Here is a 72,089-nt window from a genome sequence, read left to right as displayed (position 1 = left end):
AATTGGTAACAGAATTTTGAGAATGCACCGAATCTGATTCTGCTACATAGGGAGGTGGATCCTTCATTAACAAATCTTCCAGGTGTTCATCTTCTGTGTCCCCCATAGGTGCTAGGTGATGGGTCTTTTCTTTACTTTTTCCTCTTTTCTCCTCTAATACCCCCATCATGGGGAACAGCCCTTCAGTTAACATAGACTGCCTCCACTGTTTCATTTTCTGCTCTTTGGTTGGCGTTGGAAGTCTGGGATACCACTTACTCACTCCCTTATCCATTCGGGGTTTATCTCGCTCTGCAGCCTCTATCTCCCATTCCTCCAAAGCTTCGTACTGGGTCAACCTAGGTCTAGGGTGTAATTCATTCATGCGGGTCCTTAAGTTAAACAGGATCCGACCATTAAATGTACCTTCAACAGGGAATGCTAGGACTCCGTCATCTACAGTATACTTTGCCCAATTTTCTAACCAGACACAAGTGTGATACCCTTTATCAAACAACATGAATGAGGCAGGGGTATTTGGCGGGGGAATGAGTACGCCTTCCCTCGTTCTAATGGGCTTGTCAGTTTTGAAAAAATTCTTTACTTTATCCGAGAATGACAATTTTCTCTTTATTCCATACATCATGTGCGGTCTACCTCGTATAAGCTGATCCTTATGAAATCCTAGGTACTTTGGATTTGGTATGAAGTCTGGATACCACATACAACTCTCCAGACTCGCTTCTATCTCGGCTGGATTAATTTTGTTTACTTTCGTGCTTCCAATGCTAGCGCGACTTTTATTTCGCACCACCCAATCAGGTCAGAGAATGCAACTACGGTTAACCAATGGGTGCGCGGCCTTTTCGCAAGACAGAGTCTCACGCTTCGGCACTCACCCCTCCTTTACAAATTCAGCTCCGCTACCCACCCGCTGTTTTGACCAATACCAGCGCGGCACGGAGTGACATCAGAGCAGCTCTCCGACTGACTCCCTCCTTCACAAGGTAACGGAAACTTTTTACTCTCTCTAAAGTGCGAGTGCAAGTTTTAGTCAATAACACACAACGTTTGCCACTATGTCTGAGTGTTCTAAAGAGAGAAAAGACTTTTCTTTCGCTACTAGTAAACCACTTCTGTCTACTTTTCATTCACTCTGGATAGACTTCTTTGCCTGTCCCTCCACACTAGTAACATAGAACCCGTTATTCTTCTGACTCGTCCACCTTAGTCGGGGATATGTACTGAGCCAGGATTTCACCAGCGAACTATTTTACTTACCAGACAAGCCTCGGAGACCCTACTACTCCTTCCGTATGCGACCCTTACTAGGTGATATCGCAATGAAAGTTTTATAATGGACTCGTAGCTATCATTCACTCCAGAAACAAAGGTCCTAATTAGTGCTTCCAGTTACTCCTTTAACCCTGCACTAATACCTCAAACTTAGTGACTTCAACAGCTAACCGGATTCTACTCACCGTTAGCTAAAATACTTCCCCGGGGATTCGGACTACACTGAACATTTGCAAACAATTCTGGGTTAATTCAACATGCAATATTTATAGCAGCAATGCAAAATCATGCACATTTATATAAAAAAAACACATTTCATAATTTTTGGAAAAAATACAGTAGAAATCACAGGAAACGTTTTATTTTCACGGTTTGTTTATGCCTATCCTGTCTACCTAATCTAACTAGTCCAAACCATCCTCTGGCTGCCAGAAATTACTGCTAGAGCGCGCAGTTTTCCCCCGGTCACCCGAGTTACCAATTCTTTTACACGCACTGGGCCCTTGGCGTGGAAATACTTTTTATCATCACACTAATTCGATTGGGTGATCCGGGTGAGGATTTCTCCTCCTGCGCGCTGCTAATAGTAATAAAGTTTGGATTTACCTCTGCTTACCATGTACCCGACTTACCACAGGCACAATTCTTACGACGGACCTGGAGCTATTAGGGAAAATAGTAGACAGGCCTAACATCCAATACACTTTAAAATCAGTAATATACTTTCCACAATTCTGTAAAATGACCACAGACACCTGATGAAGTCAAAGAAACTTTATATAAGAATTCAAAGAGGAGATGCCAAGATAATAAGCGATACACAGAGTAATATATCAAACATTAAAATCAACACCAATAGGTAACTTTGTATTAAAAATAAGACCATTAGGATATATGGGAAACTAAAGGTAGAAGTTTAGAACAAAACTAGTCACTGCAATTTTATACTAGAACGTAGGATTGGGGATGAGACCTAGAACATGTACTTAACCTAAGTATTTAAGCTATTCTGGCTAAGTTCACTGCAAACCACTAAAGGAAAGGGGAAAAAATGGGAACATGCTATGGTTTTATAAAATCAATGAGTTTCTAAAGGATGGGGGGAGAGAAGGAACCAACTAAAATTCAGACACATATAATTGTAATGGCAATAGAGCAATAACACAGGTAAGAATGCTTTTACCAGATTCAGATAAAAGAGAGAGAGAGAGAGAGACGTAAACCCACAATCTATATTTACCTAGTTCAGATTGAAGACCAACCCTGGCCACGGGTCAGTTGGGAAGACGGGGACAGGGACCCTCAGAAAAGGAATGCCAGAATGCGAGCAGGTACAGCTCACGGACAGTAAGGACAGGATAGCCCTCAGGTTCAGGTCAAGGACTGGGCCTCCCAGGGTACGACCAACACCCACAGCTTCGGACAGCAACACCTGCGTTACCCCCTCCTGCAAGTAATCCGCCAGAAACCCCGATTGGATTTTCGAATTCCCCAGCAAAGTGCTTCGCCAGCACTTAGGATTTTCCACCCCTTAGGAGATTGTGGAAAGTATGGACAAAATGCTCCGCAGCACTTTCAGAATGAGCACCTATTGAGATCGTAGGGTCAGTGACAGGTCTGCTACTCGGACAAGTCGGACAATTTTCCTAAGCTAAACTAGGGCAATTATACTATTTTGGGGACCCTTAGACCACCCACTAATGTTGCAAGTGACAGTTTCCCACATTGTGATTGGTCAGGAGAGGTGGTGCGGTCATTACCACCTCCTAGAATTCAGTTTTCTCATGTTTAATATTCAATTTTGCACACCCGCCCCCCGGGTTCACGTTCCCATGCATAGAATACAGCAGTACAGGACAGTTCACAATAGGTAGCAACAGTATTGCTTTTTCCAAGGTAAGACTCCGTATTCCCAGCGATGTTCCCAGGCGCATTGTGCTTCAGGAGCCAGCTGGCTAGATTTAGCTTCTGCGCGGTTGGAACTTTCTCCGGTCATGTGACGGTGCCCAGCAGAGCTTCAAGTATGGCTCCGCTCATGATTGCCCCAGCCCACAAAGACGCGGTACATGAAAAGTAAGCGAAAACAAATTAAAATCATACATAAAATGATCACACTGTATACCAAGATAAAACTTAACCAACCCTTACTTTATAATGACTATAGCGTTAAGGATTAGTGCGAAAAGACAGATAGGCTAAAGCAGCTGCAGTAAGCAGAGAGCGTGGTGAGAGACAAGCAGCCATATTTAGCATCAATGCGCATGAGCACAGAATCCCTCCAGAATGCGAGTGCGTCACATCACATGGGTATGACCGACGCATGCGCAGACTGAATTTCGGCAAAGCAGCCATTTTCAGTGCAAGCTTCGTTTTAGTACGAAAAGACAAACAAGCAAGCATCCTGGGGACACCCGCGTGTTGGGAAACCGCTATATAAATGACGAATAACGAGGTTAATATTATTATGCAGTTTAGACAAGGGTTTTGCATACGAGCAAGGCGTTTTACGGGCAAATCCTTGCTCCATCAGACGCTCTGGGTTCTACCGGGCAGGAAGGACGCTGTCCAGTCATGGGTCTTCTCTTGGATTCTGGCTTCTAGGAAGCGTGTCTTTTGAGTGCGATGGCAGACCATGTCGAAGGCGGCTGACAGGTCCAGGAGGATGAGGGCTGATGTTTCACCGTTGTCTATTTGGCGCCTGATGTCGTCTGTGGTGGCGATGAGGGCTGTCTCGGTGCTGTGTTTTTGTCTGAACCCGGACTGGGACGGGTCCAAGATGTTGTTGTCTTCCAGGTGGCGGGCCAGTTGCATGCTGACGATTTTCTCGATGACCTTCACCGGGAACGTGAGCAGGGAGATGGGCTGGAAGTTCTTAAGGGTCCTTGGGGTCTGCCTTGGGCTTCTTGCAGAGGGCGTAGATTTCGGCATGTTTCCAGCTTTCCGGGAATGTCGCTGTTTCGAAGGAGATGTTGATAACCTTCCATAGTTGGGGTGCAATGGCAACATCTGCTTTGTTGAATACATGGTGTGGGCTCGAGTCTAACGGAGACTCTGAGTGGATTGAGTTCATGACCTTGCGTGTCTCGTCGTCATTGACGTTGGACCGGGAGTTCAGGCGGTTGGCGCTGGTGGTGTTCACAGGGGAGGTGGGGCCTGACATAGTCGGGCGGTGGTGGTGTTGAAGCTGTCATGGATGTCAGTGATCTTGCGGTGAAAGAAGATGGCTAGTGAGTTGCACAATTCATGTGAGGGCGGTATGTTGTTGGTGTTGGCGCTGGGTTGGAGAGTTCCTTCACGATGCTGAAGAGCTCTTTGCTGTCGTGTGCGTTATTATCTAGGCGGTCTTTGAAGGAGGATCTCTTGGCTAATCTGATGAGGTGGTGATGTCTGCGGGTGGCGTTCTTGTGGGCTGCGTGGTTGTCCGGAGTACGTTCGTGGAGCCATATCTTCTCCAGTTTCCGGCATGCGCTTTTGGAGGTCTGGAGCTCGTCGGTGAACCAAGTGGCTCTCTTGCTGGCATGGTTGTTGGAGGGTTTCTTGAGTGGGGCGAGGGTGTTGGCGCAGTCGTCGATCCACTGTCTGAGGTTGCGGGCTGCCGTGTCTGTGTTGGTGGGGTCAGTGGGTGGGTTTTGGGCGAGGGTGGTGATCAGCTGGTCTTCGGTGACTTTGCTCCAGCAGCGGCGAGGTAGCTGTTGGGTGTGGTGGTGCGTGGTTGGTTTATTGAAGGTAAAATGGATGCAGCGGTGGTCGGTCCAGTGGAGTTCAGTGGTGTGGTCGAAGGCGACGTGGGTGCCTGTGGAGAAGACGGTGGCCAGCGGCGTGGGTAGGTGCGGTGACGAGTTGTCTGAGGCCGAGGTTGGCGAGGTTGTCGATCAAGGTGGTGGAGTTGGCGTTGTTGTTGTTCTCGAGGTGGAAATTCAGGTCCCCGAGGAGGATGTAGTCTGTGGAGGAGAGTGCGTGGGTGCTGGTGAGGTCGGCGATGGAGTCACTGAATTGAGCTCGGGGTCCAGGGGGTCTGTAGATGAGTGTTCCTCTGAGGGTGGTGTTGGGGTCGGTGTGGATCCAGAAGTGCAGGTGTTTGGTGGTGTTGAGGTTGCCATCTGCATGGGTGGTGACCTTGAGGGTGGACTTGTGGATGATGGCTATTCCTCCTCCTGTTCCGTTGGCGCGATTCCTGCGGGTGATCTTGTAGCCGCCAGGGATGGCTACGGCGATGTCGGGTGCCGAGGAGCCGTTCCACCAGGTCTCGGTCAGGATGGCCATGTCTGGGGTGGAGGTGTCGAGCCGATCCCTGAGCTCGATGGTGGGTTTGCGTGCGGAGCGGGTGTTGAAGAGTATGCAGCGGAGGTGATTGGATCCAGTCCTTGGAGGTTTGGTGGTTCTGGCGCAGGTGAAGCTGCAGGTGTGGCAGGAGAAAGGTCCGTGAGTCCGTTTCGGGGCAGCTTGGAAGCAGGTGTGGTTTCGGCTGGCGTTGAGTGCGTGGAGGGTGCTGACGTCTTAGCAGAGTCTGGTGTTGTGGCGTTCGCGGGGTCCAGGGGATCTGGCGCTGGGCGCGGTCCAGGCACGGAGGGCGCAGACGGGCTTGCCTTTGGCACGCTTTCGGCGTGCCAGTGGCGCGGCCGCTGCGCGGGCTCCATAAGAGGGGGATAGGGAGGGAGGAGCAGCGGGAGAGGGGTTGCCAAAGAGGAGCAGGGGGTCAAGCCGGAGGGACGCAGTGGCGGGAAGGATCGGGAAACTGTGGCAAAACAGGCGGGCAGCAGGGTGCAGGCCCGAGGCAGCTGGCGGCCGTGTGGTGGCACTGGGAGCGACCTGCGTGCGAGCAGGGTCTGATGGCCTATCACAAGGCTGATAGGCCTTCCTGACCTAGATTTGTTGGCCAGATTGTCACTGACACCTAAATAGGGTTGTGCCTGCTATCAAACAAAACTGTCTCCACCCCCTGTAGTGTGTTTGGAGGCAGGTCATGGAAAGGCAGGGTCTTGTGCACTGCAAAGACGTTCTTTTCAAGCTTGCCTACTTCAAAGGCAGAAAGCGGGTTTGAGTATTGGACCACTGACACCCCAAAATCAGAACACTTCTGGACTGAGAATATTCTGCCTGGAAGAAGAGCTGGAGAAGGGACAGCCACTTTCCAGTTTGGTTTGTTGTGTTGGCCTTCTGCTTTGCAGCTTCCTTCCTGCGAGTGAAAGGACTGGACTTTGCTTTTTGTATCCTGATTCCAATGTTCTCCAAGGTCTTGAGTTGAGTTTGCCTCCTATTAAGAAGTCTCAGTCTGCAAGTGCCTAGGTACTGCTGCTGAGAGCCCTGACTTGCCAAGTGGCTCCAAATCCAGTCCCAGGGCCCTTGGAAGTGTAACCTCGTGATCTTAAGGAAAAAATCCATGCATCGCCTTCCAGTACCTGTTTTATCGCCACACTGTTGTAAAAGATTCATACATCACCGCTGCTTGCCCTGAAGCATGGTCTCAGCCTGATGAATCCACCACAGCTTTCACTGCAGGTCCTAGCATGCAATCGCAGTGCGTCAGAAAAATAGCCACAGCGTGAGCCCGAGTAGCATTTCACCAACGTCCGTGGCACTTACTCTGACTCAATCGGACTCACAGCTGTTGAATTGACATAGCGCGTGCTTCGCGGCAGTGAAATTGGCACACTGCCTGCTTCACTGCTGGCACATCAATGCAGCGCATCTATATTTTTGATACATCGTCACTGGGCGCTGATTCTTCATCGACACCACACTGCATTAAGAAACCAAGAATACCTCTCCGTAAACCGACGCATCCCCTCCCCAGTCAGTAAGGAACCGACGCATCACCTCCTCTGCCAGTAAGGAACTGATGCATCACCTCCCCTGTTTAGTAAGGAATGGACGCATTGCTTTGCTAGTCTGGTGCCTCACCTCTTCTGCACCTTGTACTGTCTTTGTTTTTTGACACATCTAAGGTACTTTGTGCTAAAACAAATGCATCCATTGATTTCTATGGACTATATATAATGGATTTTTTGTTGTTTTGGTCTTGTTTTATTTAGATATATATTGGGTAGTTTTCTAAATCGGTTTGGACTCTTTTTTTAGCGCTTTCACTGTGTTACTAGGTGTGTGTGTGTGTGTGTGTGTGTGTGTGCACAAATACTTTACATGTTGCCTTTGAGATAAGCCTGACTGCTTGTGCCAAGTTACCAAGGGTGTGAGCAGGGGTTTTCTTAGCTCTGTGACTCCCTTACCCTGACTGGTGTGAGGGTCCCTACTTCGACAGGGTGCAAACTACTGCCAACTAGAGACCCAATTACTAACAGCAGGTCTACCTTTAGAACTACCTCAAGTATAAATTCGGAAATGTGATCAATAAATGGTGCATGCTCCTTATTTATATAAAATTGTCCGAATTCAGAAATACAACAGGCAGTCCAGTGCTTAATTTGAGCTGGTAGTTGGGAGCACCTGCACTTATTTTTGGGGGCCTGCACTTATTTTTCTGCATCAGACATTTGCTGCGAGCAAACGACACACATGGGAAAGACGGAGGAAGAAAAAGATTGAAAAGCTTAACAAAGGGAAAAGTAGAAAGTCTCAACAGTGAGCTGAAGGAACTGGGAGTGGATTAAAGAGGCCCAAGATGGCTTTATGATTACGCTGCCCCAGTATTTTATGCATGCAACCAGTGGTGCCCGCCAAGAATAGGGGTGGCGAGGTGGAATTAAAAAAAACACTTCTTTGAACAGCCACGCCTCTTTTCTGCATCCCTTCCGACAAGCCCCCAGAACAGAAGCAGGAAGCACAGAGGCTTCCCTAAGCCAATCACAACACTGCAATGTGATTGGTCTGAGCACCGTTGTTCGGCGCTCAGACAGGGACTGGGAACCTGAGCATGTTCCCCACCAGGCTGTGCATTATAGCTTGGTGGGGAGCATGTAAAGTGCGCATGACTGTTTGGCCGGCCCAAGACCGTCAGCTAAGCAGCCATGCGCACTAAAATTGTGCCCATCACTCCTCCCTTTGTGACCCCATCCCTGTCCCAACCCAGCCCCATAGCTACCAAAAACTAAATGAGAATAACACATTTATTATCATTTTATTTTTCCATGTTTCACTGCATTGAGAGCAGTGGGGCAAAGCTCCCCCGCCTTAGCTGAGGAGCCGCCCCTGCTTGCGGTATTCAGTGCTTACACATTCAATTGCAGCAGCCGGTGTTTCAGAGGTGAGCTTCTGGTACTGGCACTTTTATTTACAATTTAAGCACTGATTACAGTCAGTCTAATCATGTCAGCAAGGCACCATTTCTGCAGTAGCAGAGGCTGAGTCAGCCATTCCTACCTGTGCTGGAGGACTGTGTTGCTTCTGCAAAAGCAAAAAAGCATTTCTAATGCCCTGTTTTGTTACTCTGCATGTTACACGATTTCCTTTATTCTGACAGTTAATTATCTGTCTAGCTATGGCTGCGCTGCAATGAAACGAATGCATTCCAATTTATTTACTGTTCTGCTCAAACAGCAGCGAGGAGAGATAATGTTGCCATTAAATGTTACAGCACCCTCTTTATAATTGGAATCAGTACTGTACTGTCACTGCCATGAAGCTAATGCAGTATGTTTTTTTCAGGCCAATGCACAGCTCTTTAGTGTATAGATATTTTACCTAATTGGAGTACTGGGCTGTGGGAGAGAGAGGTCACACTCTGGATGCGGAACCACAAAGCCCAAACCATCCAGCGCAGATGGTAAGTTGCTCACTCAGCAATGCATTAGCCCTGGTAAATCCTTGCGGTATATGTGCAACACGTAAGCAGACACCAATATAGATAAGACATAACCAATGGAAGATGCTCTATGTACATTATTAGTGAAAAATCACATTTATTTTTTTATTGTGGGTTTTTTATAGGAATGACTCAACTACAAGGGGTGAGAGAGTGATCTGTATAGTACAGAGTGCACAGAAGAAACCATTACTTCTAGTGACGCCCTTTGTGTCTGGGTGGGAAAATGAACAAACACATATGGGATGCAACTATATGCAGGACACAATAGCATGATCTAGGCAGTTTATCTTATCTGGTCATGTTGCAGAATATACAGAGTATTCAGAATAAAACCATAGAAGATAGGGAATTCTATAAAGAAGATGATATGCTGATAAAATTAAGAAAGGGTACCTAAAAGAAAGATATCAGTGAACTCTCTCTGATCTTTCGCGTCTGATTAGCTTGTTTTTAGTCAAGAAGCAAATGGGAATGGGATGTGTCCCAAAATAGATGGAGGACGTTTCCCGAAAGTAGGTGGTGTGTAAAATATTATTGTATTGCTATTGTGTCCAGCTCGAATGATGGTGAGAGCATTAATACAGACACTGTATTAATTTCTTAATATCTTAATATCTACATGGTGATCATAGTAGGGGGATTTAGGAGGAATTTTTGGGAAGAGTAGAGCCTTCATCTCAGCTGTAAATACTTCAAGGAATGGCTTGGATCCGTTTCATGGTGGAATGGCATTCCATAACCTGTGAGCATTTATTGAGAAGGCTCTTTGAGTGTCCTTTCTCTTCAGCAGTGGGAAACGTCTAGTAGGAGGCAAATCAGGTACAAAGTAGTTGTTGACCTGGAAAAATAACCTGCAGTTGTGACTGGGGGTGTTCTAGTTAACATGTTGGCCATGGAACATTTCTATGTCATCACATTTGTCATCATGGAATGTTTGTTGTCTGTGATGCCATTGACAGCTGGAAGAGCTTCATCTACTGCAGATGTTTCCTGTTGGTACTTCAAGGCACAGCTACTTCCAAGCAGGAGCAGCTATTAAACCTATTTGAGATTTCCCCATCACATAGTTTTGCTAACTCTTCTCCCTTTATACCATCTGGTAGCACTCTGAGCTTTGTGAGCTTTCACCAGTTTATGAGGAACAGCAGCTTTTATGGGTTTATGTGGCTGTAGGGTAAACTTTCTACATCCACACTCGTTTTCCAGCGCCTGTTTCATACATATTCACCTCACTCAAATCATACATATTCACCTCACTCAAATCAGTGGATCTAGCTCAGGGAGAACCTGGCCTGAGGGTTCAGACTAGACTGATCCTAACGGTGCTAGACTGATCCTAACGGTGCTAGACTGATCCTAACGGTGCTAGACTGATCCTATTGGACCAGGGTCAGGAATGATTTCCAATTCTTGGCCCACACTGAGGTGGCATGGTGAGCAAAAGAGCAATGAGTTTGAATGCTACCCCGAGAAATTGCCTCTACTTAGACTTAATGCAAGCATTTTTCCGATCAATATTTTGTGTTTGACGTAAAGGATTCTTGCATGCGAGGCATATTAGTTATTCAGCTTTAGGAGTGAGGCTCACAGCACTACCTTTCTGCTTGGTGGTGTAGTGGTCTGTGATCCTTTCTACACGTGACTTGTCTTTTGGGCCACCAACAACTTTGCTTATGGTTTGCGTGATTGTGCTTGATTGTTCCTCAATCCAACAGATGTGACTCCTGGATAGAGCAGAAATGTTTTTTCCTGGGAGGTCATCATTATCTACTGACTAAACAACATAGGTAGCTTTCATAATATTTTAGAGACTATGGGGCAGATTTACAATAACTGGCGCATCCCTAGGGATGCGGCAGTTATTGTGCGCTGCAGCTCCGCCAGCAATGGTGCACCGCATTGTAAATGCGGCGCACCATGAGGCAAAAACGGCACAGATGCGTGACGCATCTGTCCCGTAAAGGCGGAACATTGCTGGAGTTGCGTCGCAAGCGCGACGCAGCTCTAGCAATGCTCTGGGGGGCCCTATCTGTCCAATGCTGCGTCAAGCCTTACGCCTGCTTCAAGCAGGCGCAGGGTTTTGGCGCAGCATTGGCCTAAAAGTGACTGAGTGAAATCCTGTAGATTTCACTCAGCCACTTTTAGGAGGCCTTCCTGAGCAGGAACAACCCCCCCCCCCCCCGCTGTGCCGGAATGCCTCCTTATGGCGCAGGGCTTTACAACGTGGCATATCTCCCAGATGCGTCACAATGTAAATACCCTGCACCATGGCGCATCCTTTGCGCCACCGCTGTGTCACAAAAGTGACGCAACGGCAGCGAAAAAGAGGCACAAGGGGCTTGTAAATCTGCCCCTGTATCTCGTAACTTCAGCAGTGTGAACTTTTCAAGTTTTGGCTTTCTTGTACTGGGTATTGTGTTTCAGAAATACGCACACTGGAAGTCTGTTGCTCAGTTATCACATTCTGTTGACAGTTTGGGTTACTTTTCATTCAGCTGTACAGTACACATTTCTAATTCTTGATAACAATAACGATTGATGCAGGGTATGATTGTTGTGTCTTTAGGCCAGCATCCTTGTATTTTGCATAGTCTTAACAGTGCTCATATTTGTAATGTTATGAGTTTGAGTTTAAAATATTTATAGAGCTCGCGTTCACCAGGCGGTTCCATGGCGCTAAAGAGTGCTGAGCTCAGAAAGACAAGAAAATCGGAAGGGAGCAAAGGATAAGAGCGTTATGATGGGAAAGCTTGGGAAAAAAGAAGCGTTTTTAGCGCTTTAAGAAAGTGTGAATATTGGGTGGAAGATCTAAGATGGATGGAGAGAGAATTCCAGAAGGCAGGGGCCAGTGTAGAGAATTTTGTACCTCCCCACTTTTTACGCTTGAAGCGGGGAACTGTGAATTGTTGTTGGAAGGAAGAACGCAGTTCCCGAGCAGGGGCATAGGTTTTAATTTCAGAAGAGGTAAAGGCCGGAGCTAAGCCGGCCCGGGCCTGAAAGATGATGCAGCCCATCTTGAATTGGGCACGTTCTCGGATAGGGAGCCAATGCAGGGATTTAAGGAGGGGAGTGACGTGATGGGATTTGGCCAAGTTGAAAACCAGGCGGGCAGCCTGGTTTTGAACCAGCTGCAATCGTCGCATACAATAAGCAGGCAAGCCACAGTATAGGGTGTTGCCATAGTCTAGGCGGGAGATTACCATCGCCAGGACTATGATCTTTAAGGCGGGGAGTGAAAAGAAACGAGAGACTTTGAGGATGGTGGGGAGTGACAGGAAAGAAGAGGACACCACTTGACTGATTTGGGAGTGCAAGGTGAGTTGGTCATTCAATTTAATACCAAGAGTTTTTACAGAGGAAGATGGAGGGGGGGGGAGCCTAGGGAAGAGGGCCAGAAGAGAGAAGACCAGGGGCTGGAGCAACCACCTGTCAAAACCAGCTCAGTTTTGTCTGGGTTTAACTTCAGGTGGTTGAAGTTCATCCAGTCCTAAATGAAGGTCATGATAGACTGGAAATTAATCATGGACTCGGGGGATGGGGATAAGGAAAAAATAATCTGAAGGTCGTCTGCATCATTATAGACAGAGACCTTATGCCATTTCTACTGCAGGGAGGAGGCAATGGTCCAATGAAATTGAGCACTTGGAACAGGACATTCAGTGTCTTTATTTGAGACATCAATGGTCAGAGTTATAGCTCTGATCACAAGAGGAACTTATTTTATTATTACATAGGCAACGAGGGACAGAACGGTTTTAATAATTTGACTCCTATATCCCTCAAGCAGAAGAGGATTTGAATTAATTTCAAAGTGTTGATAATCAATTTGAGGAATATGTTGAACCTTGGAAGAACCTTATAGTAATCCTGCACAAACTCTTCACCAGAGTTCGAGTTCAAGATGAACTTGTGGGCTCATTTGTTACGGTGTTGAAAGTCTTAGTCAAGGATTGTGAGTTTGTGGTAAGGGATGCATGGGGAGAACCTTTTTTTGTTTCGTAGAATACTCCCCAGAACCTGTCTTTCCTTGAGGCATGCGGGTCAGGAGCATCGAAAATAGCTTCAGCCACCTCATCCTCCGTGAATGGCCCTGAAAGAACATACCAAATGTCCTCATTCAGAGTGGGCTAATGCAGAGCGTCTAGGAACCCCTCGGTCCGGCCTAGAGTGGTCCCCAAACAGCGCCAGATTGGTAACATGGGCACTCGGGCAATGCCCAATGGGCTGGTATCCGAATTTCAGCTGTGGGCTGCTCTTTTGAGCAGACTGGGGGCCGATTTGGGCGGTTTCTGCTTTGTTCGATGCCGCCAGCGGCCCAGTGGGTGCCTGAGTGGCCATTCTGGAGGCAGATGGGCGTCCTTTACCTCCTGTTTAGCAACGCCAGAGGTGTCACTCACTTTCTCTCGCTGGGCCGGCTCATTAATCATTAATATATGCATATTAAGCGGGGCAGGGGGCCTGAGCAAAAGTGGCCTCACTTGTTTTCAGGTGAGTTTCACCAGTGTAAACTAATCCGTGCATATTTTATTACCTTACCCCCATCCACTTTTTTAATATAATTTCGCTGAAGCAGTGTTTTTAGGAAAGGCAATATGCAAATGAGGGTCACTTTTTTTAGTGTGTCTGGGCCGATTTTTAATCCCAATCAAACCCTGTCCCCAAATCCCAGGAGTATAGATATGAGCAGGAGGCTGTGAACCCTTCGACTTCGTCCCTGGGATGCGCCCACAGGAGTGCTGGGGTGTCACTGATCGCTGGCATTGCAGGCTGACATTCCTGCTGTCGCAGCTGGGCAACCTGGAGTTTGCCAGTTTCTCCCAGTGATAACGGAACCAGTCAAAAAACAGTGCCTTCTCAGCTGTATCTGAGAAGACGGAATTCAATAAGATCTTTGACTGGTCCAGTAGAGCCTGTGTGGGGGTGGCAGTGTAGCTGCGCCCTTCGCCAGATTTTCTCATCATCCTCCCCTTCCATCGCCTTACCAGCTGCGCACAGGACCCTATGAAAGCCTGCAGAGCCTGTATTTTCAGTAAAGTAAGGCCAGATATGTCATTGCTCCATGCCCTCCAAATGCTCTCAAACCCCCCCTGATTAGTGGTGGATGAGTCATCCCTGAATCCAGGCTGAGGGGGACTGGGAAATGGTCAGCAAACAATAGAAACTGGTGTGCGACTGGCCGATAGAGGCAAGGAAGCTGTAGGCAGTGACAAGGAGGTTAAAGTGCTCTGGGAAAGCCCTGGATGTGGCAGGGCACTGCAATGAAGGAACTTGAATAGTGAAATACTTAAAACACATGGCAACCTCAAATGGGGACCACAAATTGTCTCTGTTCCTGTCCCTTTGCAGTGCCTCCACCACCTGGGGCAGCCCACCCCTGTGTGATTCTCTCCTGGGGGTGCCACCCAAGCACTGGCGACAAGGTTTGTACCTAGGAGGTTTCCCAGGAAGGAAGAAGTCATCCTGCTGGGAGTATTCAGTGGTATCTCTCCATTGGGAGCTCTCCCAGAGAGTCCAGGATTGACTCTACATCACCTGGGTCAGAGAATTTTCTAGTCATTTCGTTCACCATCTCCATCTTCCTAGCTGGTTCCAGGAAGCCATACTTGGTGTTCCTGTGTTTCATCTGGGGCTGGACATCAAGGAAGCTTTGCTGCCTAGTGTTGGTGGAAGCCTAGCAGTCTGCTAAGGAAGAGATCCTGTTGCCATCTATGAGAAGAGGTTCTGTCACACTCTTAGCCACTTTCAATATAGACCAGGTCTGGTGGTACAGCATGCATGCAATGATTTATTTCTGATATAGCGCACAACTCATTCCCGAAGAAGTATCTCAGTGCTTTGCTGATCAGTCAAACTCAAACATTCTAAAATATCCAAGTTTTCAACATCTTGAAATTCATAAAATCTGGGCAGGTACAAAGATGGGGAAGGTGTCTATTCCAGGGATATGGGTCCATAAACAAAAAAGATGTGCCCCCGAATCATCTTGAGGTGCAAATGTATTGGGCCTGCAAGAGAGCTTTGTTTGAGGACCATAACTGTCTGGAAGGCTGATAGTAGCTAATTCGTTAGTGCAGGGAGGCAGGGCGAGCCTTGTAGAGTGCCATATGCATCAAACAGCTGAGTTTAAAAATTGACCGCTTTCTGATAGGCAACCAATCCAATTTTCTTACAATGGAGGCAGAGGATGACCATGGAAGTAAATTGCAACACAGCTGACTGGCTTTGTTATGCACAACCTGCAGTTTGGCCATCACAGTGTCCTCTGGTGCTACCAATAAATCATTCCCATAGTCCAGATGACAGGTTATAAGAGCCTGGACAAGAGTTTTTTCTGGAAGTATATTGTATTTGCCTAGGCAGAATTTACTTTGGTGATTGAAATGCACAATATAGTAAGTAGATCAACTAATCCATTGGGCTGAAGTTAGATTTTTGTGTGAGCCCACTGCTTGTGCTGTTTTGTTTACCGCTTCCATTTTAAGAGCATGTTTGGGCAAGAGTGGGATAAGACATCTCAGGACTTCATTGTCTGTAGCCCAGAGTAATGGTATGGTGGAGCGTTTAAATCATGCTCTGGCTGAGTTTGTTGAAAGTGCTGTGAGGGTGAGGAAAGATGTTTCAGAGGCTATGCCTAAATTGTATCTTACAGGCCAACTCCACATGTAGGAAAGGAAACATATGTCCTGCTTGGTTGTTTGCTTACAAACCATGTTGTGTTTCTTTATCCAGGCCCTGGATGGAAATAAAGGAGGCCAATGATAAGAAGGAAGGCAGGCATGTCACCTACTGGTGTGCAGAAGGTCAATCCTCCACAGTTTGAAGAGGGGGGCTTATGTAATTCAGGGAGCCAATGTTTCTGTCAAAATACTGTGATCCTGCATATGTGGTTAAGGTACATATGAAAGCAGTTTTAATTGATGGCAGACAATGGGAGCAGGTTAGTCAAGTTTAACAGAAGCCAAACCTGTATGTTCCCATCTACAGAAGGAGGTATGTGTGCTCCAGTTGATAAGAGTCTCTCAGTGTATTATCACTCACTTGCCAAGTTTTTAGTCTGGGTGTTTTTCATATTTGCAGCTAATAATGCTCTTCATACCTGAAACCGTTTTTACCGTTCCAAAATACTTAAATTGTTTCAGTACTTGTATTGTATTTGTTTGGTACAGTTATTATTATCTCATTTTTAACAAAATAATTTATTTTTTTTGTAAACAGGATAAGTGAGGTGACTGGGGGGTGGTATATCTAGCCTCCTGACTGGAACATTCCCATGTCATCAAATTTGTCATAATAAAATGGTCTTTGCCTGTGATCGTATTGACAGCTGGGAGGATCAGTTTCCGTTAAAAGCTGATTTGGTCTTGTGTCCTATGCAGCAGTGACTAGTGTCCTAGCCAGCTGTGACGTGTTGAAAATTTCTTCTATTACCAATTTTTCTTTTTGGTACCTACTTCAGTACTAGCTTCTCAAACAGTTAGTGTGCAGTCTTTGTAGGAACAGCTAGACAGCTTCAATTGGCACCCAGTTTAGTGAAATCAAACTAGGAGTGATGTGGTTGTTTTTCTTGGAGTATGATACTATAGCAGTGGAATAGAAGGCTTCTTCAGGTGAGTCAGACAGAGATTAAGGGGCAGATTTATCATGCAGTTGTGTTGCTCTTGGAGTACAAGGGTTACACAACCACCAAATCAGATTTACCATTGCAAATGTCTGCATTGTGTTAATGTTTTCCCATGCATCCACCCATGAATTGCTTGGCGCTTTCCCATATTTACCATTAGTAGTAGCCCTGGGAGGCATCAAAATGCGACGCCTCCCAAGGTAAGGCAAAACGAGGAGAAACATCTTTATTTCTCTTAGTTTTTTTCCCCTTTCCATGTGTGTTGCATTCTGCATCACTGTCACTTTGGCATTTATTATGTGTCTACGTGCTAATGTTAGTGGCTTAGTGAGTTGATTTACTGCGGTATCCCAGTGTAATCCTAGTTGTCAGGAGTTTCCCCGAATGTCTGTCTGTTTTGCCGCCGATTTTTTAGCCAGTTACCACTTCCTGCTCCCGACTCCCCGCCCTCTGCCTCCCTGCCACCCCTCTCATCTCCCAGGACTATTGTTGGAGGACGACAAGGCAAAATATTCCTGTCTGCGCCTGGACCACTGCCAGAGCCAGGACCCCTTGCTCAGCCCCCCACATTCCTCCAAGCCCTGGACCACCAGAGGACAGTTCTCCTGCTGGCATTGTCTCCTCACCTTCACCACCGAAACAACTGACAGCTCAAGAAACTCCACAAAAACAACCACATCTGCCATGCCGATCAAGACCACCAAGACAACTCCAGTGCATTCTACTCAACGCTCAAGCACTCAGCAGACATGCTATGGAGATCAGGGACGCAATCTCATCCCTTACCCTGGACGTTATCTTCCTCACAGAATTCTGGCTAAACCCCACCTCTGCTCCTGACATCGCCATCACCATACCCAAAGGCTACAAAATAACACACCGGGACCGAATCAAAAAACACAGAAGCGGAATCGGCATCATCTACAGGGACACCATCTGTTACACAACATCATCAGATGATCCAACCCTAATAACGGAACACCTCTATTTCCATCTCCACATTGACAAGAAAAACACAATTAGAGGCACCCTCGCTTACAGACCACCAGGACCACTTTTGCAATCGACTCTGAGCACTACATCTTCCTTGGGTACCTAAAATGTCACCTTGATGTCCCTAACAACACCAGCATCACTGACCTCCTGAAGACCATGAGCAACATCTGCCTCAAGCAGGTGGTCACCATCCCTACCCACATCGTGGGATACTTGCTGAACCCAATCTTCACCTCCAGTGACAGAGTCAGGTACAACCACACCACACAGCTACCTGGTTTGACCACTACAGCATCCGCCGCACCATCCCTGGACCAACCCTCACCAGCACCATGCCCCCCAGCATTTTCACACTGAGCCTGGAAGAAGGTTTCGGAATACCAGGGGAATAAGGCTCTCTACTGCCTCCTCCCAGATGCTGCACATGGCCCTGAAAATACTGCCAAAAACCTCTACTGTTTGATCACAAAATGGGCCCACACATCAGGCCCAACTAAATCAAAAGCTAAAAAGACCAATCAGAAGACTAAGCTGGTTTACCGGGGATCTCCACTTCACCAAATGCAACTGCCGCAAATTAGAAAGGAAGTGGTGCATCAGCAGAAAAAACGGAAGACCGTACTGCATTCAGGGCCACCCCCAACCAGTAACAGCACCTCCTGAAAGAAACTAAAAAGACTGCTTTAACAGACTGCATTGAAGACAGCGCAAACCACAGAAAGGAACTCTTCGGTATTATGCAGGAGTTCTCCAAACATTCAGCCCACTCCTAGGAACTGTAAAGCAACATCGCTGACTTCTTCCAAGACAAAATCTTGTCCTTGTACGAAAACGTTGAATGTCAACCCTCTACCAGAGACAGCATAACCCAGCTCACACCCACGAACACTAACTCTAAACAATGGCTCAACCACTAGAACCTCCTCACGATGCAAGATACAACCTCCATCATAAACTCCACACACTCGGGAGGACACTCAGACCCTGGCCCACCACATTTTTTACCTCAGAAGCAAGACAATCGGCAGTGAGCTGAGGAAGGTCTTAAACGTCCCCATCACCACGGCCTCCTTCCTGGAGGACTGAAAACTCACTGAAGTATGACCTCTCCTGAATAAACAATCCGCCGACCCAGCTGTTCCAAAGAACTACTGGCTCATCTTGCTGCTCCTCTCCCCTGCAAAAGTCCTTGAGAAACTGCTCAACAAGCAACTCACATGGGGGCGCTAGAGGGCGCCGGGCAAGATGGCCGCACTCGTGTGAGGCTCCGCCAAGACCATTAAAAATCCGCTCATTTATCCTGCTTACCCCGGCGCCTTTGCCCTGCACTCCGGCTGAGCTTGCTCCGCTGACATCGGAGACTCCCTGGGGCGCTCTGTGCATTGATTGAGGCTGTGCTGCGGGCGCCTGGAGCTGGACGGTCCCGGGCCGGGACATTGAAGACCGAGACTTCGGCGGGTGCGGAGCGGAGGTCTCGCTGCGGTCCGGGCCCTTGTCGCCGCTGCTGCCTGTGAAAGTGGTGCTTTGGAGGCGGCGCTTGGTGTCTGCGGAGGCGGCGAGGCGGAGGTGACGGCGGGATCTTCCTGGAGCGGCTTCGGCGCATCGGACGGCCTGGACTTGGCCCTACTGGTCCCGGTGAGTGGGGCGGGGCGCTACGCAAGTCCGGTGCTGTGGAGGTGGTGCCGGGCCGCGATAGACCGCGCCGCGCGAGCTAGGGCCGGGGGGGGCTGGGGAAAGGGTCGGCTGTGGGGTGGAGTGGCCGGAACGGACAAGTGCTTCAGGGGGACCACGATCTGGGCTGCCGAGGAGAGGTCTCTCCGCCACGCACATTCCGCTGGGAGGCCTGCTGCGCTGGGAGTTGCTGACCTGCGGAGCGCCCGCCATCTTGGGGCTTCCTCTCTCCTGGCTGTTGAACATTGAGCTCCGGTGATCGGCGCATATTCAGCGCTGCCTATCCTGACATTGGTGCTCCCGGGGAGGGGACCCGGACCCGGAGGCCTTCACAACGCGGCCACTCCGTTACTTTGGGTCCTGCGCATTCCTGTACATAATTGCACTGTGTAGCTGCACAGGGATCGATTTGGCGCGCTTTACCCGCTGGGATGGCGGAGCTGCTTGGCCTAGACTGGAGGTGACTGTGGGGCCTGGGCCTGGGCCTACTCTACGGTGTGCGGCGACTGGTGGGTGCTCTGCTACTGTTTTGAGAGCCTTAACTGGGATCACTGCCCTACATAGCTGTGCCTTGGACCGCGCTGAGCTCGATCGCAGACATGGGCAGGTCCGAGAGAAACCAGCCTAAAATCAACTTCGAGGCGAAAAAGACTGCGCATACATCCTCCCAGGCGCCCGCGGACTCTGACCAGGGTGGGGCTGTCGGGGGGTACACCTAACTTGGAATCCACACTGGTGGCTATGCAGAAGACTTTACAGTCCATTGAGGGCACCATGGAGTCAGTAAATCACCGCCTTGACCAAATGGCGACACAATTTGACCGTCAGAACGAGCGGATGGGAGAGGTGGAACAGCGGGTTTCCGCCACGGAAGATGGCCTGGCCACGGTCTCGTCCAAAGTATTCAGTATGGAAAGAGTGCTGGCGGTCATACAAGCGAAGAATGAGGAGTTAGAAGGGAGGTCCAGGAGGAACAACGTTCGCGTTACGGGCTTGCCGGAATCCACGAACGTGGGGCGCATGGAGGACTACATGGAACGTATGATCATCGACATATTTGGGGCCGACCAGCTATCTCGTGTCTTTATTGTGGAGCGTGCACATCGGTCTCTGGCTAAGAAGCCTCCGCCGGGAGCGCCGCCGCGACCTATCGTGGCTAGGATCCTGAACTACAGGGACCGGGACACTATTCTACGGCTCGCCAGGGAAAAGGGCTCCATAGAATACCAGGGTAACAAACTGGAGTTTTATCCCGACTTCACCATGGCGGTGCAGACTGCACGTAAGGAATTCGCTGCGGTGAAACAGTTACTGAGGGCTGAGACCATAGCTTATGCCATGTTGTACCCTGCGCGCCTTCGGATTGGGCCTCCTTCGGATAACAAGATCTTCTCTTCACCCAAGGCAGCCATGGACTATGCTAAAAGACTGAAAAAACGCGCTAAAGAACCGACTGGGCGTCATGAAGGAGATGATGAAAGACTGGACGAGGAAGCCTGAACTGCATTGCACTGCTAGCTGCGGTGATAGGGGAACTGCGAAGTATTGCACTGGGTCGCCTCTATTGTTGCGCATTTATTACTTGCTGAGAGCCGTCCGGGCATTTTAGCATCTGGTCCACTTTGTACTGTTGCTCTGCATGATGCTAGAGGGGGAATGCTCTGGCTGGCGCTGATCCTGCTAATGCCGACATGTTGCTTCAATGGGGGCTCTCTTCCAGTTGAACTTAGCTGGACGTGGCCCGGTTGTGCACTACGTGCCTATGCGCTGGATGCGGTGGCCTTTCTTGGATTCAGGCGCTGCTCTTTGGGTATGGATGCCTGCAGGGGCACCCGGTGCAATGTACTGTTATATGAATACCACCATGTTTGATGCTTTGACCGTGGGTGTGGGTAGAGGGGTTGGGGTTGTTGTCAACGGCAATGGTCTGCGCTCTCGTCAGTTCTGGCAAGAGTGGTGCGCCACTACGCCCCCAGATATGGGAGATCCCCAAATATGGCTGTTTGCATTGTTGGGGGTTGCAAAGGGGGGGACACGGGGAGGCTTTGGCAAATTGGGAGTGCTGAAGTGGGCGGCGGGTTGGGGGAAGGGATGTTGAAATCTGTTGGGGTGTTGTTGTTTTTCCTGGTCAAGGGGAATGAGTCTAAGAAATCTACGGGCTGTGACTGGGGCTTCAGTTGGGGGTTTGAGACCTTTAACAGTGCCACTGGAGATGTCTACGGGTTGGTGAGAGTTGAGGGCTGGTCTAGCGGGTGGGGGCTGCCGAGGAAGAACTTACTGTTGGGTTGCTTATACCTTTGGCGATATGGATAGGGGGGGTACTATCACGTGTGTTACATGGAATGTGCGAGGACTTAATAAGCTGCAGAAAACTCGACAAATGCTTGCCTTTCTAAACAGACATGGTGTACAAGTGGCGTTTCTGCAGGAAACGCATCTCAAGGGTAAAGCGGCCGAGATGGTGGGAAAACAGTGGGCGGGGGCGAGGTGGGCCACGGCATATTCTTCCTATGCCCGTGGGGTAATGATTCTGATAAAAAAGAATGTCCCGTTTGAGGTGCTGCACGAGGAGGTGGACCAGGATGGTAGATATATTGTCGTGCAGGGAAAATTGTGTGGCACGTTGATTACTCTTCTAAATGTCTATGGCCCTAATATAGATGACCCTGACTTCTTCATTGCACTCTGGAACAAGCTGTATAGCCTACCACCATCGGCTATCCTCTGTGGGGGGGACTGGAATGTTACATTAGATTCTGAGTTGGATAAGAGGCATGACCGGCCCTATGAGCGTAAAAGAGCGGCGGATGCGGTGTGCGAGGGTATGAATGGGCTGCAACTGTTGGATGTTTGGCGCTTGCGGAATCCTGGCAGGTGGGAGGGAACTTGCTACACATCAGCGCATGATACGTGGTCGAGATTAGATTATTGGTTGTCGACCCGAGATGTGAGTGGATGGGTGCTGAATGCAGAACATCTGCTCCCCACGATTTCCGACCATGCCCCTGTTACATTGAAGCTGCGGATACCTACGCATGCCCCTGCTCCATTTACTTGGCGACTCTCCCCTGGAGTGTTAACAGATCAGGTGTTGTGTGAACGTCTGAGGCAGATAGTTGAGGAGTTCTTCGTGACCAATGTGGGCTCTGTCGACAGTATGATCACAGTGTGGGAGGCCTTTAAGGTCTCAGTGAGGGGTGCGTGTATTGGGTTGCGGTCCGAGGTCCTCACGTCCATCAGGGACTCTATGTCCAAACTAGAAAGGGAGTTGTTGGTTCTAGAGCGCCGACTGGCGGAGGGGGCGGAAGTCACATTTCTAGCGGATGTTAGGGCGAAGGTCACAGAATATAATGAATTGGCAGACCAGGAGGTGAAATTTCTGTCCAAACGTGCTACAGCCAGATATTATGGAGAAGGGGGTAGGCCGGGTAAGGGACTTGCTGATAGGATTAGAGAACCTTGGGCAAGACACTGCACGGTATTGGAAATTGAAGATCAGGGAGATGTGGTGACTACATCGGATGGTATTCTTGCTTGTTTCTCGAGACATTATGCGCAGCTCTATGAGCATAGGGAAACGGCGGAAGAGGCAGAAGTAACGCGGTACTTGGAGGATGTGGCGCTGGTGTGGCTTTCCAGGGGTCAACAGGAATTCCTAATGCATCATGTTACTGAGGCGGAGTTTAGAGACGCAATAGCAGCTCTCCCGAATGGGAAGGCGGCTGGCACGGATGGCTTGCCCGCCGAATTCTATAAAACATATGCAGATTTGCTCATTCCGCAATTGGCGATGGTCCTGGAGGAGGCTTTTGAATGCGGACGGCTTCCGGGAACTATGAGGGAGGCGCTCTTGGTGGCGCTCCCTAAGCCGGGGAAGCCTCTGAATAGGTGCGATTCATACCGTCCCCTTTCACTCATGAACACTCATGTTAAAATAATTGCCAAAGTGTTAGCCACGAGACTGCGTCTACTCCTGCCGGTTATGGTACTACCAGATCAATCGGGGTTTATCCCCCTCCGGTCCACCACTCACAACCTGAGGACCCTATTTGCCGTCCTACACCTCCTTAAGCCAGAGCTAGCCGCGGTGGCGGTCATGCTTGATGCCGCCAAGGCCTTTGATTCAGTAGCATGGAAGTATATGTTGGCCGTTCTACATCGGATGGGGGTGCCTTTCTTTTTCACGTCACTGATTGCCCTGTTGTATACTGCACCCACGGCAAGAGTTAGGGTCAATGGTCATGTCTCTTCCTCCTTTCCGATTCAGAGGGGGACAAGGCAGGGTTGCCCTCTTTCGCCCCTGCTTTTTGCCATCATGATGGAGCCGTTGGCCTGTATCTTGCGGCAGAGGTATGCGGAAGCAGCATTGAAGTTCCCTCTCAGATCGTTGGCTGTGTCAATGTACGCTGACGACATGATCCTATATGTCAGGGACCCGGCGCTCCACCTAGAAAACATACTTCGAGAGTTCATTAAATTCGGCCGACACTCAGGACTGACCATAAATTGGGACAAGTCTGTAGTGCTGCCTCTCACGGATGTTACTCACCGGGTTCCATTGGAATTCCCGCTGGAATGGGCGACGGAGTCGGTTAGATACCTGGGCGTTTGGGTGCATAGGGATTGTCAAGAAGTCATACGGGCCAACTACGGCGTTGCCATTTCCAACTTGGAAGACCAGGTGGCGAGATGGACTCGTCTCCCACTGACCCTGGCGGATCGCGTGTCTTTGATCAAAATGGTAGTGCTACCGAAATTTCTTTATCTCTTCACTAACATTCCAGTCCCGCTGAGGTCACATTTCTTTGCGAGACTGAGGTCCCTATTGATATCTCTCACCTGGGCCGGCAAGAAGCCACGGGTAACTTGGGAGGTGCTGATCAAGCCATACGATCTGGGTGGGTTCGCCCTGCCGGATATGAGGCTTTATTATCTTTGTGCACAGGCACACTTTGCGAGTTACTGGATAAATGCTCCACCATACACTCCGCACGTAGCACTGGAAGCGAGCGCGGTTCTGCCGTATCCATTAAGGGCTATGATCGTAAATAAGCACTCGGTGTTTGAGAAGGGGGAGATTGATACTGTGCGACTCACGGCGACTGCATGGGACAGCCTGGGTAAAAGAGCTGGCAAACTACCGCTATACGCCCCGGCTATGCCGCTGCTTTACCACTCGGATATCTCCGTGTCGGGCGAGCCTGGAGGGCTGCAAATCCTGCGGGAGGCTGGACTGCAGACTATGGGGGACCTATTTCCGGGAGCATCGTTTCTCTCCTCCCAGGAGATGACAGCCCGCTCGACGAATGCTACTATGTCCACCTTTGTGTATGTCAGGCTACGGGCTGCCGTGCGTGACTTATACCCAACGTATCCGGAGGAACCGCTGGCCCTAGGAGCCTTGCAGTTGCTATATACGGTCAGGGACAGGGACTAAATTGCTATCTAAACTATATAAGGCTGCACAGGAAGATGAGGGTGGGGGGGCGACCCTGGCTAGAGCAAGGTGGGATAGGAGTCTCCCGGAACCGCTGAGTGATGACGATTGGAATGAATGCTGTGCTATGACCGGGGGGTATGTGATCAATGGCAATTTCCGCCTTCTGCATTATAAATTTCTACAACAGTGGTACTATACTCCGGCTCAACTGGTACGATATGGGCTCAGGACCACTGCTCAATGTGTCCTGTGTGGAGCCGAGGACGCTGACTTTGTACACCTGGCCTGGGGATGCTCACACGTCTACGATTTCTGGAAGGAGGTGACTGAAAGGCTGACTGTCATGGCTTCGACTGAGGTAAAGCTGGATGTACGCCTGTGTCTTTTGGGCATTGCTTCTGGGGTGGCTGCGCCATCGCGGCGACTGGTGGTGCTGGCGCTTCAATTGGCTAGAAGGAGGGTTGCTATGGTATGGGGAGGGAGGAGAGCGCCTGAGGTGCAACTGTGGCTGAAGGATATGGCCTATTGCAGGGACCAATTGAACTGTTACTATGACGAATTACCTGCGGCATCTCGCCCGAGGGATGTGTGGGCTCCGTTTACACTTTATATGTTGTTTTTAACAGACACCGACAGCGACAAGAGTGTGAATGCTGCTCTGTCAGACGGTGAGGATGGAGCTGCATGAGATGTTCCTGTGCGAGGGCGATAAGATTGACCTGTGTCTTGTGTAGGGTGACTGGGCGGTGGACCTGGCAGGGAGAATGTCGTGGATTGCTAGGACTGGCATGGCATGAATCATTTACCGAGCTTCGCTACGGCCTCTGGGTGGTTACGAGAAGGGGGTGAAGGTTCCCTACCTTGGGGATCCACTGTTAGACATCTGATGTATTGGCTACCCTATCACACTATGCCTACTGGACTTGGACTACTCACTGAAACCAGGATAAGAAGGGGGGGGAGGGGTTGGGACTTGTTGATGTTACCTTTCTTTATGAAAAACTGAAAATTAGACCGAGATCACATGGGGGCGATACGGCCGCACTCTAAGGGTGTGCTATATATATTGCATCTGGATCAACTGTAGTGCCTTCGTGAGCTGTGACTTCTGGACTCCTGCACTTGTGCCACAGGCGTATAATGTCAAGCTTGTATGATTTGTGTGGTACACCGATTGCGGCCGGCCCCAGCAGTGGGTTGTAGGCACACCGCTGTGTATATGTATAATGTGCAATAAGGGTCTGCCAAAAAAAAAAAAAAAAAAAAAAAACAAGCAACTCACATAACACCTAGAAGACCACAAACTTCTGGACTCCTCCCAATCCTGATTTTGAGCTAATCACAGAACTGAGACATTCCTGACCGCAGCCACCAATGACATCAGACCCCTCCTGGACTGTGGGAAAACAGCAGCTCTCATCCTTCTTGACATGGCGGCCGTGTTTGACATCGTCTCCCACCCCATCCTGATCAAGAGACTCCACCACATCGGGATTCAGGGAGACACCCTCAGATGCATCCCCTCATTCCTCACAAGCACAACTCAAAGAATTCAGCTCCCACCATTCACATCGCAACCCATGAAGATCATGTACAGAGTCCCCAAGGATTGCTCCACAGCCCCACCCTCTTCAATGCCTACATGACTGTTAGAACCGGCAGTCTCTAGTTGGCAGAGGTATGCACTTCTGACAAATAGGGACACTCCTTTTCTAGTCAGGGTAAGGGGATCACACCCTTTGATAACCCCTGCTCACCCCCTTGGTAGCTTGGCAGAGCAGACAGGCTTATCTCAGAGGCTGTGTGTTAAGCATTTATGACCACATACAGTAATAAAGTGAATACACTACAAATGGACACGACACAGTAGTATTATAAAAATAAGGATTTTTATATAAGGCTTAGCACAAGACCAAATAACGACAAAAATATACCACAATCTTAATAAATACTCTTGGAAGGAAAAATAATAGTTCAAGTGTAGTTTCTTCTTAGCACAAAGTCTTTAGTAATAAAAAGCAATTTGTCTTCTTAGAAACACAGTTCTTGGCAACAATGTAACCCTCACGGGAGTTACACGACGTCGAGGCAAAGTTAATCCAAAGGGGTTCGGCGTCGACCGCGAGGAGCGCTACGTCGAGCCCGGAGTCACACGGACCCCCAACAACACAGTACCTTGGAAAATGAAGCACACGATGATCAGCGGCGTCGAGCAATCCGGCGTCGCGTCTTCGGTGTCGATCAGGCCACAGTAGTCGTCGATGTCGATGATGATGTTGCAAGAGTGAGCAGCGCTCACGGCGTCGAGAGGGCACGGAGTCGATGCGATCAGCAGCGGTGCAGACACGAGGTCCCTTGGAGCTGGAGCCGAACTCACTACTCACTGGGGTTGCTGCTGGCGTCGATCAGGCCCAGCGGCCGGCGTCGAGGAAGCGGGACACTGGAGCCGTTACTCACTATGTCGAGCTGGATTCGGCGACGTCCGTCGGCGTCGAGATTGCTGGTTCTTTCAGAGGTGCTGGATTCACAGGTTCCAGCAAATAGCACTTGTAGCAGATGAAGTCCTTTAGCCCTGTGACTTCAACAGGAGACTGGCACTCTTCCAGTCCTTGGAGATTTTCTTAGCAAAGCGTGAGAGTACACACACAGTTCCTCTCTCCTGGTTCCTTGGCAAAAATAAAGAAGCACCGCAGGATTCCCCCCAGCAAACAGCACACTGGCAGAAGGGGTAGGCAAGTCCTTGGATCAGCAGGCTTCTTGTCCATGGTTTCAGGGTTCCTTGTCAGAAGTGATCTAAAGTCTTGGTTCAGGGGTCCTCTTCTTATACCCCTTTTTGGCTTTGATCCCTTTGTCCATGCAGGGGAATTTCCCAACATCCTGGGTCTGTTGTGGGTGGAGCCAGGCAGAGACACCTGGCCTATTCACTGAGCAGGGCTGGGTCCTCAGACGCCCAGCAGGAGGTGGAGCCAGCATTGTCACTGGCAGGAGCAGAGCTATCGGCCTCCTGGTAGGAGGTGGGACTAGGATCGTCCATGGCAGGCACGGAGCCATCAGCCGCTTGGCAGGAGGTGGAGCCAGCATTGTATCAGGCAGGGCAGGCTATCAGCAACTACTCTCCCCCTACTCTCAACGCAAATGTCCCACTCATCCCACACTGACTCATTCAGACCTCTGGGGCCACCCAGCTCCTGTCACACACACGCAAAACCAGCAGAAACCAGAAAGGGTTAGACAAGAAAATAGACACTTTCTAAAAGTGCTAGTTTCAAACCCAGAGTCCAAAAACCATCCACACCATCGGATGCATAATTAAACCCCGAGTTCAGGGATACCAAACTCGACATTGCACCATGCTCCCCGAGCCAGCTAAGATCATAGCATTAATAATCCCGGTGGCCCATTCTAACTCATGGAGAGCAGGTTACCTCGCAATAGTGAAAAACGAATATGGCTGTAATTCACTACTAGGACATGCCAATCTCGGTCAGGCTTGTCCTACCTTATACTTACAACGCACCCTGCCTGCGGGCCTACCATAGGGGTGACTAACAGGAAGTTAAGGGAAGGTTTAGGGACTGGCAAGTAGGTGTACTTGCGCAGTCAGCGTGACAGTACCAGACTGCACGTAGGTCTGGCAATGGCAGACCCGTAGACATTCTTTTACGAGGCCGCTCTTGTGGGTGGCACAACACGTGCTGCAAACCCACGAGCAGCATTTGTATTTAAAAGCTCTGGCACTCCTGGTGCACTAGACTAGGGGCTGACAGTAAACCAAATAAGCCAAACATGGAATTCAATCGATACATCAATTTAACATAGGGAGCACTTGCACTGTGGCACTGATCAGCAGTGGCACAGCGCCCAAAGCATTATACCAGCAAAACATCGTAAAACAGTGGAGGCAAACAGAAAAACATGGAGGAGAGACTCAAGCCAATGATGTCAGGTCTAACACGTGTCCCCTCCAGCTGAAATGTGGGGAGAACTACCCTTGACCTAGGGAGTCCTCATCACTAAGGCGGAAAAATCTGGACAGACCATCAGCATTGGCGTGATCTGTACCAGGGCGGTGTTCCACCGTGAAGTCCATCCCCTGTAGGGAAATAGACCACCTCAACAGTTTCAGATTCTCACCCCTCATTTGCATCAACCATCTGAGGGGCCTGTGGTCTGTCTGCACCCGGAAGTGAGTCCCAAACAGGTAGGGTCTTAGCTTCTTCAGCGCCCAGACCACAGCAAATGCTTCTCTCTCTATCGCACTCCACCTCGTTTCCATGGGAAGTAACCGCCGACTGATAAAGGCTACAGGCAAGTCTCGGCCCTCTTCATTCACCTGAGCTAGAACAGCCCCCACGCCATGCTCTGAAGCATCCGTCTGGACAATAAATTCTTTCGAAAAGTCAGGTGCCTGGAGTATAGGTGCTGTGCACATTGCAGTTTTCAGGGTGTCAAAGGCCGTTTGACAGGCATCAGTCCAGATCACATTCCGTGGCTGCGTCCTGGAAGTCAGCGAAGTCAAGGGGTGCACAATGTTACCGTAATCCTTGACAAACCTCCTGTAGTAACCCGTGAGACCTAAGAAGGCTCTCACCTGAGTTTGGGTTTTGGGCGGCGCCCAAGCCAGGATCGTATCAATCTTGGGTTGCAGGGGGGCAACCTTGCCGCTCCCTACTTGGTGCCCTAAGTACACCACAGAACCCTGCCCAATCTGGCACTTACTGGCTTTGATTGTGAGGCCTGCTCTGCGCAGGGCCAACAACACTTCATGGAGGTGGCGCAAGTGTTCCTCCCAGCTGGCGCTGAACACTGCGATGTCGTCCAGATAGGCGGCACTGAAATCCTCCAGTCCAGCAAAGACCAGGTTGACCAACCTCTGGAAGGTGGCAGGGGCATTCTTCATCCCAAAGGGCATCACCAGGAAGTGGTAGAGCCCATCTGGTGTGGAGAATGCTGACCTCTCTTTTGCCCCATCGGTCTAGGCGATCTGCCAGTACCCAGACGTCAGATCAAACGTGCTAAGGTACCGGGCAGCCCCCAAGCGATCTATGAGCTCATCAGCTCTCGGGATGGGGTGCGCGTCAGTCTTCGTGACTGAATTGAGTCCTCGGTAATCCACGCAGAACCGAAGCTCGGGTGAAGCACCAGGTGCTGCAGCCTTCGGGACCAAGACCACTGGGCTGGCCCAAGGACTGCTAGAGGACTCAACCATCCCTAACGCAAACATTTTGGAGACCTCCTCCTTAATGTATGCTCTGACCTTGTCAGTCACCCTGTAAGCCTTGTGCTTCACAGGAGGGCTGTCTCCGGTGTCAACATCATGGACACACCAATGAGTGACACCCGGAACCAAGGAAAACAGATCAGGGAATTGTCCCAACAGTTGGCGACAATCCTTCTTCTGCTCAAGGGTCAGTGTGTCAGAGAGGACCACACCATCCACTGACCCATCTTGCTCTTTAGCACACAGGAGGTCAGGAAGAGGCTCACTCTCCTCCTCCATTCCAGCATCTGTTGCTAGGAGCATGCCCACTTCGGACCTTTCTAAGTGGGGCTTCAACCGGTTGACATGCAGGACCCGCAAGGGGTTCCTGGGAGATTTCAAGTCCACCAAGTAGTTGACATCGCTCTTCTTCTCCACAACCTTAAACGGGTCCAGTCCACCTGTCCTTGAGCGCACAAGGTTCCACAGGGGACATGACCCAAACTTCCTGACCAGGCTGAAGCTCTACCAGAGTGGCATTCCGGTCGTACCAACGCTTCATCTCCTCCTGGCTGGCCTCCAGATTTGCCTGAGCAAGATCTCTGAAGCGCCGAGTCTGGTTCCGGAAGGCCAGCATGTAACTGTATATATCCTGGGGAGGTTTTCTGGGAGATTGCTCCCAGCCTTCTTTGACCAGACTCAAAGGCCCTCTTACCGGGTGACCATACAAAAGCTCAAAGGGGCTGAACCCTGGAGACTTCTGAGGCACCTCATGATAAGCAAACAACAGGCATGGCAAGAGGACGTCCCATTTCTGCCTCATTGGTTCTTCAAGACCCATGATCATGCCTTTAAGGGTCTGGTTGAATCTCTCAACCAGCCCATTTCCTTGAGGGTGGTAAGGAGTGGTGAACTTGTAGGTTACCCCACACTCCTTCCACAGAGACTTCATGTAATTGGAAATGAAGTTGGTGCCCCGGTCTGACACCACCTCTCTGGGGAACCCCCTGCGGGAGAAAACACCCATCAGTGCCCGTCCCACCACGGGGGCCGTCACTGTTCTGAGAGGGATGGCTTCCGGGTACCGTGTGGCATGGTCCACCAAGACCAGGATAAACCTGTTGCCCAGGGCTGTCTTGGGGTCCAGGGGCCCAACAATGTAAATCCCCACCCGGTCAAAGGGGGTACTGACCACTGGAAAAGGTTGGAGGGGAGCCTTCTGCTTCCTTCCGCTTTTCCCACTTGCCTGGCAAGTGTGACAAGTCTTACAATGGATGTCTACATCCCTGCGCATCTGAGGCCAATAAAAATGGGTGACAAGCCTGTCATAGGTCTTGTCCTGCCCCAGATGTCCAGCTAACGGAACGTCATGAGCCAAACCCAGTAGGAAGGCTCTGAAGCGCTGGGGTACCACCAGCACACGGGCTGACCCAGGCTCAGCAGCCTTAGGCTCGCTATACAGGAGGTCGTTCTCCCAGTACACAAAATGTGACCCTGACTGATCACCTGAGGTTTGGGCTGAGGCCTGCTGCCTCATACCCACAAGAGAAGGGCACACTTTCTGTTCGGCACAGAATTCTTCCCTGGAGGGACCACCATCCTGCTGCCAATGGGTCAGCTCGGGCAGGTCTGCCAGTTCAGGAATCTGTTCCCCTGTGGGCTCCAGGGCATCCCCCTCAGGGTCTACCTCCTCCTGGACCACGGGAACTATGGAGGCCGGTTTCCCGCGCCTCCTGCCTCTTCTCTTTACAGCTGGGTCCTGGGCCGTACTTTCAGGCTCCGGGACCCCATCAACACCCTTACTCGCTGTCATCGATCGAGTGGTTGCACACACTCACTCTGGCACACCCAACATTCTCAAATGTGTCTCCCTCTGAACCTTAGCCCAAGGGGAGTCTTCTAAATCATTGCCCAGGAGACAATCGACAGGCATGGCGGGCCTCACAGCAACTTGAAGAGTACCTGAAACTCCCCCCCATTCAAAGGAAACCTGAGCTACCTCACACTCTTTCTGGGAGTTGTCAGCAGCTAACACAGGGTAGAATGCGTGGGGAACCACCTGCTCTCTGGACACCAAGTGACACTTGACAGCTGTCACACTCGCTCCGGTGTCTCTGAGAGCTTCCACTCCATGGCCATTAATGGTCACCCACTGCCTATATTTACTAATGTTACTAGGCAGAGGGGGTGGAGGGACCATTTGCATGTCTCCTAGCGAGACCGGGGACATATCTCCTCCCCTCCCAGGGCTACACTCGCCAACTGACGGGGGGGTGCACGTGGCGGTGCATTCGAATTCTTCATGGGACACTGGGGGTCATAATACCGTGTCCCACCTGCCCACAAACGTAGCAGGTCAGGGGCCCCCTATGAACAGGTTTACCCGTCAGGGCCCCTGGCTTCTTCTCAGGGGGAGGCTGGGAACCCTTCCCTTGGTTCCCTTGGGGATTACTTTGGGGCCCTTTCTGGGACTCCTTCTGTTTACCCTTGTCCCCCCCACTCTTCTGCTGGGGACCCTGCCCACCCTTGCCTTAGTCTCCCACTGGACCCTTGTGGACCCTGGTACTGACCCAGCGTTCCGCCTCCTCAGCAAGTTTTCTAGGGTTAGATATCTTGCTATCAATAAGGTGCTGGCGCAGCTCTGGAAAACAGTTATTAGACAAATGCTCCCAAGCAAACAAATCATAAAGAGCTTCATGACTTTCCACTTTGCTGCCCTTTACCCAACCATCCATGGCTCTGCAAAAATAAGACACATATTCAATCCACGTCGCACCAGGCAACTTCTTACATTCTCTAAAAGCTTGTCTGTACTTCTCGGGGGTTAGGCCATACCGCAACATTAAAGCATCTTTCATATGAGCATACAACATCCTATCCTCAACAGGCATGTCTAACAGGGTATCTCTTCCCTCATTCACAAAGCGACCCCACAACCCCGCTCCCCAATCCTTCTCAGGGACCCGGTGGGCCAACAATGCTAACTTATACGCTTTAAACCACTGACCAATATCTTCGTTCCTATGATAATCTTTTATCACATCTTTGGGGAAATAAAACCTACTTTCTGCAGGCCCAGATGGGATGCTGCCACCAGAGGGATTCAATTCTAACTTCTTAGCTTGGATGTCCAACTCCCTCAACTTGGTATCACGCTCCAAAGCTAACTTCTCTCTTTCAAAATCCAACCTTTTGGTCTCCAAATCAGCTTCTCTCCTACCTCTTGCATTTTCTAACTCCAACTGCCCATTTATCTTTAGCCTTGCCATTTCCATGTTGTATGCACGCTCCTTCGTCCTTTCTTCTCTTTCTTCAGGGGAAAGACCTCTGGAGGAAACACTGCTACCGGGAGAGGACACAGGCCACTGGCGCCTCCTCATCCCCTTCCCCTGGCGGTACCACAACCGCATCAGAGGGATCTCTGGACTCCAACCAGGCCTCCAAAGCTTTGCGAAAATCGTCTTTAAGTTCGAGGCCTGTGGTAGGAACTTTAAACTGCTTGCAAAAGTGTTGCAGCTGCTTCTTCCTGTATTTCTTTATCTTTGCTCTATCAAATCCCTCCACAGCAACAACAGGGGTAGTGACTCCGGTGTCACTCATGGTCAAAACTGGCAGTGTTCAAAAAATCAAGTTTCAGAAAAGCGGAGAACAAAAATGGGATCCTACCAAGTAGATTGTGGCTGCGCTATGGTCTGCTTTCACTACGTAGCGCACACTAATCACTGCACATGGGTCATAAATGCAAGGTTCAAATCCCACCGCTGCCACCAATGTTAGAATCGGCTGTCTCTAGTTGGCAGAGGTATGCACTTCTGACAAATAGGGACACTCCTTTTCTAGTCAGGGTAAGAGGATCACACCCTTTGATAACCCCTGCTCACCCCCTTGGTAGCTTGGCAGAGCAGACAGGCTTATTTCAGAGGCTGTGTGTTAAGCATTTATGACCACATACAGTAATAAAGTGAATACACTACAAATGGACACGACACAGTAGTATTATAAAAATAAGGATTTTTATATAAGGCTTAGCACAAGACCAAATAACAACAAAAATATACCACAATCTTAATAAATACTCTTGGAAGGAAAAATAATAGTTCAAGTGTAGTTTCTTCTTAGCACAAAGTCTTTAGTAACAAAAAGCAATTTGTCTTCTTGGAAACACAGTTCTTGGCAACAATGTAACCCTCACGGGAGTTACACGACGTCGAGGCAAAGTTAATCCAAAGGGGTTGGGCGTCGTGGTCCGAATTGTTCTGGCAAATTTCCACAGTCCTACACCTGAGGCGCAGCGGCCCACTGGCGCTCCACATTGAGGCATTTTGAAACAATGGCAATGAGTCGACTTTGGCCCGCAACTCCTTCCCTGATCTCCACTCCTTCCCACATCAGATCTCTGCACTCCAGCGTATAGTGCCAGCAGAGACGCAGTTTGGTGGCCGCTACTCGGGCACTCACATGCTGATGAGGGGACCTGCTTAAGCGCCTGACACTATTTGACTCTAAGCTATCCTGAGGAGCGGCTCACCGGCCCTCAGTCCTCCCTGGGGCCCGCCTGTTGTCTCTCTGCCTTCCCTGAGCCCAATCGTTTTGGCCATTACTCGGCTGTGTCAATGTGCCCACCTCCCAGAGATTGAATATAGTGGCTGTGATATCGGTTCGATCTGGGGGCTGTACTCTGTGAGACCGGTGCACGATCTTGCCTCAGCACTGGGCCTGGCATTACGGGCTTTGCAAGGCCTGTACTCACCTTTAAGCATGGGCGGAAATTCCGTTACGCTCGCGGATTTTGCGGATTTTGCGGATTTTCGGTAAATTCGCGATCCTCGAACGCTCGCGAATTTACCGAAAATCCGCAAATTCGCACGCAGCGGATTTTTTTTTCTTGGTGATACAATTTTGCGGCGTGCGGTGTAAGTTCGCAATTGCGAACATGTAGGTGCGGCGGGCAGCAACAATCTCGCACTCGCAAAATTACTAAATTTGCAATTCTGCACAAGAAATCCACTAGCAAGCAGCATAGACCTTCTGAAAATGATGATTTTTATCAGAATAACTCCTCAGGTTGACATTTGCCTGCCCTTTTTTGGATTTGAGGCCTTTTGACTTTCTTTGGATCACTTTTGGATTAGAAATAAACTTTCACAAGTAAGTTTATTTTGGGCATTACATTTGCTGTTCTGCAGAAAAACGAGTTTTGCTAAACTGAAAGCACTCAGCAGCAGCTGCAAAAGTTCAAATTCATCATTAGTAACCATTCCCTGTAGTGCTTCCTGACTGGGGCCCCTCCAGAGTTCAGTTGCTAGTTGCAACAATTGTATGACCCTGCTCTGACCCTCACAGCCGGATCATAGAATAGCTACAAGTAGGTCACAAAGGTCCTGGAAAAAAAAATTGCACTGCAACAGAAAGCAAATTACAGATAAGGAAGCAGGTGCCAGACTGGAATTTTAAAACAGTGACACATTAATAAATCAACCCCAAATTAATTCATGTCAGTTGAAGCAGGGCAGGTGTGCTTGCTTTTTCCCCCCATAATCTACAGTGATGATGATGAACCAGAGGGTGGCATTGATGTACCAGAGGGTGGCATGGGTGAAACAGAGGGTGGCAGTGTTGAAACAGAGGGTGCTGTGTACCTGTGATGATGAACCAGACGTAGAAACAACATAGTCGCGACCGTTGCGTGCCGACAAGTAAGTTCGCAATTGCGAACTGGTAGAAAATACTCGCGAACTGGCAGAAACCCTTGCGAACACTATAAAAACAAAAAAATCTGCAAGTTCGCGAGAATTCGCGGATTTTGCGGATTGCGAATTCGCAAATTCGCAAACGCCAGATTCGCAAAATTCGCCCATGCTTACTCACCTTGATCCACTGCTTCTATGGGGCTCCTCTCTCCCTCTCCACTGATCCCACTACCTTTCACTCATCCCTGCAGTAACTTGTGATAGAGCTTGCTTATAGGGTCACTTTCCAACAGGGACAATTGAGCTTTCTACTACCCCACACGTTTGTCACATCCTGATCGACAGCAGCGTTGCTCTGCAGTACTGAAGGCAAATATCCCCCCCGGTGCTGGGCCCTCCATTCAAACATCAGTGCCCCATGCATTGTCTGCCACAAGCCCTCCACAAGCCTCCATAGGAGCTCTATCACCCCTACACGCCTCGCTGGGAGCCTGGTCTTTGCTTCGCACTAAGGCGCCCCCTCTGGCTCACCCACCCTCTGGGAATTCTGGGTTGCGCCCCTTGTTCTGTCTGCTGCTAACCCTCGGCACACCTTCACAGGGGTCACATCCTCCCCTAGCATCAAACCTTGAACTTGGACATTGCAGTACATCTGGACGTCCAAACCCATGTGCTCTCCTCCTGGGGCGCTCGCAAAGCTCTACGCCGAGCTGATTGGGGGGTGTCTATCTTCGGCTCAGACGCCCAGGGTCCTGTGTGCCGATCCTTCATATCTCTCAACTGCTAGCTCCTAGTCTTGGCCTGTCATCTTTACGCAACCAACTACAGGGATCCTGCCACTGCCGCTGCCCATGGTACGTTGTGCTGCGGCATGGGCGGCAAAGATCCTAAGCAGAAGATCCTCCCTTTCGAAAAGCTTGTGGACAAGATCTCAGAGGACTGTGCCAGCATGGTGAGGGTGAGCAGGGTGTGGACCATTTTGAAGACCCCTCCTCCCTGTTGCAGGAGATGAGAGCAAGCCTTAGAGTACTGAATGGGCAGTTTGACACCCTCAACAAGAATCTTGCGAGCCTGGGGGCTAAAATCCAGGTGGCTGGATGTGGGTGAGGCGCGATTCTCATTAATTGAGGATGGTGCTGCGCAGTTCCTTAAGAGGCTAGAGTGAGTGGAGCGCATCCTAAAAGATGTGGCGATCATGAACGAAGACCTTGAAGAGCATAGTAGGCACAACAACATCTGTATCCTTGGAGTTCCAGAGACCACCGCCACGGGCCACCTTGACCTCTTTTTTGAGACTTACCTGGCCGACATATTTGGGAAATAATCCTTCACTCCCTGATTCATAGTGGAGCGTGCTCACCGCACCCTACCGCCCCCTGCCCAGTCCGGGTTGTCCCCCAAGACCTAATATCGCCCGCATTATGACCTTTCGGGACCACGACACTACACTGCACCTCACCAGGGAATGCGAGACACTACGTGGCAGGGCTCCAAACTATCCTTCTACCCGGACTTTACCATCATTGTGCAAGAGGCCAGACACAAATATAATGGGGTTAACGTCACCCTCAGGAACTTAAGACTGAAAAATGGCATGCTGTACCGCGCCAGATTGAGAATTGATGTTAACGGCCAACCTCACATTTTTGATAACCCCACTGAGGTACAAGAATTTTGCCGTGCATATAAGCAGACCAACAATCTGATGGGTGCAGCCAATCGTAGGCCCTCTCCTCCGCACAATGGCTCCGACGCAATCATGGAGCTCTTTTCTGGGTCCAGGACTGGCTGACACTGCTGCACTGTTTCTTCTCCATTCTAGCTGGACTGAATTGGGATAATGTTATCCATCAAACTGAAATGTTTCAAATAGCTGGTTGTTTGATGTGGCGTTGCCACCCCTCATGGTGTACCCATTGGGTTTGTTTCTGGTTACAATGATGTACCATTCCAGGGTTTTCTCATTCCACTGTAAAGCCAATTGGTACTTCAAGTATTGTTATCTTTTATGGGTTGGTCTTGCTTTTTTCGTAGTAAGGGTGGGTGGGGGACGATAATTGCCATTGTATTGCCATTTGTGGTTCTCTTCCGTTTGGTATACTGTCATGGTTAGCAGGTAACTGTTGGAGCTTGTATTTGTCATCCATGCCACGACTAACAGATGGCTCAGCTGGGTAATATTGAAGGTCCCTCTGGCCTGTCCTTGATGTCCTGGAATGTCAGGGATCTCAATGATAATCGTAAGAGATGGCATATTGTCCATTATCTTATTCGACACAATGTGAACATTGCCTTTCTGCAGGAAATGGATTTACCTTAATCTGACTGCTCGTTTTGCTTAAAGCTGGGGCGCTCACAGGTATTTTGCCAACTTCAGCTACTATGCTAGGGGCACTGCAATTTTTATTCATAATAGGGTTCCTTTCTGCCCCGCTCAGTTGTAAAGGACAATGAGGGTAGATACCTCATTGCCACTGGGTCACTTATGGGTCACATTGCAGCTTTGGTGTGTATATATGCCCCGAACACTGACTCCCGTGAATTCTTCCTCACTTTAGAAGCCCAACTTTCAAAGATAGATTAATGGTGGGGAGATTTCAATCTGCTCCTTAATCCCGGATTAGATAGCACTACTGATTCCCCCGGCACTAAACCAAGTGTGTGCCATGATCTTCTTGATCTCTGCGAGTAATTCTCTCGCCTAAACATTTGGCGCAACCCATCTCACATCGAAAATATACATTACGCTGGCCAACGCAACACATGGACTAGAATTGATTATTAGCTCATTTTCCCTGGCATCTCCAACTGGGTCCATTCCCTCCCAACTCTCCTGAGAACATACTCGGACCACTCCCTGGGTTAAACTTCTCCTTAGGGTGCCCGGACCTGAAGGGTATGAACGTCAATGGCGCTTCCCAAGTCGCGCCCTCAACAATGACCTCTTCCATACTGAAGTGCGCGATGCCATTGAAGAATACTTCAATACGGGCTCGGTCAACACTTGGGCGGTTCTGTGGGAGGCTTTCAATGCATACATCAGGGGCTTATGTATTGCCAAGTATGCTGGGGTGCTCAAGGATCTCCATAACATGCTCTCATGCTTAGAACGTGAGATGGCAGAACTGGACAACACAAACACACACAATAGGGAGAAGTGTGGCTCACTGGTTAGAGGAGGCAGATTCAGATGCAGAGGTGAGACACGGGACCAGGGTTCAATTCCTGACGCGGCAGGGTCTTGAGCTCAAAATGTCCACGGACTCGATAATTCTCGCCTCGGTGCCTACTCCGATCATGGAGTCCCACTCTGCAACTCTGGGCAATAGCTTGCTTAATCTCCACTACGGCCCCACCGCGATGGGATGCCTGATCTTCACCTTGGGGATGCCCAGTAGGGGTTATCTCGCAGGGAAAGCCAGGAAGGGTTCCCAAAGCAAGCGCTAAGAGACCTGTTGGTGATTTGGCGCTATATAAATCAAAATTAACATAACATAACATAACACTCCTAACCCGGACAAGGTGGGGAAACGTTTGGCCCTCCTCACCGAATACAGGGACACTGCAGATCACAAGATACTTTATTTTATGCAAGTATGAAACCGCTCGGCGATACAGCAAAGGTGAGCGTCCAGACCGAGTCCTGGCCCAGATGCTTCGGCCTCCATACAGCAGGGCCTATGTCACCGAGCTGTGTACTTCCACAAACCAGGTGCTCTCCGGTAAGCATGGGCGGAAAATCCGTTACGCTCGCGGATTTTGCGGATTTTCGGTAAATTCGCGAATTTACCGAAAATCTGCAAATTTGCACGCAGCGGATTTTTTTTTCTTGGTGATACAATTTTGCGGCATGCGGTGTAAGTTCGCAATTGCGAACTTGTAGGTGCGGCGAGCCGCAACAATCTCGCACTTGCGAAATTACAAAATTAGCAATTCTGCACAAGAAATCCACTAGCAAGCAGAATAGACCTTCTGAAAATGATGATTTTTATCAGAATAACTCCTCAGGTTGACATTTGCCTGCCCTTTTTTGGATTTGAGGCCTTTTGACTTTCTTTGGATCACTTTTGGATTAGAAATAAACTTTCACAAGTAAGTTTTTTTGGGGGCATTACATTTGCTGTTCTGCAGAAAAAACGAGTTTGGCTAAACTGAAAGCACTCAGCAGCAGGTGCAAAAGTTCATATTCATCATTAGTAACCATTCCCTGTAGTGCTTCCTGACTGGGGCCCCTCCAGAGTTCAGTTGCTAGTTGCAACAATTGTATGACCCTGCTCTGACCCTCACAGCCGGATCATAGAATAGCTACAAGTAGGCCACAAAGGTCCTGGAAAAAAAAATTGCACTGCAACAGAAAGCAAATTACAGATAAGGAAGCAGGTGCCAGACTGGAATTTTGAAACAGTGACACATTAATAAATCAACCCCAAATTAATTCATGTCAGTTGAAGCAGGGCAGGTGTGCTTGCTTTTTCCCCCCATAATGTACAGTGATGATGATGAACCAGAGGGTCGCATTCCAGAGGGTGGCATGGGTGAAACAGAGGGTGGCAGTGTTGAAACAGAGGGTGCTGTGAACCTGTGATGATGAACCAGACGTAGAAACAACATAGTTGCGACCGTTGCGTGCCGACAAGTAAGTTCGCAATCGCGAACTGGTACAAAATCCTCGCAAACTGGCAGAAATCCTTGCGAAGACTATAAAAACAAAAAAATCCACAAATTCGCGAGAATTCGCGGATTTTGCTGATTGCGAGTTCGCAAATACGCAAATTCGCGAATGCCAGATTTGCAAAATTCGCCCATGCTTACTCTCCGGCACCTCGGAAATTCGCAACAAATTTCTTGATTATTTCACATCTCTCTATACCTTCAGAGTGGGGCATGATCCCACGGCTCAGGTGTTCACACTTCTGTACGAGAGGGGAGGGTTTGGGGTGCCGGATTTCCACTTGTATTATCTCATGTCCCAATGCAGCTATGCCTTTGCATGGTTCCACCAGACGCTAGGATCCCCTTCCTTCACTCGAGTTGGATTTTGTCCTTCTTGAGCGGGTATCCACTGAATTACCCAAAGGCGTACCCAGAGACCCTAATGATATCCATACTGTTTCCACCACCAACTGGGCCTGGGATAAGTTGCGGCGAGTCACCGGCACTATATTCCTCAGCTCTCCCTATTCCCAATGCCTGCTGGTTGCCAATCACTGGTGAAAAGCTGGTGCAAGGCACTTTGGCCAAATTTGATATCTCTAAACTGGGTGATTTGTACCCTGATGGTCAAATCTTCTCTGCGACAGAGGACGTCCGCTTCCATGATGCCACATTTATGTACAGCTTTATACTGGGCCGGATTCGTTCGGCTCTTCGTGCCACATTGCCTGGTTTTTCCATTGAACCAGACTTGTTCACTCCACTCCTGCTCGTCATTGAAAACGAGAGTGGGGTTCATCTCATATCTTAACTCTATAAGACATACTCTGGGATGATTCCGGTCAATGACGACATTATTCTCAAACATTGGGAAGAAGATATAGGCCGCCCAATCACAGGCGACCAGTGAACTAAATGCTGTGCTGTAACTAGGGTTGGCCAGAATGTGCGTAATCATGTTATGCAAATCCCTGCAAAATGGTAAAAAATCTCTGCGAACATGCAGAAATTCCACGAACACACTTAATTGCTTGTTCGCAATGCTTTTTTCCTGTTCGCAATCACTGTTTTCGTGCCCGGGTGGAAATATCTCACAAACACGCATTCTGAGAATGCGAAGAAGCCAAAAATTTGGCAAAGTTTCGGAACGCAGAATTTTGGGCAATTTTTCGTTCTCCACGAAACGCGAAATTACCCAAATTCCGCAAATTCCGCGAGCAGAACAGAGTTTACCGCCCAGGCCTAGCTGTAACGTAGGAAGTGTCCCTAAACAGCAGGCATAAACTCCTGCACTTTAAGTTCTTATGCAGAATATACATCACCCCTGCCAGAGGCCATAGACTGGAACCGTCCTGACCCCATACCTCATGTAAGTGCGACGCCCCTTATGCTGATTTCGCACACCTCACATGGTCCTGCCCAAAACTACAGTCATATTGGGAGGGGTGCATAGTACACTAGGCTGTCACTCGTTCCCACAGCTGAAGTGGCACTTCTGGGGTATGTGGTAAACTTCCCTAGGGGCGTCAGGAGGTTTGCATGTCTCAGTCTGTTGCTGACCAAAAGAGAAATGGCTATTCATTGGGGCCGTAGGTCAGCTCCCACTTTGCAAGGCTGGCTGAAAAGTCTGGCTTACTGCAACATCAACAGCAAAATATACTCTAGCTCACTGCCTAGCTCTTCCCATCCCATTCCCGGTCCATACAAATCCTATGTGGAAACTGCTCAGTGAGCCACTGGCTCACAACTGGACCAGGGCACTGTCCCTGCGGGGGTGGGGTGACCAGCGTTGTCATCTCCCAGGCTTTCCTTTGTTTTGCAGTCCCCTGCAGTACTAGTAACTCCTTGACAATGTTGCATCATCCGAGGCAGTTGGATATGGGTGGGCCTGTGGACCTGCTGCTGGTAGACAAATGATTCATTTCGGGGTAGAGAGATGGGCCTTTGGGACTGTTTTTTTTCAGCCTTGCTGAATTACGTTGTCTAATAGATACATTCCATGTCGACTAGTGTTTTGAGGTTTTATACTCCATTTACCTTCTCAATTGTAATGACATTGACAGTGAACCACTACGCTTGTATTGCTATGATGTACCAGATGGTTAAAAAAAGTTAAACAAAAAAATGAATTCCCGCCTTGCCCAGATGCCAAGAGGGGTTGGCACCCTCCCCTGTGAGCGAAACCAGATTTGCCTACCAATGGTGAAGGGCTCCTTGTAGTTCCATTCCTTGAAATGAAAATTCACAGGTCATTCTGTGGGAGGGGGTGTAAACACCCTCTGTCCAAGCAGTCTTTGTTTTTGACCACCTGAGAGCAAAGGCCATCACCCATCACCAGTCAGCTAGCACACTATTAGTTGGAAGGTTTTCAGGGGGCACTGCTAAGGTGCCTACCAAGTGCATGTACTAAAATATCCTAAACTGGCATCAGTGTAGGCGTATTAAAACGAGATGTTTGATACCAAACATAAACATGTCTGTTTTCGGTGAAGCCATCTTGTAGCTGGGGAACTCATTTTCACCAGTGTCCAGCACATGTTCTTAAAATGGCTTACTCAATCACTTCTACTGGCAGCAATTGAACTGACCAGCACAGGGGCATATCTGGTCAGGCAGTTATGCCCACACATGTAGTTTAGTGCACCCTACCTTAGGGCTGTAAGGTCTGCTGTAGAGGTGACTTACCTGTACTGCATGTAATTTCTGCAAGTATGTCACATAGGGATGTGTGCCATGTTGTGTTTTCACTCTTGTCTGCACCAAGACACGCAACATGCTGTGGCAGTCTGTGAGTGCTTGCTGAGGCATCCTTTAGAGTAGCACCATATGTGCTGTAGCTCTTAGGGAACCTTTTTAGTACCTTAGGCCCTAGGGACCAGGGGCTCAATTTACTAGTGACTTACAGAGGGTGCTAAATGTATTGTCAATCAGGGGAACAATTGCACAGTTTTTGGAAACAGATCTGGCACTGGGGACCTGGTTATCAGGAACCCAAGTGCACTCCCAGTCGATATCACATCAAATACCAGGCAAAAAGTAGGGGTAACCATGTCAAAAAGGGGCACTTTCCTACACAACCAACACAACAAGAAAGAGAATGACACTAACCTTTACCAAGAGAGTTTCCATCTTCTAAGTGGAAAAACCTGGAAAGGTCATCTGCAATGGCATGGTCAGTCCATGGTCTGTACTCCACTGTAAAGCCAATACCCTTTTGGGTGATGGATCACCTCAAGATTTTGGGATAATCACCTTTCATTTACATTACCCATATGAGCGTTCCGTGGTCAGTTTTAACAAGAAAGTGAAAGCCAAACTTTTTTCAGTGAGCAAACCTCGGTAAAGGCTTCCCTTTCAAGGGCACTCAAGTGCTGCTCTCTGGTGAGTAACCGCCTGCTAATGAAAGCAACAGGTTGGTCATGGCCATCATCATTGGTTTGGGATAGGACCACTACTATCCCAAGTTCATAGGCATCTGTCTGCACTGTGAAGTGCTTAGAATTTTATGGAGACTTTAGAATGGGTTCTGAGCACATTGCTCTCTTAAGAGTGTCAAACCCCCTTTGACAAGTCACTGCTCAGTTTACTTTCTGTGGCATTTTCCTAGATGTCAATTCTGTAAGGGGGCTACAATGGGCACATACCCATTTACGTACCTCCTGTAGTACCTAGTCAAGCCAATGAATGCCTTGACTTGAGTCTGGTTGGTTGTAGCTACATAGTCTATATTTATCTGGATCTTGGGTTGTTAGGGTTGAACTTAGCCTCCACCTACAAGTTGGCCCAAGTATACAACAGAGCCCTGCCCTATATGGCACTTGCTTGCATTGTTAGCAAATCTTGCACCCTGTAGAGCCTCAAGGACCTTTCCTAGGTGAATCAGGTGATACAGCCAAGTGGAGCTAAAAACATAAATATAATCTATATAAGATGCATTAAAGGTTTCCAACCCAGCAAGGACTTTGTTCACCAACCTTTGGAAGGCGACAGGATCATTCTGTTGTTCAAAGGGCATAACAGTAAACTGATAATGCCCATCTGGGGATGAGAATGTTGATATATCTTTTGCTCCAGGGGTGAGACCAAACTGCCAGTAGCCCGATGTAAAATCAAAACTACTGAGAAAGTTTGCTACCCCTAACCTGTCAATCAATTTGGCTGTCCTAGGTATTGGGTGTTCACCACCAATCCCCTTCTCCTTAAATGTTTCATAGAGAGGCTTGTGATCAGTCCTCCACAAAAACTTTTTAAGCTTCTTTACAGCCCAGAATACTGCCAAGGCCTCCCGTTCAGTAATGGAATAGCAAGATTCAGCATCTTTGAGACAGCAAGAGAGAAGCATAATGGTTTGCATTCCCCCTCACTTTCGCGCTGAAGAACAGCACCCAAACCTTTTAGACTGGCATCAGTAGTGAGAAGCAATGTCTTTGAGGGATCAAAACTCTTGAGTTTAGGGGCACTGCCGAGTTTCCGTTTAAGAGCCTCAAACTCAAGACCACACTCTTTAGACCACTTGAAATCTTCTCCTTTCCTCAAGAGAGATATCACACAAAAACTGTTCTCAGCAAAGTTCTCAATATATTTATTATAATATTCAATCATACCAAAGAACTTCATGAGTTCTTCTCTAGAGGTAGTAGCAGACATGTGAGTGCTGTGTCAATACGATTGGCCTTAGGAGCAATACCCTCACCTGAGGGTATTGCTCCTAAAGGAGGTTCCAAATTGACACTTTTCAGCTTTAATTGTGAGGTTTGCATTGCTCAATTTGCCCAAATCGCTAAACAGACGATCCTCGTGTTCCTTATGATCGTTCCCAAACACCAGGATATCGTCTTGATAGACGCATACAGCTTGGCAATCTTTAAGGAGCATTTCCATTACTCGCTGAAAGACGGACGCCACTGACACTAGACCAAATGGCATCCTAACAAACCTAAATGTCCCAAAGGGTGTTATAAATGCTGTATAGACTATTGAATCTCCAGAAAGTTCAATTTGATGATAAGCCAAAGCTAAATCAATGGTGCTGAAAACCTTAACTCCTCCTAATAATACTAACAGCTCTGAAATATTAGGTAAAGGATAACGATCCACCACTACACATTTATTGAGGTGCCTCAAGTCTACACATAGACGGAGAGATCCATTGGCCTTGCGGGCTGCAACCACCGGAGCCAACCAACCTGTCCCTTCCACTTCCTCAATTATACCACCCTTCTTCAGTTTTTCCAATTCATCTCTCATTTAATCTCTTCCTGGCAATTGAACAATTCTCACCTTGCAACAAGAGGATTGAGCGTCAGGACGTAGGTGTATATTAAGCCTAAACCCCTTGAGGCAGCCACGTTCATCTCTAAAAACAGTAGGAAAATATTGTTTGACCTTATTTACAACATCAAGACCAGGTTGTTCAGAAATTGCATTAACCTGTTCCTTGAGTTTTATGGGACAACTGCTTTCTGGATCCAACATGACACCTAAATCCCTCTTGTGGAACCACAAAATTATGCTGTCTCCTTTTTCTGATAAATATATTTTGCCAGAGGTGTACCTGTCCTTGTACTCAATGAGCCCATTGAAGTAACCACGCAATGGAATGGCTTCCCCACCATATGCTAAGGGATGTATATCAGGCTTAAGAAGAGAAATCTTGTGAGGCGACTTGTCTTGATAGAAAATTCTTGAAACAATGGTGATCTTGGCACCAGAGTTGAACAAAACTCTGGTGGATTTGCCTTCTACCATGATGTCATAGAGTGAACAAGACTTGTGTTGTAAATTAGAATCTACTTGAACAACTATCTGACCACAGACAAAGTCATCCTCCGAGATCCAAGCATCACACTTTTTAGAAGAGGGAGTCATGGTTTTACAAACAACAGATAGATGCCCCTTTTTTTACATTTAGAACAAATAACATTTAAAGCAGGGCATTTTTTGTCATTAGCTAAATGTCCTGGCACCCAGATCAAAACGCAATAGACGGTAAACAGCCTTGCAATTTGTAGCTTGTTGCTTGTGGCTGTACTCTCAAATCTGTGTGCGTGTCAGAGGAGTGGCACGTTAAATAAAAGAATGGATTGCAAGTAAATTAAATGTCCAGTGTGTGCGTGTCACAGAAGTTGACACAAAGCAAAATTCACCCGAACACTAGTGCGCATACATGCTTCCAAAACAAATGTGTGCTTGTCACAGAGGTGGTAAGCTGCTCTTCAATAGGCAGAAAAGGTGAATCCAAGTTGGCGGTCACGCCGGTCATGCAGAGACAAATACATGACTCTGTGTTTTTTTTGTGACGTGCATATGAATTCCGTGGGTGCACACACAATGGAGGCTGAGGGTCTGAAGAAAGCTGATTCCAACACAAAACAAGAATTTCAGAAGCGTGGATGGCGAGAGGCGCTCGAGGGAACTGCGCAAGGTAAGACTTATTTTTAAAAATAAGCATGCGCAGTGAAGCTTGTTACATGAATGCACTGTTGAAGTAACAATGTTCAAATACAAGCCAGAAAGCTTAATAAAGTGATGACTCTTAACACAAATCAAGTCAGCAAGATTAACGGCATGCCTCAATCACAAAGATTAAAAAAAGGAATTCCACGTCAATAAAGTCAAAGTGACAGCTTCAGAGAAAAGCAGGCAGCGCAGCACCCTCACGCGCATCCAAAGAAAAGTATGAATTTCTCCATCATAGTCACAGTAAGCATTCGAGACACAGTGAGTGCAAAGGCAGATAATCCACACGATACAAAGGTCCAGTGTCAGAGCCTTTGAGTGACAATGAGGAGGAAGTTGTAAACAAATTCCAAGTTACTCGCTTCAGTTGCACACAAATAATATAACAAATTAGAGAACAGTACCTGAGGTAGACATATTACCATTTGAAGGTATTATTATTATTATTATTATTATTATTATTACTATTATTATTATTATTATTAGAAATCTAATACAGCGCATGGCTACCCTTAGGCGTCCTAGCGCTGGCTGTGGTCACTAACCGAGAACAGTTTATGCCATATTCTGGCAAAGCCAGGTTTTTAGTTGCTTTCTGAATGTGAGATGGTATGTCAGAGAGCGTACGTGGAGCAGAAGTTTGTTCCATAAGTGTGACGCATTATAAAAGAACATGTGCCCACCCGCCTGTATCCTCCGGACTTTAGGTACAACCGCCTGAAAGAGTTTGGCTGATCTTAGGTCACACGAAGGCTGGTAAAAGGACATCAGTCTGCAGCTAATTTTTGGGCCTGTGCCCCATAAAGTTTTATGTGCTATGCACAGTGATTTGAACATAATGAGTTCTTGGATGGGAAACCAATGTAGGGCTTTTAGTCCTGGTTTGGCCGACTGTCTTTTTGGGGTGTCAAGTAGTAGCCTGGCAGCACCATTCTGCACCACCTGCAGCTTCCTAGTGGTGGCCTTCGGGGTGCCCAGATACAGGGAGATACAATATTCCAATCGGGGCAGTACCAGTGCCTGAACCATAGTCCTGCATGATGTTGATGGCAGCAGTGGCAGAATTTTGCTAAATTGGCTTATGATGCCAAAGCAGGTAGATGCTACTTGTGAAGCATGGTAATCTAGTTTTAACAAGCTATCTAGCCATATTCCCAGGCTTTCAATCCTCTCCTTCAGTTTGGGAGGGAGCCCCAAGCATTCTGGCCAGTTCATAGAAGGAGAGCTAAAGGAATGATTACCTAGGATCATAATCTCTGTTGAGTTTGAGATATGACTGATCCATCCATGTGGCCACTTTTTCCAGGCGAGTTTCTATGCTGACTGACACCTCCTTTGGGTAGTTAAATGCTACTACTAGCTGGGTGTCATCTGCATAGCTCACTATCTGGACCCCGAATGGGAGTACTATCTCCACCAGGGGTCATAGGTATATGTTGAAAAGAGTAGGGCTCAATGATGACCCCTTTGGCACACCACACATTAACGGAACCCTCCTCGAGGTACAGTGACCTTCAAATACTTGGTACGAGCGATTTGTTAGAAAGCATTTGATCCAAGTGAAGGCTTTGCCTGCTACTCCCACTTCTCTGAGTCTCTCAAGGAGGATTTTGTAATTCACAGTATCAAACGTTGCGCTCAAATCGAGCAAGATGATCACCACTGATCCTCCATGATCTAAGACTTTCCTTGCTTCCTCCATCACTGTTAGCAAGGCAATTTCTTTAAAAAAGAAACTAAAATACGTAACACTCATTAAAAATAATTATTTTAGGCATCTATATTTTAGCAAATAATTTTAATGACTTCTTTATTTTTTAAAACAATCTTTCTTACCTTAAATTCGATATTCTTGACCACCATATTCTTGCTGTCGATATTTCTGAATCACGATATTCCCTAATCGATATTTGTGTAGGTCGATATTCTGTCTCAGCCCTCTTGTAGAATGCCAGCCTTATCCCCTTTGATGTTCCGCATGGCTTTACAGGTTTTCATTGAGGAGACTTTTGAAATGCGTTTCATCGAGGTAGCAGGTAGCAGTTGCCTAAATGTAAAAACGTCTGCACTGATATCCTTTCTTTGCACTTTCACCTCTGTGGTAGGGTGGAGAGGGACCAAGGCCTGGGGTATTGCTGGAGGCATTGCAAGGTGGCAGCAAGCTGCGTCTGTGCTAGACGGACCCCATCCACAACCACCCTATCACCGCCAATTTTAAACGCATGGCATTTTGGTGTAAGTGGCAACTTTATTATAGTCCATCTCGCCTACATAAGATGTATGCTTCTATCTCATGGACATGTTTTAGGTGCCATTATTACAATGTGTGTTTATAAGAGACAAGGTAACCCACTAGGTAATCGAGGACCAGGGGTAATAGTTTTATCAAACAACAGAGGTCCTTGACTGAAAACAATTAGGAAACACTGAAATGATTTATAGGCAACAATCTGCGCTATAATGAAAAATGTGTCAAGCCTGACACTGATTTAATCAATGGCAAGGTATAAACAGATAGAAGTGAACAATAATACATTGGGATACAGTTCTGCATCCAGTACATAAAACTAGGCAAGACAAAACAAGGATTTAAAAGGGTCTGGTATTTTGCAGGCAATTTAGAAATAGTGAGACGCTAATAAAAATAATAGACAAGCCTAGCTTTACTCCTGTACTAAACACAATTGTGTAAAACAGTGGGAAACTAGTGTGTGACTACATAAACGGTCGACGCCGTTTCGATCCTATTAAAAATAAAGGATCATCATCAGGACTAACATTGCATTGCCTGAATTTGCAAGCCTAGAGTGACTGACGAGCAGATTGACATCAGCAGTACTCTATCGGGTAGGGCGGTGACTGGCTCCTGGACTGCCTCAATTGAGGACGTGGTATCGGTTCCAAAGTGCGTCGTGTTGGACGATCGCACCTTAGTGAAGATCTGAGGATCTTATGCGGGATCCGTTCAGGAGGTGGTTCGGCTGTATGTCCGCTAACCAGTCACCGGCTATGTGCATCCTGAATGAGTGCTTGAAGACAGGTCCACGGCACGTCTGGTAGCCGTTAACACAAGGAATTAGGGTGATATAGAATTGAGGGTATCAGGGCTAAGCGCATCAACAAGCCGCTGCAGGGCGCGATGGCTCCAGTCCCAGGGATTATGAGAGCCTTAATGTTCCCAGTCGAACATCAACAAGCCGCTGCAGGGTGCGATGGCTCCAGTCAGCAGACTGGAGCCATCGCGCCCTGCGGCGGCTTGTTGATGTTCGACTGGGAACATTAAGGCTCTCATAATCCCTGGGACCCTCGTAAAAGAGTCTTACCAGATGAACTACTACCGTGCGATTAGCCCTAATACCCTCAATTCTAGATCACCCTAATTCCGTGTGTTAACGGCTAACAGGCGCCCCCTGGACCTGTCTTCAAGCAGTCATTCAGGTTTCAGGTTGCCGGTGACTGGTTACCGGACATACAGCCGAACCACCGCCTGAACGGATCCTGCATAAGATCATCAGATCTTCACTAAGGTGCGATCATCCAACACGACGCACTTTGGAACCGATACCACGTCCTCAATTGAGGCAGTCCAGGGGCCGGTCACCGCCCTACCCGATAGAGTACTGCTGATGTCAATCTGCTCGTCAGTCACTCTAGGCTTGCATATTCAGGTAATGCAATGTTAGTCCTGATGATGATCCTTTACTTTTAATAGGATCGAAACGGCGTCGACCGTTTATGTAGTCACACACTAGTTTCCCACTGTTTTACACAATTGTGTTTAGTACAGGAGTAAAGCTAGGCTTGTCTATTATTTTTATTAGCGTCTCACTATTTCTAAATTGCCTGCAAAATACCAGACCCTTTGAAATCCTTGTTTTGTCTTGCCTAGTTTTAATAGGATCAAAACGCCATCGACAGTTTATGTAGTCACACACTAGTGTCCCACTGTGTTACCCAATTGTGTTTACTACAGGAGTACAGCTAGGCTGATCTATTATTTTTACTAGCATCTCACTATTGCTAAATTGCCTGCAAAATACCCTACCCTTGTAAATCCTTGTTTTGTCTTGACTTGTTTTATGTAATTGCTACAGGACTGTATCCCACTGTATTATTGTTCACTTCTATTTGTTTATACCTGGCCATTGATTAAATCAGTGTCCGGCTGGACACATTTTTCATTATAGCGCAGATTGTTGCCTATAAATCATTTAAGTGTTTCCTAATAGTTTTCAGTCAAGGACCTCTGTTGCTTGATAATATTATTACAAGGGGGATTTGGTTTCATATTTGCTTTTCACGTTTGTTTTTAATTGAATTTAGGAAACAGATTTTCCAATGGCTTAGTGACAAACTATGGATAGTCTTAGTCCCTAAGCCAAAAACTGTCCTTTTCGGAAATGTTGATATGCTGAAGCTATCTATTCAACAGCGACAGTATGTTTTTAATGCATCCCTAGTTGCTAAGTCTCTGATCCTGCAAAAATGGAAAATTACTGAGGCTCCAATTGTTTCCCAATGAAAACTTAAGATGACTCCCATTGAAGCAAAGGATAAACTACATTCTCAAAAAGTAGGAGCCACAGTCACATTTCTTGAAATTTGTGATGAGAAGTAGGATTACCCCACATTTACAAATTTGGGGGGTGATTAGCATGACGGGCAGACTTTTTCCGCTCGCCAGTGCCCCAGGAAATAGGACCACCCGCTATGTTTGCGGCGGTCCTGCATATGCAATTATAATGCACCCGCCACACAGGCATTCCGTATTATTTGCATTGCGGCGGGCGGTGCTGTCAGCAGCACCCGCCGCAATGCAAAAAGGCATGTTATGCATTTATTTGCACAACGGGACAGGCACAGCGCAGTGCCTGCCACCTTGTGCATGCAAATTCAGGGGGGTACCTGTGCAGACCCCTGAACACCCCGGGGTCCCGCAATGGGCCCCCAAATGAAATACAGTGTGCCTTTCCATGGCGGAGACTTCGCCATGGAAAGGCATTTCTCCGCCGTAATGCTAATATGGATAGCGGTGCCTGCAAGGCACCACCACCATATTGCTGAGCTATTCTGCCTGGTAGGCAATCAGACGGATTGCCTACCGGCGGAAAACTGGCGGACGGTGTTCCCGTCCGCCGGGGTCCCCCCGACATTGTTATGTGGCAGGGGGGAAAAGGCAGGCAGATCGCTACCGCCATACGGGCGGTGGCGATCCACCCGCTATAATAACAGACCCCATAGAGTCTGGGGGCCTTTTTACTTTCTCTTTTTTCCTCTCTTTTATTCTTTTGTTTCTCCTTTTTGAGGAGGGATCACTGTAAAGATAAAGAAGAATAAGTTCCAAGTTTGTTCAGCTTAAAGGAATGTGTTTGCATATTTATGTTTAATCTACATTTCTCATGATATGTGTCTTGATGAATTGCAATATTTATGTTTTTACTAAAAAACAGCCCATTTTTCTCTGAAAAATTCAAAAAATAAAGATTATCATTAAATGACTTGAAACACAGACAGACCCTATTGCTAATTAACCACAGTTTAATATGAAGCATTTGATCATACAGTGGAGAATCCTTCTGCTGGCCTGTGGGATAACGTGTTTTTTACAGTTTCTAATATAATACCGAGTGAAGACTGAAAATTTTATAATCCCCTCCTAATAATCATATCACTGAAACGTGAGTTCTAAGTGGTTATACAAAGTGAATGCTAAAAGCAGTGGCGGCTGGCAAATAGAAGGGGGGAAAGGTGGGTGGGCATTTAGAGTAAAAAAGAAAAAAAGAAACACCTCCTCCTTCTTGCGTGTGGGACTGCAGGCACGAGCAAACCAATCCAAGCACTGCTACAATGCAGCATGTGAGCAGCACCCTTAGAGTGGCCTCACTCAGCGCTCCACAGTGCACTGCAGGCCTGCAGTTACTCTCAACCCTCAAACCTTAAGACAGCTGGGTTGAGAGGTTTAAAATGTGCATGCTTGGCTGGCCAGAAATGCACACTTCAAACAGTGCAAATGCATCCCTCTGCCCACCACTCCTCCCTGCCGTCACTCACCATCCTGACGCTCAGTTCAAGACAGAACTATGAAGAGTAAAATGCTAATGAATTACATCTCGGGGGCTTTGGGGGTGCATTTAGGTGGGGCGACGCTCCTGAGATTAAAACGAGGAGCCGCTGCTGGCAAAATACTAATCATATTCTGCAAGAACGAAAGTGCAGGACCAACATCTTCTAATAGTTATTTAGGTAGAGTATGTTATAAAACAGTGAAATTAGCTACAAGAACTAAGCTGCAGTGTAATTTATAGCAGTTTTATTAACCGTCGCTGCCTTGGTATGCGCTTTTGACTCCATCAGCTGCTTATACAGCTAAAAATATCAGTGCCAGGGCTGGTGTTGATTTACTAATGTAAGAGTCCATAGCGGTTTTCCAGGCAAAATGATGAGTGCTGATTACCCTTGCACTTCTTTTCTTCTTAAAAATTGCCAAATCCACATACTATGTCAGTCTACAGATCCGCTCGAGGTCAGACTCTTGTAGACACGATGTCTTAGCTTTATCAATTGTCCGAACCACAGTTCTCGTGAAGCAAGTCCATAAAAGCCTCTCAAGAAGATCCCCTAAATAAGGGCAAATGTAAATCTCAAGACGGTAACCACATCCTTTGCAACATTTACATAATGTCATAGTCTGCAAGTTCCATCTGGACTTTAGAAATAAACTTGGGTTCAGTGATATAATATTGACGCCCAAAATATCCCAGAGTCATAAATATCAATGTCAAAATATCGAAATCCTATATTTAGAATTGTAAGTATATAAATATCGAAAAAAATATTGATGTACAGCTCCAGAATAGGCTTCAAACTGACTTCAATGATTTTAGGCACTCTGTGTCCAACAACCTTGAAACGCACGGCAGACGCATTTCGCGTAATTAGCTTAATCAGTGCCCGTTTCAAAGGTTAAAATAATGTCCTGGGGGTCTGGTGGAATATATCTGTTACTGTGGCCACTCCCGGTCAGGTGGTTACTTGCCCCTCCTCCGCTTCTGACATTGCAGGACATCTCGTGCTCCACTCCCCAGGCCCCTGCATGCTAGGAGTTGAAGTCCTCCATGAGGGCCCGTACAGTGAGAGGCCTCTCAGACATCAGGTGATGATGCCCCAATCCTTGTTGGCTGGTAAACCCCCACTCCTGCGCAGTTACCTTGGGGGGTACAAGTCAGTTCGAGTCTCCCTTTTCAGGCATTAAATTCTGCCTCCTCTCTCCCCATGTGCCAATAACCTCCAATTGGAAATGTGTAGCAACGGGGGGGGGGTGGGGGGGGGGGAGTGACACGTTGGCTAATGAACCTAATTAAGCAAAACGTGTCTGCCATGCCTTTCAAAGTTGCTGCACACAGAGGGCCCGATTCACAGAATTAACTTACTACTTTTGGCGTTCACAGAATGCACTTACTACTTTTGGTATTCACAGAATGAACTTACTCATTTCGGTATTCACAGAAGTTAGGACTACTAACTTTAGGACTCCTAAATGCCTTCTGTGAATACCGAAAGTCTTAAAATTAGGATTTTTCTCAATTTAATAGTAGTAAAGTTAGGACTACTAACTTTAGGACGCCTCAATGCCTTCTGTGAATACCGAAAGTCTTAAAATTAGGATTTTTCTCAATTTAGTAGGAGTAAAGTTACTACTAAATTGAGAAAAATCGTAATTTTAAGACTTTCAGTATTCACAGAAGGCATTTAGGCGTCCTAAAGTTAGTAGTTCTAACTTTACTACTACTAAATTGAGAAAAATCCTAATTTTGAAGACTTTCGGTATTCACAGAAGGCATTTAGGCGTCCTAAAGTTAGTAGTCCTAACTTTACTACTACTAAATTGAGAAAAATCGTAATTTTAAGACTTTCGGTATTCACAGAAGGCATTTAGGCGTCCTAAAGTTAGTAGTCCTAACTTTACTACTACTAAATTGAGAAAAATCCTAATTTTAAGACTTTCGGTATTCACAGAAGGCATTTAGGAGTCCTAAAGTTAGTAGTCCTAACTTCTGTGAATACCGAAATGAGTAAGTTCATTCTGTGAATACCAAAAGTAGTAAGTGCATTCTGTGAATGCGAAAAGTAGTAAGTTCATTCTGTGAATCGGGCCCAGAGAGCCTACAATCAATAAAGTCAGTTTGAAGGCTATCCCGGAGCTGTCTTGCACTTTATCCCTACCTGGAGGAAGCCTGGTGTTTGTGTTTGCCAGCTTGCAGGTGCTGGCCTAGCGAGACGCCCTCTCGGGCCGGAGCTACGTGGGACAACTGCAACCTTGGTTGAGATATATATATATATATATATATATATATATATATATATATATAAGGGTAAGGGATTTGATCCAGTATACAAAAAATTGTATATGTGAGGAGGTTAAGAATTTTATACATCTCACATCCCAATGTACTTGTACTAATTAAAGAGTGGTTTACATGGTTAACGATTTTATAACATGTACAAAGATGATTACATCAACAGTAATAATACACCACTCAAAGATGGCACTGGTTATGTCAGCTGGCCAGTAGTCCTTCCTTGATTGTGGGGAATCAGTTAAAGAACATGCCGATGTCTGGTGGCTACCGACATCGAGAAAGGCTGTGTGCCGAAACGCGAGGGCGTCTGTCTTTGTCTGTTGAAAAATAAAGCAAACTTTGGAGATTGAAATTCCCGTGAGTGAGTGTGGGTAATTCTTTGCAACATGGAGAATTCGAGCAGAATATTTGGCGGCGTCCACAACCGCCACCCGCACCCGTTGTTGAGTGCACCAAACTTGTGGAGCGACTGAGCTGAAAAATCCGTAACGGATTTACTTAGTGCACCGCGCTAACCACGAGGAGAAAATTGCCAAGCCGTGTAAAGCCTAACCAGCTGTGGGGAAACGAGGAGCGGCGCTTCGGAGGAGGCGCAGCAAGCCGGAAGACCCGCGACTGGGTGAGCGATAACGTCTTTCTTTCTCCTTCTGTCCCGAAAAATAAAAGGCAGCAATGCGAGGCAGCGCAACGTAAGGGATTTCATTGCCAGAAGTAATTTGCACAAACATTTGATTTATACTGTCCCAGACAAACAGCCAACAGACACAGTCATGTTTTGTGAATCAACCAGGCACGAAGATGCTAAAGGCATGTTTAAAAAATCGAATGCGGGCGAAGTTCAAGCTAGCGCTCCAGACCCTAAACAACCGAAGACCAAGTTCAATGAGACCATGCTAAATTTGGAACGTTTATTTATTTATACCTGAAGTTAGGAAGTGGTGGGAGGTGACCAGTTTACAGGGGTATATTGAGGTGGACAGAGTCCCAAGAGGATTGCTGGTATACACTGTCCCCTCATATGAGAACCCGGACCCTCAACTGCTTACGGACTGGGCAGAACATACGGCCCATTATTGCAAAGGGACATTAGGATTACTGGAAAAAATATGCATGGAGCGACCGCGACAAAACATTAGCGGAAATCAAACAGATAGAAGAGGAATTACGAAAGGAGGAAGATGATAAGAAAATAACGGAAGCGATGGATAAAATGAAACCTAGATTATTGAAATATGAGCAGAAAATCAAAACCCGTAAACAAGAGAAATTCCAACGGGATGAACGAGATTACTCCCAGGGCAGAGTACTAACCTATGCAAAAAAATGTGATGCTTCAAGGAAAGAACTAAGTTCTAAGAAAACAACACCGGTTCAGACAGTGGAGACATCGGAATCAGATCTGACAGGCAATGAATCCAGTGATGATCAAACGGCGCAGGTCGCAAGTGGTTTGAATAAACAGACCCCTTTTCAGACAGAGTTCCAAGTCATAAAGCACTGCTGGCTACAGGGAGGGAAGAACAAGCCCCCAGATGCAAGCGCAAATGCAAGCGTAGGAAGACAAGAAGATCCGGTGGCGGCAGAAAAACCAAAAAGTGCAACTTGGACCAACCGCAGGCGGAACAACAGAAGATAACTGAAATGACTAATTTAACTGTGGTGAATCTAACAACTAGACCACTTACTGATGCAGACCATAAAGTTCTGAGCCTGGGTTTAACATTCTGCCCTGATTCACGTCTAGAATACACACAGACAAGGATTGATCTCTTTAGCTTCGTGAGGAAGCTTAAACTTCATAAATATTTCAAGACTAGGACACATTTAGAAGCAACTAAGAGGCCAGAAGCAAGATTAACAGCCACGGATAGTATTGCAGTGAATGATCTTCCTGGTATAGAAGCACTTGAGGCTTTAAGAAATGAGGTGATGTTGGAAGATGCTGTGAGCCAAGATAAAGTGCAGCATGCAATCAATGTGGGAATTGAGCAAGACAAAGAAGTAAGTCCATACAAACCATGCTCAACCTTCAACCCACAAATGCCATTTGATGCCCTGGATACTTTTTCGGAATCAATGATCAAGGATCTTCAAAAATTCTGAAAAAAACAAAACATTCGAAAATATAGTTCCAATCTATCCCAGGAAGAGAAAAATGCACTAAACACTTTGGCAAATGACAATTCCATCATCTTAAAGCCCTCAGAGAAGGGGGGAAATGTGGTGGTACAAACCAGAGAACAATACCATTGTGAGGCAATGAGAAAATTATCAGATGTGAGATGTTATCAAAAAACCACTTTTAAGGCTTACCAACAAAGCATCCAGGCATATGACGAACTCATAAATAAGTGTCAGTCAGTCAAAATACACTTTATTCGATTTTTGTTAAAATCATAAAAGGCAAGAAAAATACATACATTTAAAAACATTTTAAAAATGCCCACAATACATGTATTTTACACAGCGTCCGTAAAAAGAGTCACTTGATTAATCATCATAATATATAAAAAGGGGTTAAAATTGATATACTGGATTTTAGTTTAAAACGGTACAGTTCTAGGGATTCTTTTGTTTCTTCCTCTGTATGCGGCTGTTAGAAAACTTGCAACACAAAAAGTGACGTGTGCATCTAGTAATCTTTGAAGATAAAGCAAGGCTGGTCTCACTTGTATGAAGCCAAGAGTTTTCAGGAGGGGTATTAGATATTTTGTCCTCTCCGTATTATATAACGCACAGAAAAACAGAAAATGGAGAGTGTCCTGATTGGAAAACTGGTCACACTCACAGGGTGGTGCATGCTCCGGTTTACCCCACGTCGGGAAACTGCCTAGTGAATAGTGGATCAGATTCATTCTAAATCTGGTTAATAAAAATCTGTGCAAGGGTTTAGAAACAAATTGCAGGTATGGTTCCATCGAGGGGGAAGAGGACAAAACCAAGTGTGCTCTTACTAGTGGTTTGTTAACTTCAGACTCCTCTCTCTCTAAACGTGTCCTCCCCTGGAATTCCTTCTTAATCCATGCAATGTCCATTTTCCTAATTATTGACGGTGTTGTATATAGGTCTGGTCTCCCGAGGGCAGTGAATGATGACTTTATGTATTTCAACCATGATATTTTCATTGCCCCCTCCCTTGCAATCACATCTTTAAGAATTATGTGGTTTAGAGACAATTCCGTATTTAACCAGGTGTTGGCCCAAAAAAGTAAAGGGGCCAATTTCAGTCCATCTATAATATAGGGTAGGCCAACTTCTTCATGTATGGAGTAGGTAGGTGTAGAATTTGGAACCGATAGAATTCTTCTAATAAGCTTATTTTCTACCCTCTGCATACTGTCCAGGTTAGCATAACCCCACAAAGCTGCACCATATGAAGCTATGGAAATGCATTTACTTTTATAGACTTTTAACACAGCCTCCATTGGTTTAGCCCCTAGTCTTTTAGTGAAATCCATCAGGGCTGCTGTGGACCAGGCTAAAGAAATATTCTTGGCCTTAATTTGCGGAACCCAAGAGCCTTTCTCATCAAACAGGACCCCTAAGTATGGAAAGACAGGGACCCTGGAGAGAACCTCGCCTTTACAAGTAAAGGTTTTTGTGTGTGATTTATTTTTCTGTGGACCCACAATCATTGTGTGTGATTTAGTCACATTGATTTTTAAGTCTAATTTAGCCATAAAGGAACCAAAAAGCTCCAGGAGGGTCTGTAGACCAATGCCCGTGCGGGCGATGAGAACGGCATCGTCCGCATATAGGAGAGCCGGAATCTGCTTTCCACCTACCCGCGGGACATCTGCGTTGCCTGCTAACAAAGACTTCCCTAGATCATTAATATAAATGGTAAATAAAAGCGGGGCCAAGATGCAGCCTTGGCGAACACCTTTATTTGACCTGAAGCTGTCTGAGCATCGCCCTTCCCTTGTTACCCGGACCTTCGCAGAGAGTCCCTGGTGCAAACTTGCTATGAGGGCCACCAAGGAATCCTCAATTCCAAGCTCACGGAGTATAGCCCAGAGCTTGGCCCTATTGACCAAGTCAAAGGCCGAGGAGAGGTCCATAAAGGCTAAATATAGTGAACCCTCCCCGGCTACTGTATACTTGGATATTAGGAGATGTAAATTTGAGCATTGCTCTAAGGTTCCCCGTTTCTCCCTAAAGCCGTATTGAATCTCTGCGAGGCCCCCACAAAGCTCCAGGTTTGTTCTCAATTTAGTCAATAGTACTATGCCCAGAATCTTAAAGGCAGAGTCTATTAAAGAAATTGGGCGGTAGCATCCCGGATTCTCCCTATCTCCTTTTTTAAAAATGGGCACTATGACAGATGTATTCCAAGTTTCTGGAAAACATCCATCATTTGTTGCCCTAAAGACATTTGTGAGGACTTTAGACCAGGTGGTTGGGGCGTATCTAAAAAAGTCTACCGGGACTCCATCTGGGCCCGGAGCCTTTTTCTTTGTGGAGTCCATTATAGCTTTGTAGACCTCCTCCTCATTGAATTCTACTGCCGCTAGCCCCCTGGTTGGCCCCATATCATTTCCATCCACAGAGTCATTACCGCCATATATATATTTAAAATGGTCAACCCATTTCTCATCACTGATAATGCAGTCGAAGATTGTGTTAATCTCTCCAGAGAAGAATTGGTTATTTATAATGTCCCAGAATCTCTTACTATTACGTAGTACATCCACATCAAGTAAATCATTCCAGGCATTGTTTTTAATTGTATTTTTCCTATTTTTGATAACCAGCTTATACTCCCGTCTTAATTTGGAGATTAAAGTTTTATCCCTCGGCTTTGTTTTGAGGGCATTAGCTGTTTGTGAGCAAATGAAGTTAAAAGCTAAAATAATCTCGCTATTAGTGGCATTTTGGTCTAGACAAATACACATGGGTTCCTCTATCTTTGGACACAGGGAAGCCATAAAGGTTTCCTGAACCACCTTACCCCACTTAAGCCGACTGCCCTGGTCACTGGGCACCGTCGATGTGCAAGCCCTAGGAAGACCCAGGTATTTGCTCCATAAGTCACTCCAGTGAATCTGAGCAGAAACTGGGTTGTGGTCACTATGTGGGGAGGCAATTACCTCATATTTTTCCATCTTAGAGGTTAAACCCTGGGAAACAAAAATGAAGTCTATCACTGACCCACTTTCTGACCCTTTGTAAGTGGGCAATGATTTGTCACTACCAGTGCTGAGGGGTTCAAACATATTGAGGCTAGCAAGAAAAAATTCAAGCGCCTCCCCCGCTTTGGTGTGAGCGAAATGCAGATTGCCGTTATCAGTCTGACCCTCCAGGTTACCTAAGTTACATTTTAAAACACATTTTTGAATGTTAAAATCACCTAAAATTATAAGATCAAAATTAGTGCGTGATTTATGACTGTAGTCGTTAAGGACATTTTCCAGGTGATCCACATGAGCTGTGTCTGTTTGTCTAGCCCAAGAGTTATAAAAATTTGTAACCACTAGGACCCGCCCTGGTGAGATAGTCCACTCTATAATTAAAATGTTTGGGGAACCAGACTCTAGTTGTTTAAACGTCCCTGCCAAATTAAGCGAAAAAAGGAGAACTAGCCCACCCTTAGCTCTTCCTGCACTGCTTGGTATTGCTGGTATAGTAAAGCTTGTGAAGCCATCCATCCAGAAATTTGGTGAGGTATCCCATGTTTCTTGGAGGGCAATTACATGGTTACTGGCTATAAAGTCTATCCATGTGGGATCTAGTCTTTTGGCTCTAGTACCCGCCGCGTTCCAGCTAAGGAACTGGCATGGAATAAGTTCCGCCTCCCCTAGTGAAACTAAAGGCGGTGTCTGAGTGGATGTTGGTTGTCAGTCATTGACGTCTAAGCCCGCCAGGGGAGTAAAACTATTTGCCAGTACCAAGTTGGAATGAGGGCTTATAGTAACATGTATTTCTGGTTGACGACTGAGGGGTATCATTTGCCATGGGGTACCACCCCTACCAGGCTTAGGAAGTGAATGGGACTGTGTGCTTAATGGGAGATTGCCTTTGTGGGGTGGGTAGAAAAAACCTAATGGGACTGGTCTAATAATGTCATCCTCAAGAATCTCTGATCCGTCCCAAAGGAGTTTATCTACACAGTGTATGTTCTCAAAGTTTACCACCACACAGTCACCCCGTACAGATTTTCGTCGACGCCCCACCCATCCCACCCTTCTTGCAAAGATGACACTGTTAGAAATATTTGTGCTCCCACAGCTATGGTTTATACACCAGTCTTTTGCTTTCCCAATTAGATTGTTGGTGGATTCTACTTCCCCCTCAAGTAGTGGTGGGACCCCTACAAAAACCACTACAAAAGGTACAACAGCGGGGGGCAGATGTAGGTGTGCTTTAGAGTATACAACAGATTTTTTCCCTACTACATTGCTTGATACGACAGATGGAGGTTGTGTAGTGGCTACTTGACAGATCTTTTCACCCGAACTCCTCTCTGTTCCCTGTAGGGTCATAGGTCTATTCGTAGGGATGGGCAGCAGAGGTTTGGGGGCAGGTTGGGTACCACCCCTCGGGCCCATGGGAGTCGGTAGTTGTAAAGGAGCAGGTGTCTCAAGGGTCTTAACTAGGTTATCTATAAGTACACATTTCTTTAATAACCCTTCCAAGCATGTGTTCATGGTATCAACAATGTCCTTAGCAATCCCCACTAGGAGGGGTTCAATCCGTTCCTCAAAGAGGGCTTCAAGATGGTCTTTAAATATATCCTCAGTGATGAAATTATTGGTGAGAACCCCCTCTCCTTTCTTCCTCTTTCTAGATGTCAGTTTATTTTGAATGGCTGGGTTAGATGGCACAGTGGGTGGGGTGGGTAAGTTTGTTGGTGTACCACTAGCTTGTGATTCAATTTGGCCAGATGTTAACAATGGTTTTGTTATAGTTATTACTGGTTCCAAAGGGGGACCTTGGTATGAGTTAGTTTCTATGGATGGTGGAACAGTCACTTGTAGTCCCAGTTCCTGTTGTGCAGTTTCTATTTCTTTAGATAGGGCCCCCACAGCAGATGTCAGGTAGGAAATAATGTTTTCAGAGTGTCTGGGCACTTTCGGGTTTTTACCCCCAGCATCAGTAGAAGTAGTATTTTTTCGCGATAGATGTGCTATCCCTATGTGTCACTGGGGATTCCTTGTGGTTGTCAGTGTTTGGTATGACAGTTGGGCTACTATCATACGTCTGTTGGGTTCAAGTGTAGAGCAATTGGCTTGGGGACGGTAAAGTAGTGTGCTTACTGTACCTCTTATTTTCTACACTATAGAGCGGGGCCTCATACTCCCGAGCGGTCGCCGGGTGAGGTGAGGTCATCACCCACACAAAGCTGGGTGAGTATCACTGTGAGGAAATGCCTCTGTGTGATCAAGCTAGTATGCTTTTTATAATGCAGAATACAAACTATTCTTGCAAGTGTGGTAGCACTGTATCTGTGTGTGTACGTCGGTGCGTGTGTGTGTAATTTGTTTGTTTTTTGACACAATGTCCTTTTGATTCTTATTTCTTGACAGGAAGAAGTTATGTCCTTCTCCCTCCAGTGGACACTTAAGTATATTAGTTCCTGGCATAAATGTAACTTTTGTAGCACATTCTTGTGATCGTTATTTTCTTTACACAAACACTCAGTAGTATGTTGCAGTAGCTAACTTTTATCAATAGGTCCTGAAGAAAGCCGGGTCAAATGCCCATAAGGCTGAAACATGTCGACCACATTACAGACCATACTGCACAGCGCCATAGGTGCGTCTTACTATTTGGCGTGGTTTTAATCTTGACACCCGGACTTCTATTTAAAATGTCCTCTGAAGTCGGGGTAGTTCATTTTATTCATTTTTATTATTTGAGCACTGCACTTTTTTCAACTACATCTCTTGAGGCTGCACATTATGAATATACTCTTGATATCCATTCCCGTACCGGCACTATATGGTCGGATATAGGAAGGGAAGACTAGCAATTCCCACATGACGTGAACTCCCCCACATGGGTGGTCTGATGGGAATTGTATTAGCTTTCTGCCACACAAGGTCTTTGTTTTTAACAACATGTTTTCACGCATTCACTATAGTGCCACACGGTCACTGTTGCTAGTACACACCCCCTTAGACCTGGTCTGCTCCTTTGTGTGTTTAGTAATTTGATGTAGGGGAGTGAGCAGACAGGTCTTAAAACATTCCCCTTGACCCTCCACACATTTGTTTTGTTTTTCAGTATTTAGTGCAACTTCTGGTTGCGGGTCTACTCGATTAGGTTGCAAACACAGCTCAGTTTGCACCTCTCAGCTCACCCAACTTAAATGTGTCTGTTGCCCTTCTGTCTGCCTCCACTGACACCCTAGGATGACAAAAACTATTTCCATCACGGTGAAATTATTTGACATGGGGTCTTGTCACTTTATTACCATACAGTGACCCACGATGGTATATATACCTCTTTTTGCTCCAGGCTCCACCCTTGTCCCTTCCCTCTGTTCAAATAGCTAGCCGATGTAGTACTCTCTAATGAAGGTCCCATTGTATAAAACATACCTTGAGACTTAACCTGACGCCACATCTATGCAAGTAGTATGAGTAAATATGAGACAGGACCGTACTATCCCCCAATATTACATGTTTATAATGGAGGAATATTACCTCCTACATTATACACTGTCGGTCTCCACCACGAGGAAATATGTGCTTACAATCGGACCTCCTAAGCTCATGATTAATCTCCTTTCAAGTGGCAGTGCTCAAAACTGTCGAGCCCGGTCTGGTGATATCCGCCGGGTTCGAGTTCAGAGGAGCAATGTCTCCCTAAAGGGTTTGTACTCGTACATGTAGTGGCGATTCTGCCCAGTATTGTTTCCGTTTTATCCATACTCCATGGAAACCGGCAGGATTTACTATGGTATTTCTTTTTCTGCGTGACACGTTCGGCGAGAGGTATTTCCGGGTTTTCCGATAAGAGGATGAATGCGCATGCGCTAGAGAATTGTGTCTGTCAATCTCTACGCATGCGCTTCCGACTAGCAACTTCTCCCGCGTGTGGGTTACGGTTCTGCTTAGAGGCTAGTCTTCACATTACGGGGGACTCATTATCCAATCAAGGTGGGCTATTTAAGGAGGGAGGGCGGTAGTACAACTTGCCTCCACTTCCGCTCGTTTCATTCCCGAGGCACCGACGGACAGGTGAGCAGCGTAGTACATTTACCATATCGCAGTTAGGTTCTGCTTGATAGCCTGGTTAAGCCGTTTTCCACTGAGTCAGCAATACCATATGGGGCTAATATGGCCCGATTCCCTACAAAATATGGGTTGGGATGGGAAGCCTGGCTTTAGAGATTGCCTTTTAGTCAAGATGTAAATGATCATGAGTGGCCCAAGTAGCTGCTCAGGGACGCATTATAATATCCCCTACCAATCTCAAAGGGCTGTGGCCTTAAATAGGTCCCTAGCCGACCCCCATGTGTTCATAATTTATACATATTAAGGACAGTCTTTTCTCAAAATTGTCTTTTAAATATGTACCTGGGGACACTTAGTAGCGTTAGGACAGTGCCCTGATATATGATTAATATCGATAGATGTGCTATCCCTATGTGTCACTGGGGATTCCTTGTGGTTGTCAGGGTTTGGTATGACAGTTGGGCTACTATCATACGTCTGTTGGGTTCAAGTGTAGAGCAATTGGCTTGGGGACGGTAAAGTAGTGTGCTTACTGTACCTCTTATTTTCTACACTATAGAGCGGGGCCTCATACTCCCGAGCGGTCGCCGGGTGAGGTGAGGTCATCACCCACACAAAGCTGGGTGAGTATCACTGTGAGGAAATGCCTCTGTGTGATCAAGCAAGTATGCTTTTTATAATGCAGAATACAAACTATTCTTGCAAGTGTGGTAGCACTGTATCTGTGTGTGTACGTCGGTGCGTGTGTGTGTAATTTGTTTGTTTTTTGACACAATGTCCTTTTGATTCTTATTTCTTAACAGGAAGAAGTTATGTCCTTCTCCCTCCAGTGGACACTTAAGTATATTAGTTCCTGGCATAAATGTAACTTTTGTAGCACATTCTTGTGATCGTTATTTTCTTTACACAAACACTCAGTAGTATGTTGCAGTAGCTAACTTTTATCAATAGGTCCTGAAGAAAGCCGGGTCAAATGCCCATAAGGCTGAAACATGTCGACCACATTATAGACCATACTGCACAGCGCCATAAGTGAGTCTTACTACTTGGCGTGGTTTTAATCTTGACACCCGGACTTCTATTTAAAATGTCCTCTGAAGTCGGGGTAGTTCATTTTATTCATTTTTATTATTTGAGCACTGCACTTTTTTCAACCACATCTCTTGAGGGTGCACATTATGAATATACTCTTGATATCCATTCCCGTACCGGCACTATATGGTCGGATATAGGAAGGGAAGACTAGCAATTCCCACATGACGTGAACTCCACCACATGGGTGGTCTGATGGGAATTGTATTAGCTTTCTGCCACACAAGGTCTTTGTTTTTAACAACATGTTTTCACGCATTCACTATAGTGCCACACGGTCACTGTTGCTAGTACACACCCCCTTAGACCTGGTCTGCTCCTTTGTGTGTTTAGTGTCAGGTTCAGGTTTTAAATTCTTTATTTCGATTAAAATAATCATAAAAGACAAATAATAACAAACATTAATTGACGATAAATATATATATTCATTAACCATAAAATGAGCATTAAACAGTTTAAAGACAGTCCTAAAACAAGTTCTCCTTATAGGGAGAATGGTTTACAAATAAATATCAAGCAATAATTTGTAAAAAAAAAAAGAAAAAGGGACAATACAGATCAATAGGAAGAAATCATTAACAGGAGCAAATAAGCAAACTTTACGAGAAGAATGCTCTGACCATCAATACATTAATAACAATCCGAGGTCGATCTATTGTTTTGCCCTGAGTATCCAGGCCCAGCCCAGGTATTTGGCCGTACACACTGTGATAATTTCTAATGTGTTAGTTTTTAATACATGAATGGCCTCTTCAGATTTCCTAATGGGCAGGCACTGGAACAGTGGTTTTAACCATTTGGCCCTTGGTGCCTGATATCTGGGGCAAGCAAACAGAAAATGACCCACAGTTTCCTTATGGCCTGGGCACCATTTACAATGGTCCGTGGTGCTTGATGGCCAGTTTTTCGTAAAGGTGTTCAATGGTAATGTTCCCACCCGGAACTGGTGATAAAGTTTCCTATCTAAGGATTTAGAAACCATGTCCCAATATTTTTCGCGAGAAGGGTCCAGTTTGAAGGTAAGGAACCTACCCGTGAGATTAGTGGAGCTTGAGGCATTGATTCTATTCAGACGGAGCGTAGCCCAATACAATTCTTTAAGTGCCAGTTTAGATGGAAAGGTACTGGTGGCAGGGGATAACCAGAGCTGCTCTAAACCCATGTCCATCAGGATGGATTTTACCGTTTGGAACCAGGGGATTTTCCCCGATCCCATGATTGACCTAACTTCTGCTACCCCATTTGCAAATAAGGTAAGGTCAGGGGAGGTCCATAGGCGCCTCCAGAAGGCAACCAGTCTAAATCTGGCCATCTCATTAATCGGAGGACAGCCCAAATCCAGGCAGAGGGGAATAGAGGGGGACGACTGTGGCAAACCCACCAGATTTCGGAGAAATTTACATTGTATTTTGAACAGACCCGTAAGATCCATATGGCCCCACAAATCTGCACCATATAAAATTGCGGGATTGATTTTTACATCATAGATTTTGAGTGCTGGGGTGACCCGCTTAGTGATAGATTTCCTTTGCTCACTAAGGAGGCATCCGGTCAGTCGGGCAAGCTTGAGATGTTGAGCACCAACTTGGGCTTTCCATTTCAGACAACTATCTAACGTGACCCCCAGATATATCATATTCTCTACTTGGTCCAAATTGACACCACCCATACTAACTGAACTCTGGACAGGGCAGTTCTTTGTTAACACCATAAATTTGGTTTTTCCCATGTTCACCTTGAGGTCGCTGATGGCACAGAACTCCTCAAAGCGGTCCAATGCCCGCTGTAGTCCGCCACGCGTTCTGGAGAGGAGTAAAGTGTCATCAGCAAAGATGAGCATTGGGAAACGCTGTCCTGCCAGCATTGGGGCATCAGTCGGGGTCGATTCGAAGAATTTGACCACTTGGTCGATGAACAATAAGAAAAGGGTGGGTGCCAGTACACACCCCTGGCGAACACCTCGGGTAACTGGAAAAGGTTCTGTCACTTGGCCCTGTCCTCCCCACCTTACCCTCGCAAAATTCTCCTCGTGCAATTTGATTATCAAATCAAGCAGTTCTACGGGCATTCCCAAACTCCTCAAAACTGCCCACAGTTTGTCCCTCGGGACTAGATCGAAGGCGGACTTCAGATCAATGAACGCTGCGAAGATGGTACCGCCGCCAAGCTGTACCACCTTCCAGTAGATCAGGCAAAATCTGAACACCTGATCGATGGTACTGGTTCCTGATCTGAAGCCCGCCTGCATTGGAGATAGAATGTCCTCCATTTCGATCCAGCCTTGGACCCTACCCAGAACCATGCGAGCGATGAGTTTTTGCATGGAGTCTATAAGACTAATCGGGCGGTAATTACCTGGGTTTGACCTACTGCCCTTTTTATAAATCGGTAAAATCTCCGCCCCCTTCCAAGATTTGGGTATTCTTGCCCCTGCAGCTATGGAATTTGCCACCTTGGTGATATATGGTGTCCACAGGGTGGGGTTGGCTTTGAACAAGTCGGCGGGTATGAGGTCCATGCCTGGCGCTTTCCCCCGCATAGTGAGATTTAATGCCAGCTCGACCTCACCTTCTGTGAAGATGATGGTCTCGCTTTGGATAGAGAGATGGGATGCCATTCCCAGAGTACTGGGTGGCATGGGATTCACAGCACAGAACTGGGATGAGTAAAAGGTCACCCACTCGGTGGGGGACACATGGTTTACGGGGATTCGTGCATCCGGATCCTTCCCCCACTTAACTATTTCCCAGAATTTAATGGGGTTATTGGATGTGGAAGCTTCAAGTAGGTCTAACCAGTACTTGTCCTCCCACTCCAATTTGGCTTCCCCCTGTATTTTCCTGTATGTTAGTCTGGCCGCTTTCACTATACCCATATTCCGGGACTTAACAGCTTTGATCAGGTCAGTGTGGGCTTCCCTACACTTTTTATTGTACCATTTCTGGGGGCGAATAGGTGCTTTGGTATTTCCGTGCCGACGTGGTTGGGAAAGCAGGGATTTTAGATCGTCGAAACAACGATTATGAAGGTTTATAATAAGGTTAGCTGTTTCGGGGTTATCCCCCGACTGGGCATGGATCAACATTTCGTTATATATATTATTAACCACGCTAATAACCTTATCCCTCAATATTTCGTCCTCCTTGATTTTTGACCATTTTAACCTCTTCCTATTGTTTGTAAGATAAGTGTCCCCTGTCTGTGAACTACAGGGTTCCACTAGTCTCACAAGTCCTGGCAACCTTAGTTGCAAGGTCAGAGGGTTATGGTCACTTTCTGGACGGGAAGATACCTCCATATCCACCAACAAGGGCCAATCTCCTACTTTCAACAATATATAATCAATTCTTCTTAACCCGTTATCAAATGTGCAGTTGGCTTCCTGGTCTGATTTTGTTCGGCCATTACAGGCCCGAAAGCCGCTATTTAAACAGAAGGCCGTCCAGTTCACCGCTGCCTCTGTTGCGGGTACCTGTTTAGCGGGCAGAAGATCGGGTATGCCCCATACTGCATCCTCCGCGGAACCCCAACTGTCCCCTGGGTCAAGCAAAGGTTCAAAGCAACAATTTAGGTCCCCAGCGAGAAGAATAACGTTATTGCTGTCTAAGGTTGCCAGGTTAGCATCCAATACCTCCAACATGGGTGGGAACGGCCACCCGGCAAACCTCGAGCATATATGTTAAACAGGATCAGGTCCCGGTAGCCAGCCCTGCTCAAATTACCGATAAGGAGGTCCGGGTTTTGTACTCTTATTTCTGTAGTGTGATAACCCAAAGATTGTTTTACCCAGATCAATAGCCCCCCTGAGGCTCGCCCTTTGGCATTTCTATTGGCACTTCGAGTGGCGGCTTTGTAGAAATTTACATAACCCTGCCTAAATATTGGGTCAACAGCCCAGGTTTCCTGGAGTAAGATGATATCAAATTTATCCATAAACTCCAGCCAATCTTCTGAATGGATTCGACCTTTTACCCCAGCAATATTCCAGGACACAAGGGCAAGTGTTTCTGATGAGGGTACCACAGTGGGGGCCACCACAGCTGAAGCTGCGGACTTATCCTGTCCAGCCCTAGCATCCCACCCATTTTCAGTTCTCCCAACGATGTTCTGATTAATCCCAGTCATCATGGGGGTTCCCCCTACCCTCAAAGGTGTTATATCCATCCCTGTTGGTACTGGGACCCCCTTACACTCTTCTGCCATAATTGTGAACTGTGGGGACTCCTGACCCTTCCTCTGCCTCTCTACCCCAAGGTCAGGATTTACCACAAGTTTGGGTGAACAAGAAGGTTTTTGAAGTCAATCAATGGCCTCAAGATCAGACAAGGGGCCAAAATGATTGAATAGGGGTGGGAATTGCGGTAGTAGTGGTGTCCTTATCATAGGGTAACTCCTAATGGTGGGTCGTCCCTGTTTAGGGGCCTTCAGAGTATAAGCCTGTCTGTGTGGGTAAAAGTATGATAAGTCCAGGGTCTGGACGTCCCCCTGCCTAGCAAACCTAGCTTCTCTGCAAATTGTTTCCACCACCCAGGGGTCCCTAAACGATATTAGGATGCAGTCGCCCTCCAGATCTTTGGTGCCCTGGCCCACCCAATCAACCCTTCTTACAAATAAAATTTCTGTTGGCGAAGAAGGGGGTAGGGGTCTGTTTTTATTCAGCCAGAAAATCACCTTGTTACGAAGGTCCCCATGAGTCTCCCTTTTGCCAGATTGAAGGGGTGCCACACCAGTCAGTACCATAGTATAAGGTGTAGCCTCTATGGGGATGTCAGCCCGGGGTATTGGGTGCCTGGGGTGCTTTCCTAACATAGGTTTTGAAATACTATGATGATTGTCTGGGGGCCCGTGGGAAGGAAGGCTATGGGTGACTGTGCTTGGTTTTGCCAAAGAAGGTGGTTTGGTAGTATGGCGTCTAGCCGGGGATGGTCTATCCGGTTTAATGATGGGCTTTGTCATATGAGAGCGTTGGGACGGAGCCTCAGGTACCTTACTTGGAATGTTTTTAGAATCACCACCCCTCTTTGGTCTATCGGTTACTGGCCCTGGGGGTTTATGAGTATTTGGAATATTTGATGTTTTAGGGGCCAGAAGTGAGGATTTGACCCCCCCAGGGTTTATGCCGGGTATAGATGATAACAGGGCAGAGTTCGTATTTACTACAGCCTCCAGTGAATCTATTTTTAAAGTCATTAATCTAGTCCGCTCCAGGACTGGTAATAAGAGATTTTTCATCAGAGCCTCGATTTTTGCCAACAGGGAATCATCGCTGCTTAGGCACGTTGGGCATGGGTTCGAGGAACCTAGGGAGACTAGGGAGGGGCATAAAACATTAGGATGTGTGCTGAGACATTGTTTTCCGCTTGAATGGCCAGATGCCAATGCCGATGTAGGGCTACCAGTAGTGTTTTTTAGTTTAGGCATCTTGCGTTCTCTATCTCCCTTGTGGCCCATATCTTGCTTTCTCTTCCTCGAGACCTTGTCTATACCTGAGGGATCTGTATGGATTAGCTCATTGACTATATTGGGTGAGTCAGGGGATATGTCAACAGATTCCGAACTATATTCGGAGTTTTGACTATCCTGGGTTTCAGTTTCCCTAGTTACTTCATGATCATCCAAAAGATGTTCAAGATGGGGTGGGGTATGTACAGGAAGATCAGCCCCCTCACTATCTATGTGGACTATGGCATCCGTAGTGTCTAGGTGTATACAATTAAAAGCTGCATGCGCTTGTACATGTGGCACGGGGCTAGGAATCTTAGCCAACCTACCCAGCGAAGAGCGTTTCCCGCTGACTAGGTCAATGGAGAGGCGTTTTTCCACCATTGCTATTTCCTTTTCCAGGATACCAGTGGCACGTGTAATAAAAGCGTCCAATGGTCCCGATACCACTCCTGCAGGTGTTTGAATTTGGACATTTCGTGGTTTACCCGATCTTAAAACCATGGTTTATAATTAACACCAACTACAATAATCAGAACTATGCACGCTATTTGCACAGAATAGGGTAATAACTAAGAGGCCCGTACAGTCAGTACAAAGTTTCTTATGTCCAATGTAACTCCGGGTCACAGAATCGCCTACCTTACGTAAATCACAACTGTTCGGGAATATGGGCCAGGGCCGTCCTCTGCCGTCCTCGAACGGCCTCAAACGGCCCGCTCTTAGCCCGGTCTTCGCTCCGGGCTGCGTCCCGCGCTGCGGGAGGTGTAACCCCAGATATAGCAGTGTCTGAGGGCAGTGGGCGGGCCGGCAGGGAGAGCGGACCGGAAGTTGTCACCGGTCTCTCAGGGACTCCTGGGATTTGGAGTCCCTGATACGCTCACAGCCCTGCAGCCCTCTGCCAAAATTGGTTCCTGGTCCCTGGGAGGTCTCTTGTTCAACTCCTCCTCTCTGTGGCCGACGAAGCGGCACCCGCCGAGCGGGTGCGGCGAGGTTTGGCAGCGGTCCTCCTCACGGTGTCCAGCGACAGGTAAGCGCGACCCAGCAATGCGCTTCAGCAACTGTGGAAAAGGTGTCCCAATGAGGGTATTGCTGCAGGGGCTTTAAGAAGCCCTCCAGTGGGCAGTGGGCGGGCCGGCAGGGAGAGCGGACCGGAAGTTGTCACCGGTCTCTCAGGGACTCCTGGGATTTGGAGTCCCTGATACGCTCGCAGCCCTGCAGCCCTCTGCCAAAATTGGTTCCTGGT

The sequence above is a fragment of the Lissotriton vulgaris genome, chromosome 4_1, assembly GCF_964263255.1.
Source record: "Lissotriton vulgaris chromosome 4_1, aLisVul1.2, whole genome shotgun sequence".
Lineage (NCBI taxonomy): Eukaryota > Metazoa > Chordata > Amphibia > Caudata > Salamandridae > Lissotriton > Lissotriton vulgaris.
The sequence above is the reverse complement of the archived record's forward strand: the minus strand, read 5'-3'. Positions refer to the sequence as shown.